Source organism: Callorhinus ursinus, unplaced genomic scaffold, assembly GCF_003265705.2.
Source record: "Callorhinus ursinus isolate GAN/ISIS: 27379988/994484 unplaced genomic scaffold, GSC_fseal_2.0 scaffold38, whole genome shotgun sequence".
Lineage (NCBI taxonomy): Eukaryota > Metazoa > Chordata > Mammalia > Carnivora > Otariidae > Callorhinus > Callorhinus ursinus.
The window spans coordinates 8,561,011-8,631,402 of NW_027397100.1; the positions used below are offsets into that span (position 1 = coordinate 8,561,011).

At 53.9% G+C, this 70,392-nt stretch overlaps 1 protein-coding gene and 1 long non-coding RNA gene across 2 annotated transcripts; one reads left to right on the plus strand and one right to left on the minus strand.

The window, feature by feature from the left end:
- Positions 1 to 11,931: 11,931 nt before the first annotated feature.
- Positions 11,932 to 48,004, minus strand: VSTM2L (V-set and transmembrane domain containing 2 like). The gene is made up of 4 exons (XM_025876318.2): positions 47,649 to 48,004; positions 23,494 to 23,663; positions 21,954 to 22,004; positions 11,932 to 13,327 (listed from the first exon to the last, which is right to left on the minus strand). The coding sequence occupies exons 1-4, from the start codon at positions 47,767 to 47,769 to the stop codon at positions 13,055 to 13,057; spliced, it is 615 nt and encodes a 204-aa protein (XP_025732103.1). The 5' UTR covers positions 47,770 to 48,004; the 3' UTR covers positions 11,932 to 13,054.
- Positions 48,005 to 48,886: 882 nt separating this feature from the next.
- LOC112827930 (uncharacterized) lies at positions 48,887 to 51,603 on the plus strand. Its single transcript, XR_003209347.2, has 3 exons — positions 48,887 to 48,942; positions 49,087 to 49,350; positions 51,209 to 51,603. It is a non-coding gene; the product is annotated as an uncharacterized lncRNA (long non-coding RNA).
- Positions 51,604 to 70,392: the final 18,789 nt, after the last annotated feature.

Genomic DNA, 70,392 nt, shown 5'->3' on the forward strand with positions numbered 1-70,392 from the left:
CTTTGCAGGCCAGAAGTCCTGGTGAATTAACACCCGGAAGCAGCCCTCAGCCAATGACTGAGGAAGTTGAGGTAGAAAAACAACAGGCCCCCAGCCCTTGGGAAGGATGACTTTGAGGTGTGTGCTCTGCACTGACTCCCAGAGTTCCCCAGTAGGATGGAGCCCCACTTCCTCACAATGATCACTTGCCTGACCATGCACGCTTTCCCTGTCTCACTTCCCCATCCCCTCACTGGTACTACCTGGGATCACCTCCCAAGTAAATTCCTTACCCTGAATATTCTGGCCCATCATCTGCTTCTGGAGGAACCCATGCTAAAACAACTTTAAACAAGACACATATATACTTCCTACACCTCTGTACTCTGGTCACCCTTGCCTGGATGTCTTCCTCTCTCTCATTTGCTTCCCTCACAGACTCTGGGGCCCGTAGACCATAGTGGCCCAATTGGGGCCTGCCTGGCATAGTGTAGACCAGCCCCATCAGCTCCCCTCTTTCTTGGTACTCTGCCTCTTGTTAATATGACCTGAGATGTCTTTCATCCAGAACAGTGCTATCCAATAGAACCTTCTTCAGTGATGGGAATGTTCTGTATCTGTGCTATCCAATACAATATCCATCGGTCACAGGTGTCTATTGAACATTTGAAATGTGTCTGGTATAACTGAGGAACTGAATATTTTATTTATTTATTTATTTATTTTCAATAGAGTTATGCAGTTGGTGGCTACTGTATTGGACACTCAGCTCTGGGACATGCCTTACCCCCTGTAGGCTGCTAAGTTTCCCAGAACTCAAGCCTGATGAACTGTGAGAAGGGCAACCAAGTGGACCCAGCTCTCTGCACCCAGCTCAGTGATAGGATCCACCAGAGCTTCCTCAGGTAGGTCACCCAGGGCACCAGGGAGCTCAGCACTGTGAGCCGCCTACAGATCCCATCATTAACTTCCCCCTTCTGTAAATGCACCATCCTTCAACTGCTCCCTACCCCTTGTACCCTACCCCAAGGAGCAGACATCCTTGAGGGAGGAGCCAGGGTAGCTAGTCTGGGCATGGGGTTGGGCCTAGAGGTGCTGAATGAGACACCTCCTATATCCACCAGCCTGTTGTTTTGGATAGTGAATTGAAAGTTTCTCCCTGGAGTTGAGGAATAAACATGTTTTTCAAATAATACGGTGTGTTGAGCCTACAGTGCCTAGAGTTCAGGACAAAGTCAGGCTTGCAGTGGGGCCTGCTGGAAGTGATCCAATGTCTATCTTCCCTTTCCTCTGACTAAAAGAACCCTGCTGTTTATCTAGGCACACAGCTGTCAGAAAAAGGGCCACGTTGCCCGGTCTCCCTTGCAGCTAGATGTGGCCACGTGACTAAGTTCTGTCCCATGACAGATAAGCAGAAATGATCTTCATTGTCAGACAAGTGTCTTTAAAGAGAGATGTGCTCTTCTCACCGTTTTTCTCCTTCCTGCTGGCTGAAATGCATACCAAGTGCGGGGGGCAGGGGGGCTCCTGAGCTGTGAAGAGAAGCCTGGCTGAAGTGATGGTAGAGCTCAGGGTAGAAATGCCAACTAGTTCAAAACAAGGGTTTTTGTGGCATTTAGGGAAGGAGAAAACAGGGCTCCCCAAAACTTCCTTTGGTTAAATAAGATGCAGTAGGTCCAAACTTGGACCCAACTCTTATGAGCTATTAATGTTTGTCAGAGGCAAGTCTTTATTCACTGATTGATTTACAGAGTGTGTGCCACAAGCCCAGAGTGGTGCTAGGCGTTGGGGACACAACAGTAAACAGGACACTTAAGAATCTGTTCCCTCACAGAGCCTTCATTACCATTCCTGGCATTTTGTAGCTCAGTATACATTCTAAAGTGTATGGTCACCTACAGTCAGGATGGCATTGAGTTCATGCTTTAAAAAATAACCTGCTCCTCAACCAGAACTCTCACACATTGCAGATGGAAATGCAAAATGGTGCGGCCACTTAGAAAAAGTTTGGAAGTTTCTTGTAAAGTCATACATACACTTAGCTTACTGCCCAGTAATCCCAGTCTTACATATTTACCCAAGAGAAATGAAAACATGTCCACACAAAGACTTGTGTGTGAATGTACATGGCAGATTTGTATATAATAGCCTCAGACTAGAAACAACCCAAATGTCCATCACCAGAAGAATGGATAAACAAATTGTGATAAATCCACAAACAAAATACTACTCATCAGTACAAAGGAATGAAGTATCGGTGTACAACCATATGGATAAATCTCAAAATCACTATGCTTAGTGAGAGAAGCCAAACACAAAAGAGTATCTACTGTCTGATTCAATTTATTTGAAATTGTAGAAAAGGCAAAACTAATCCACAGATAGAAAGCAGATCAGTGATTACCTGGGGCTGGGGTTTGGGGAAGAGGATTGATAGTAAAAGGACACAAGGGAAGTTTGGCTGGGGGTGATGGAAGTATTCTTTTCTTGATTGTAATGGCGATTACATGACTATAGATTTATCAAAACTCATTGAATTTTACACTTTAAATTGGTGCTTTTGTTGGATATAAATCATACTTTAATAAAACCAATATAGGAAAACTGAACCACACTGTCCATGAATTAGTGGGAAAAATAATCTCTGTTTATACACTGCAATAATATATAAATTATGTTTTTAAAATGAAATTACATAGCCACACAGAAATATGGCAAACTTCTCTTCGGAATGGAAAGAGATGAAAAATACAAAGTCAATGGAGGCTGAAGCCTCAGACCTGCCAGGCTCCAGACCCAGAAGTGACTAGGAATTCAGGTCCTGCAGAGTAAATGGGACCAAAAGGATTCTTTGAGAACTAGAGGCCTAGCATCAGACTCACTGCTTAAAACTGTATCTTAGGTAACAGGGGGAACAGATGCGGATCTGGAAAGTGGGATTGGAGCTAAGCCACCCTGACTCATTAACCTCCTCTGTGATATCTCTGATATCACCCAAAACTGGGGATCTTGAGCTACATTTAGGAAGCCTGGCTTGGGACTAGAGTCCCCAGGGTCTGGGTTTAGACAAGTGCAAAGAAAGAAAATGGACAGAAAGATTCCTCTTAAAAATAAGCCTGTGAAGAAAACTGACATTGAGACAGTCAGTAAACTCAACTCCTAACAAATGGATTCATTTGTGGTAAGTGCAAGTAAAAAGAGCAATGTGGAAATGACTCTAAAATAAGTTTAAGACTTTAACAAAGGTAAAAGAATGACTTTCTTTCCTATAAAAAAGGAAAAAGTTATGAAGTAAAACAGAATTAACTATATTTTTGAAGATTTTATTTATTTATTTTAGAGAGAAAATGTGTGCCCGTGTGCATGAGGGGGTGGGGGAGAGCAGAGGGAGAGAATCTCCAGCAGACTCCACACTGAGCATGGAGCCCACACAGGGCTCAATCCCATGACCCCAAGATCATGACCTGAGCCAAAACCAACAGTCAGACGCTTAACTGACTGAGCCACCCAGGCACCCCAAAACAGAATTAACTATTGATGTGAAAAAGAAACAATGAGAAATATTAAAAATAAAAAGTATCATTATTGAAGTGAATTCAAATGGAATAAACTCTAAGACACATTTGAAGAGACTCCCCCTCTTCCCCGAACCCCAGCCCCTAGTCAGCCTATCCAATTAATAGATATTCCAGAGTAATTCACCCAAAGAGAGCGATAAAGAAATGGAAAATATGAAAGCGCAGTTAAGACATGGTAAATAGATTGAAAGATTCCAACATATGTGTAATAGAAATTCTAGAAGGATAGAATAAAGGATGTAATGGAGTTACAATATTTAAGATATGGTGGCTGAGAATATTTCAGAACCAAAAAGAAAGTCCTCAGATGAAAAACACATACCAATGGTTAAAACAGGATGGTAAAAAATAAATATCAACCAGAAAAATTGTAATGATAGAGCAGAATGTCAAAGATAAAAAGAAAGGGGCGCCTGGGTGGCTCAGTCGTTAAGCGTCTGCCTTCGGCTCAGGTCCTGATCCCAGGTTCCTGGGATCGAGCCCCGCATCAGGCTCCCTGCTCCGCGGGAAGCCTGCTTCTCCCTCTCCCACTCCCCCTGCTTGTGTTCCTGCTCTCGCTGTCTCTCTCTGTCAAGTAAATAAAATCTTTAAGAAAACATTAAAAAAAAAAGATAAAAAGAAAAATCTTAAGAGCTTCAAAAGAATAAAGACAAATTGCCTATGAAAGAATGCCAATTGAGCTGACAGCAGATTTCTCATCAGCAGCAATGGATGACAGAGACGAGAGAGTAATATCCTAAACATGCAGAGGGAAAAGCATAATCAGGCGTGCCTGGGTGGCTCAGTCGGTTAAGTGTCTGCGTTCGGCTTAGGTCATGATCCCAGGGTCCTGGGACCAAGCCCCACGTCGGTCTCCCTGCTCAGTGGGGAATCTGCTTCTCTCTCTCCCTCTGCTCCTCCCCTTGCTCATGCTCTTGCTCTCTCTCTCTCTCTCTCAAATGAATAAAAATCTTAAAAAAATAGAAAAAGAAAAGCATAATCAACCTCCCTCAATACACAGCTAGAGGAACATTGAAAAGAGCAAATTACAGGCATTTTCAGACTTTCATAGATTAAGAGAGTTTACCACCCATATCCTCATTGAAAAGATTAATAAAGCATGTACTTCAGCAAAACAGAAAGTGAAAGAAGAAAATCACTGAGTCAGAAATTGGTCAAATATATTGGTAAATCTAATTAATTTCTGATCATATAAATATCAACTTTTGTGAAAAACTGTAATTAAAATTCTAGGTAATAACAAGGAAGATGGGGTGGGGCGCAGTTCAACTGGTAGTTACATTGTGTTAAAGGGGTTTCTTGTCAAGAGGAAAAGAGGGATACTGAATAACTTTAGATTGTTAAGAAAATACATAGCTAAGTAAATATGTTAAAAATTTTAAAAAAACACTAAAAGAAATGTGACTTACAGCCTTCAAATAAGTGGGGAGGAAAAGGGATGGGGTTCTAAAGAACCCTATTCATCAAAAGTCAAGAAAGAAGAAAAAAAATTAAACTAACCACACATGCTTTTCACCCTGCCCCCCCCACCAAATCTCATGGTAATGGGAAAAACACACATAACACACACACACAAAATAAGATGGCAGAAAAGAAATCCAAACAAATCAGTAATCACAATAAATGTAAGTGGACTAAACTTATCTATCAAAGACAGAGACTACTGGATGAATTTTTTAAAAAAAAAAATAAAAATCCAGCTATGAGCTCTGTATAAGAGATACTATACCTAAGACAATGACGCACAAATAATTCAAAATAGACAAAAAAGATATCCCAGGCAAATACTAACCAAAGAAAACTGGTGTGACAATGGTTAATATCAGGCAAATTAGAATATAATGCCGAAAGCACTACTAAGGATAAAGTGAATCATTATATTCATGATGAAACCAAGAATCCTATCAAGAAGGTGAAAACTCATGAACTTAACTCCTTCCCTAGAATTTGAATGGAATCCTTTTGCAGCTACACTTATTCAAGGATTGATGGTTCATTAAACCTGAATCTTTGTGCAGGCTTAGGTCCTTTAATGTGGAAAAAGATGAGGCATGAGGACAAAGGGAGATTAAAAAATAAGGTTGCTTACTAAATTATTAACCATAAAGCTATGGGCTAAATCAACATAACTGCAACTAGAACAATAAAGGCCTAGCACACCCTAAATCACTTGTGGTACATTTGCATATTGAATGAGAACATTTATGTACCTGTAGCCTAGAAAATGGTCTTTATTGAAATGTGCCCACAGTTAACACTTTCAGAAACCAAACTCATGTGGCTCCAAATGCAACTCAGAAAGCCTAACCTACTCTTTGGGGCAGGAGTAAAAAGGGCTGGGTTGTGGTTGAAGGAGATATGGGAGGCTCAAGAAAGCTAGGGCATTTGACAAAAATCACATTTGACAACCTTGTAGACAAGAAAGATGAATGAGCTGGATGAGGCACAATTAGGTAAATTTGCCTTGGGCCCCAAAGGGCAGCTGATTAATAGATGCTGTTAAGCAGGAGGAGAGTTCTTAATTGTAGAGTTCTATAAGCCAGGCTCAAATCCTGGGTCCCTCATTTATTTACCAGCTATGTGACCTTGGGAATTTTTTTTATTTCTCTGGGTGTCAGTCTCCCCAGAGAGAGATAGCTGCCCATTTCAAGGATGTTGTAAGAATTAAATGGAACAACTCATTAAAGTACTCAGCACATAATAAGCACTCAACAAGTGATACTTCCTGTTCTCTAGAATATGGAGAGAGTTTAGGAGCCACCTATATGATACAAGTTTCAGAGTTTTGGTGACTTGAAGTTCAACAGTATAAAATAGCAGTTTGTAATTTGGGCCACAATAATAGGAGCATGCTGTTGATATTGAGAGAGGTGATAGTTCTGCTTAACACTAGTCAGACCCCAGCTTGAGTAGTGGTTTCATCTGGGGAAGCCATGTTTTTATAGGGACCTAGACCAGTGGTTCTCAAACGGTGGTCCCCAAGACCAGCAGCATCAGCATGTTGAGGGAATTTGTTAGAAATGCAAATTATGGGGACCCACTCCAGCCTTATTGAATCTGAAACTCTCAGAGTGGGACCTAGAAATGTACGTGTAACAAGCTAATGTTAACAAACATTAGCGTGATTCTGATGCATGCTGAAGTTTGAGAACCACTGACCTAGATAGACTACATGTTAGGGGTAGATACAGATCTCAAAACCATGTCTCTTGAGCCCGGTTGAAGGACCTGAAGATGTTCAGCCTCAAGGAAAGGAGATGTGACCAATCTAAATAAGGCTCAGAAAGGAAGAAGGAGCTGACTTGTTTCTCCATGTCACTCCAGTGATGGTTCACATCAAGCATGGAAAATGTGGGGTAACAGAAATAACATGGTAGGTTAAAGAAAGTGTTTTTGTCTGCAAGTAATTGACAACTGGCCTAAGTCGTAAGAGATTTATTCACTGATGACAGGAATCCAGGGGTAGGGAAGTTCTTATCCGACTAATTCACCAGATCAGCCACATCCTCAGTTACTTCTACATCTCAAATGGATCAGCCACTCTCTGCATGGTTGCCCATTGGTAGAAGAAATTCCCAGCACACATGCTCAGACACTAAGAAGCAGAAGAAGAAAGTATGACTTCCTTGTGCCTCCTCTTAAGAAACCTTTCCTAAGAGGGGCTCCACTCTCCCTCCAGCAGATGTCCCCTCAAATTTCATTGTGAACGTAACACCCCCAGGTCACATGACACTTCCTAAGCTAGCCCCCAGCTAGGATAATGCAATTGCCAGCATTGTCTTGGACCAGGGTTTATCTACTCTTCTGGGCCGTGGACCCCTTTGGCAGTCTGGAGAAACCTATGGACCCCTTCTTAGAAGACCGTTTTTAACTGCATAAAATAAAATGATAGGATTACAAAGGAAACCAATTATATTGAAATACGGTTTCCAAAATATATTTTTGAAAATGTGTGATATAGGAATAAACACACTTCTTTATTAGTGCATTAAATAACAAATTCTAGCAGCAGATCTAATAACAACCATAATTCTGAAGTAGTGATGAGTGTGAACAATGTTCTGAGATACTGTAATAACTTTTGTGTTATGAAAATATTTGTGATTTCTATTGGGGACAAAGTCACAAAGTTACTGCTAACACTACTGTGGTTTCTTGCTTACATTCATAGTAGAAGGAAATGCCAAATTTCAGTTGCAGATTAGTGAAAATAGAGATGGAGGGTTTTTTTTCCCCACTCAAGTTTGTGAATCCCATGCATACCATCCACGGATCCCTGATTGGGGTGATCTGTGGACTCCATGTAAAGAGCCCCTAGCTTAGATTAATCAAGGTTCACACGCTAAGGCTAGGAGTGGGCAAGCCTTCACTGAGACAAGTGGCCTCAAACAGGCGTGGATTCCTAAGCTAAATCAGGGCCAAATCAAGCAAAACAAGAAGTGGGAGTGGGGAGGGGATGGCAGAGAAGCATGGAGGAAGAGTGGAGAACCCTCCTCACTCCTGGAAGGTGAGACCTGGTTAAGGCCACTCAGACCCCACACGGTGCACATTCCAGGATTCCCTCCATTATATTTACTTTTGTCTCCTGGTTGGTTTTTGAAAAATATCTCTATGCATATCAAGTTACAGGTGTAATACTTGCCCTTTACAAATATTTAGCCTCCTGGGGTGTGTCCCTTCTATTCTGCTCCTTAGGAGTGACCACAGTTCTCAGCTCGATGGGTGTCTTTTCAGACAACTTACTTTGCACGCATGGTATCCCAACAGCTCACAAGCGGGCATGCCGGGAAGCTTGCGAGCAATGCAGATTCCTGGGCCCTGCCCTCACCTGTGTGGGTGAATGAAAGCAGCTTCAGTGTGCCGAAAGCTAATTTCACGGTGTCCCCTTAATTCTTCCCCCAATTTTTTAAGATTGTCAAGGTTGTTTGGGGAGAGCAGTTTGTTAGACTGTTTCAGACTGAAAGTGTAGATTCATCTATCTGGTGCTAATGATTCCATGCTGAAGGATTTCCCACACACCTGAACTACCTCATGTGTGCCAAGCAGTTCATAGAACCATATTTGGAGAATCATCGCCTGTAATGGCAAATCACTAGAAATAACTTAGCTGTCCATCAGGAGGTGAGTCCTTAGGGTGACTGTGGTGCACCCATGTGCTGGAATGCTCTTCAGTTAGCGGCCCAAAGGAGCACTGGTAAGAAGCAAGGCCTGTTGCTTGTGGTTGAGTGAAACACCCACTTTTTATATAAAAAGTATTATTTTTTAGTTATGTGTGTCTATTTCTTTAAAGGATCATATGGTAGAGTTTTTCTCAAACTACCATCCATTGGCCACCTCCATCAGAATCCTGCCGGACATACAGATTTCTGGGCTCCACTCTGGAACTGCTGAGTCAGAATCTCCAGGGGTATAGCCCCAAAACCTGGGTTGCTCACAAGCTCCCCAGGCTCAGATGCCCGGGTTTAGGCGAAGTGTGGGCCTGGGCGGGCAGCAGCCCACACTCATTTCCGGGGTCCCTGGTGGGGCTCTTGAGTCCCTGCCCCTCTCCCCCTGGACCAGGCCCCTATCATCCCCTGCCCCCAACCTCATTCCTTATTCAGGTGCCGGGATGATTTTGGAACTGGCCCTGGCCCTCTTCGGTAGCTAATCACATAGCCAGCGCTTGTCAGGACTAGGAATATAGTCAGTCCTGCCCTGAACCAGGAGGGCCAGCCCTTGGGTTGAAACTTAGTGGACACACTCTCACCTCCTAAAATGGGGGCATTCCTGCCTCACACTCTGAATCCTGGGGTACATTAGGACCAAGAAGGGGGAACAGAAGCCTTGTCCTTACTGTCAGTTACCCCATCCCCATGCTGCACAGGGAGAAAGGGAAGCTCTGGGACAGGGTCAGCAGGGGAGCCCTGGGAGGGGCACTGAGAGGGGGGCAGGCAGCCAGGGTGTGGGAGGGGTTGGGGCCAGAATTCAGGGCCCTGGAGACCAAGGGAGCTGGGGACTGGAGATGTACGAGTATGAGAGCTGAGCAAGAGTATGGGAAGATGTCCCTGGCCAGGGGTCTGCTCTCTTTCCCCATCATAGAACCACCTGGGGGCACAAGCTATTGATGTGGGCAGGAATCTGAAGGCCAAGGGAGGGCTGGGACATCTAAATTTATAATAAGCCCACCGCCGCCCTATTATTCTTAGGGTGGGGCATGAAGGGGACCGTGTCCTGCCACTAACCTGGGGGTGTGCAGAGGTTTATCTGAGACTTTAGGACGGGACTAGGTATGATTGTTAGGCACTGCCCTCGCCCGGGACTCATGTTTCTCTCCTGCCCTTCACACCCGCCCCCCAGGCTGCCCTGGGGAGGGGCACAACTTGGCTCTGACTTCCATATAAAAAGCACAGCAATATTAATAGGAGTCAGAATTTCCTGGGGGCCTCCCGTGTGCCTGTTGTGGGCCCAGGGGCACCGTGCTGTAGTCAGGAGCACCTCCTTTCTCTCAACAGATTTATTGAGATATAATTCACACACTATACAGTTCACCCATGTAAAGTGTACAACTCAACAGTTTTTAGGATATCCACAGAGTTGTGTGTCCATCACCACAATCAATTTTAGAATATTTCAATCACCCCCAAAAGAACCCCATAGCCATTAGCAGTCACCACCCACTCTCCTCTCCCCTGGCCCTGGCAACCACCAGTCTCCTTTCTGTCCCTATGGATATTCCTATTCTGGACTTTTCATATAAATGCCATCATACAACATGGGACCTTTTGTGTCTGGCTGCTTTCTCTTAGAATAATGTTTCCAAGGTTCATCTGTGATGTAGCATATTGTCAGTACTGCATTCCTCTTTATTGCCAAATAATATTCCAGCGTCTAGATATGCCACATTCTATCCACCCATTCGTCAGTTGATGGGTGCTTGGGTTGTTTCCACTTTTTGGCTCTTATGCATAATGCTGCTAAGAGTATTCAGGCACCCGTTTTTGTGTGAACATAGGTTTTCAGCTCTCTTGAGTGTATACACAGGAGCGGAATTGCTGGGTCATACAGCAACTCTATGTTTAACATTCTGAGAAACTGCCAAACTGTTTTCCCAAACGGCTGCATCACTTTATAATCCCACCAGCAGAGCATGAGGATTCCAGTTTGGCCACATCTTTGTCAACACTTGTTATTATCTGTCTTTTTGATTCATGCCATCCTAGTGTGTGCAAAGGGGTATTTCATGATTTTGATTCGTATCTCCCTGGGAGCCTCCCCATTTTACAGAAGAAGAAGCTGAGGCTCAGAGACGTGAGGAGGCTTGCTGGAGATCCTGAGGATGTCCCTATGGATATAGGGACAGTGTAGGTGGTGGCTGTGGTTCCCGTAGGTGCCGAGGAGGGACCAGCTGGGTGTGCTGGCTGTGAGGGTTTCACCTGAGCGCCCCAGAAGGACACACCCTCAGACAGATTCTCAGCAGGACTGTGGTGGGTGGGACTCTTGTCTGGGATGAGCCAAGGGAAATCCAAGCCCAGGGCATGATGGGAGAGGTGGTGATGTTCAATGGGTGGGGTGGGAGGTTGGGGGGTGGTCCAGATCCTGCAGAGCAGAGTTCCACAACTGGGTGACCTTGAGCAAGCTACTTAACCTCTCTGATGCTGTTTCCTCAACTGTAAGAAGGTGCTGGTCATACCTGATGGGGGCAAACGAGATCCCTAACGTGCTGTGCCTCAACCTCTGGCCCAGTAGACACACCCCAGGAATCTCATGCTTGCACACACCAGGAGACACAGGCGAGAATGCCCTCGGCACTGTTGCTGAGCCCCCAGATGGGAACACAAATTCTTGTCGACCATAGAATGAATGAATAAGTTGTGGGATATTCATGCAGTAATAAAAATGGACAAATTACAGACATGCAACAACATGGATGAATCTCACAGAGTGGTGCATGCAAGGATGGATGTGATATGATTCCGTGCATAGAGAGTTCTAGATGACAGACAAAACTCAACTATATTGCTTAAGATGACATACATACAGGTATAGTAAAGCTGTAACAAGGACATGAAAAATGTGCTGGAGTGCCGCGTTTGGTAGGTGATGGGCCACCTTTATTTGCTTTCTAATGTATTTATTGACAAAGCAGTGTAAACATGTCTTATGCACTCCTCTGTATGTGTGACTATCTCAAAACCTCAGACCAATTCAAGCACTGGGTAACTGGACAAAGGCCGGTTTCCCCTCACCCTCTCTTTGTGCCCCAGCCAGCTCTTGTTCTGTGCTGGGGGCAGGGGGCGGGCAGGGAGCAGGAGGGAGAGGCGGCTGAGGGAGGCTGGGTGTGGGCTGACCCCTCCCCCACCAGACCCAAATGCCCCAGAAAGACATCGCCCAGAGGTTTCTTTAAACCACTTTATTCAGGTTGGCTGGTAGTCACGGATTGGATCATGTGTACAGGGTTACCCACACAGCCCTGGGCAGAGCCCTCGGCCTCTCCCACATCCCAATTCCATCACTGAGGGGCGGCCAGAGGTTTGAGCCAGTTCCCAGGGGGTGTTGGGCCCAATAGAAATATTTACAAATTACCAGGGGGTGGGTGTCCCCCAGTCGGGAATTGTGAGGAGATTGGTACTGGGGGGGCCTTTGGCTCCCAACAGCCCCAGGCCCTTGGGTGGGCATGGCATGGGCCCCAGGAGGGGGCTGGGACATTGGGAGCTGGCAGAGGGGGGCTCCTGGGAGAGCCTCGAAGACCCTGGAAGGGGTCCTGCTGGTGCAAAACTCTGCATAGGGCCACTGGGTCAGAGGGGAAAGGCCCTCCTTCGGACTTGCCATGTGAAAGAGCAGATTCCTGGTCCCCTGACCTCTGCGGAGGGTGGGACAGGGAGCTGTTTCTTATGTATAAGGAAGCTGAACATGAAGAACAACCCCCCAGGAGGCAATGGGGTGTCTCCCTCTCCTCCCAGGACCCCTGTGAGTGACCCTGCTCACGGGCCACGGGCCCAGAGCAAGGCTGTCCTGGGGGCTCTGTGCCCCAGTTCTTCGCCAGGACTCAGAAGATTCCAGTCCAAATTCAGGGAGGGGTCACAGTCCACACCCCCAGGTTCAAGTGGGGGATGATGGGGAAGGAGGGAGAGTAAGGCTGGGAAGCCCCGGCTCGGGACAGGATGGGGGACAAGCAAGCAAAGCAAAACACTGGACTCCACTGAAGCTGGTGACAGAGAGGCAGCCTGGCCTCGGCATGGTGCCCGCCCCAGCATTTGGGGTGGTCGTCCCCTTGGTGCCCGGGGCCACCTTCTCCGAGCCAGGTCACCGCAGGGGTCTGAAAAGGAAGGGTTTGGCAGGGCTTACATGCTGAGCAAGGGAGTGGCGGGCAGAGAGCCGACGTGGTGGCCACAGGCAGTCTTGGGGATGGGGAGGCGGCTGGACCCAGGCAGTCCCGTCCCCAGCGGTCCAGCGGCTCCTCATGCACTCTGTACAGCTGTAGGGGCGCGGGGCGGGTGGGTGGCCGGGTAGGCATCAGTCTAGAGGCTGCAAGCCTCCTCGTCCACTGAACGCTTCCGCAGCTCCTTGCCCGGCTTTGGGGGGGGCGGGGCGGGCGCAGCGGGCGGGGCTTCGGGCAGGTGCAGGACCGAGTTCTCTCCGGGCTGCACCCGAAGGTAGGCCTTGACCTTGTGGTGCCGGGCCTTGCCGTCGCTGAAGTCGATGACACGGCACTCGTAGGTGCCTTCGTCCGTGGGCTTCACCCTTGACAGACGCAGTTTGTGGGAGATGTTGCTGCCCACCACCTTGACCACCTGGGGAGGGGGACAGAGAGACCATGACCTGGCCATCAGACAGCAGGTGGGAAGATGGAGAGCGCTGGTTCTGGGAGCCCACTCGGAGACGGGGGCCCCAGAGACCACTCCCACAAGGGCACTGGGAGGCTTGCGGGAATGTGAGTCAAATAGCAAAAAAGCAGAAACTACTTCAGTGTCCATCAACAACACGAATAAGTAGGCGGTAGTCAGTTGATTGGATGGGATACTGCCCAGCAGTTAAAAAGCCTGAGCTAGAGCTGGGCTCCGAGACACGCGGGGAGGGAGAAGATCTCACTGCAGAGCCCCTCGGGGCCAGGCCGTTTCTGTAAACAAACGCATAAAAACACTCGGTCCTGGCTTTGGAGACAGGTGTGTGCAAGTGTGAAAACAGACTGGAGGGAATGCGGGGGCCCCAGAGCAGTGGTTCTGTCTGGGCTGGAGCCCAGCGGAGGGCCGGGGACCCGGGAGATACGGCAAAGTCAAGTCTCAGCTTCGTGTGAAAGGTCCTATTTCCTTGAACACACAAACCAACAAAAAACAAGGCTGACCACAAATATATCAGGATACTAATAACTTCACACCTGTTGCAGGGAGCAAGAGTGTCTGTACTAGTTGTCTTTGTACTTTGGCTCTTTGCTTCTTTATTTGATTCGGTTTTTAAATTTTTATTTTAAAACTGAAATAAACCTTGTAGGCAGTAAAGTGCATACAGTTTGACGAAATTTTATTTGTGTACACCTGTGTCACCACCGCCCAGAGCAAAGCATGGGACACTCAGAACCCTCTAGAGCCCACCCTTGTGGCCCTTCCTCATCAACATCCCTACCTACCCTGACTTTGTCACCCTAGATTAGTTTGGTCTGTTCTTGGACTCGTGTGTGTGGCCGCTTTCCCGCAAGGGAGTATCAGTGAGGCTGCTCTGTGTTGTTTGCTCTAAGTTCTGTGGTTGTTCACTGCTGAGCAGTATTCCATCCAGAGAAACACCCCGAAATCTGTTCCTCTAGCCACCTGTTGCTGGGCATGTGGGTAGTTTCCAGATCAGAGCTCTTATGAGTAAACCTGTGGTGACTATAATGCTACTAATTTTTTTTTTTCAATGAGAAGAGAAAAGGCAGTTGACCAGTTTTATAAGGCATTTCACTGGGGAAGCCCGGGGAAGGGCACAGGGGACCCTATGATCTATCGTAACTTTCTGTGAGTCCACATTTCAACGTAGGAAATTAGAAAGTGGGAAGAGGGGAGCGGGCCTGGAGAGGAGAGGTGGGAAGGGGCTTCCATCCTTCCCTGGCCCCTTCTTACTTGCAGCTCAAAGGAGCCCCGCCCTGCCTCCTGCAGCCCTCACCCTGCCCAGACAGAATGGGGAGATCAGTCCCCAGCCCCGTGTCACTGACCTCACCACCTGCCTCACCACTTGGCATTACTGCAGGCTCGCCAGGCCCAGGCTGGAGCCGAGTGGGTGTCAGACCTGCAGCCCCAGCCCTGAGCCCTCCTGGCCCCTTTTCCCCCCGCCCCCGGAGTGGGGGGCGGGGCATAGAAAACCAGCTGTCCTATTCTTGCCACAAGCCCCAGCACTCGGAGGGGTGGCCCCTGCTGGTCACCCTTGCCGTGAGGAGGCCGGGACGCGAAAGAGGACCATGGGGGTGCATTCACTGCATACATGCCTGAGCCTGTGCTGGGCACGTGCACACATGACTTACAGTATCTCACTGACCTGCTCGGGCCCCTGGGCCCCTTTCATCTCCTCCAAGTGCCAGGCACTTTCTGACCTCATGGCCTTTTCACATGCTGGTCTCTCTGCTCCGGTGCTGTTCCCCACCTCTCTTTGCCTGCTTGACTCCCATTCATTTTCAACATCACCTCCTCCGAGAAGCCCTCCATCACAACCCCCTGTTTATCTTCTTCATAGCAGTCATTACAGTTTGAGAACCATTTATTTGTCTGTTGACTTGATTTTTGTTTCTCTCCCTGGCCAAACTGTAAACACCATGAGGGCAAGGATGATACCCATTTTGTTCATCTCAATGACCATCCAGGGCCTTGTGCCCTGTAAATGACAATGACAACATTCGTTGAATGAGTGGACTCACTCTAGGTCCTTCTTTCTTCAAATGAAGTGGAGATATCGTTCTTTCTAATTTGAGGCACATACACACCTCTATACCCACTTTACAGATGGGGAAATGAAGTCTCAGGAACGAGAAGGGGCTTCCCGTGGGCAGTGAGTCAGCAAAGGGCAGAGCTAGAAACAAAACCCAGGCCTGACTGCATGCACGCTACCTCTCCAAATGGCGCGACCGGTCCATCCATGGTCACCCAGTGCTGGCAGGGCCAGAGGGGCCGCGTCCCAGCCTCCAGAAGGGAAGAGGAGAGGTGGGTGGGCAACAGCAAGGAGCCTGGCCCGTATGAGCCTTCCAGCTGGCCATCACCCCCACGAAGCAGGAAAATGTGGGCTTCTGATAGAGCAGGAGGCACAAGGGGGGACACAGGCAGAGCTCCCAGTAGGAAGCAGCGGGAAGCTCTCCCAGCCACCCCTCTTGGTGTGGGGCTTAGAGCCAGCCTTCCCTGCCCAGCTCTGGGCTGGGCCCAGCTGGAGGCCACAGGCCCCGCTGATTCCATCACCTCTGACCAAGGGCACAGGGAGGCCCTGTGGCCCTGCCATGCTCTCGGGCGACTTAGGAGATGCTGTTGCAAATGCACAGCGGGGAGCGAATTACCTCAACATCTGTTTCCCTCACGGATATTAATTATCCTTCATTTGTCAACCCTACAAGGCGCTAATGGAGTAATAATGCGAAGCGCTGGGAGCAGCCGCTCCTAGGGAGGGAGCACCAGACGCAGCCCACCCCTTCCGCCCCCAGACCCGAGGCGAGGCCTGGACCGGCCCTCCCCAAGCAGTCTGCGCCCCCCACCCCCAGCCCCCTGACCCTGTCGCCCCCTCTGCCAGCAGACACGGTGGCCTTCAGAAGAAGAGCCCTTCCCCTTGGAGAGGAGAGGAGGGAGTCGGGATGCGTGCTGGGAGGCTGGGTCTGACCCGGACCAGTCACCAGCACCCAGGCTCTTGGGACGGACTCCTCATGCATCTGGCGGACATTCAGCAGGCGCCCGCTCTGAGCTGGGTGCTGGGGTCACAGCTGTGAACCGGCCAGACCCCAGCAATCCTGCATGGACTACCAGACAACCAGACCCCACACCAAACCCGGCACCTTGGGGAGACTCACGCATGAGACACTGCTCTCTCTCGCCCTGGTGTCTATCCCTTGAAGCACCATCCAGAGAAGGCAAATAAACCCCCAACAGCAGTAAGACCGGCCAGTGTTTACAGAGCACTCGATCACTGTGAGGTGATGTGCTAAAAGCCTCACACATCTTGTTTAAGCCCTGCAGTAACCCCTTGATACAGGCCCTGCCAGGATACCCTTTGTATGGGTCAGGAAACTGAGGCTCAGAGAGGTAAAGTGACGGGCCCACGGCCGCCCAGCTGGGGACAGACACATCTGGCGAGCCTCCCATGACCAGTAAACCACAGGGCTACCTTTGCACCCGCTCCTACCCCCTTCCCTAAGTCCCCAGCCTTCCTTGTCTGGGGGGAGCCCAGCCCATCCTCAGAGGCATACCTATGGGAGGGGGCCCAACATCCTGTCCCAGCTTCTTGGGGCTGGAGGCAGCAGCCTCTTGGATTTCCTCATTCACAAACTGGGCAGAAAACGGTATGGCCCAACCGTCCAGTGAGACCGGAGAGGCCAGAAGGAGAGGAGACCCCACGCCGCAGCCTGGCTGTAAATCATAATCACCTCGGCACAGGCATCGACAGGCCTTAGCAGTGCAATTAAGCACCTAATTACGCTGAAAGAGACACGGAGAGTCCATGCCATGACCAAGCTCAGCCTCCTCCCTGCTCGCCCATGGCCCGGGCCTTTCTGGACACGGCAGGGGCACCCCAGGGCCCTCAAGGCTGGGGTCTGTCGCCAGAGCCAGGCCGGGAAGAATGAGTGATGCTGATGTATGTCCGCGGTGCCAGACCTCTCTCCTACATGCTGACTCATGGCTGAGCCCACGAGGGACAGGGTGGCCTGTCCCAGGTGGCCTGGGATGAGGAGTAGGGGTCAGGTGGTCCCTACCCCAGGCCAGGGCCTGCTCTGAGCTCTGCCACTCCTAGGCCTCCATCAGCAGCACCCAGACACTTTCACCATCAACCCCCCGTGTGTTCAGAATCCAACTCTGAATCTGGACCCCAGAAGGCCTCACCCACTCCAACCAGACCCCTCCAAGTCATCACTGCCCTTGCTCCTCGTGCATTCCAGCACAGTCAATTCCAGAATTCCATGGATCTTCCCTCTGCACATCACTGGACCCCTCCCCTTTCCTCCAGAGTCCAGCCACCTTGCACTGACTAGGGTCCCAGCTTCTCCCATCTGGTCATCGTCCCAGGCTCCTCCGAGTCTCCCCAAAGCCACTGTGGCCCCTTCCGATCTGTTCTCCATGACAGCCAGACAGATCTTTACACAATGCCCCCAACTTAGGGCCCTTCCTTTGATGACTCCCAGCAGGGGCTGACCAAGCCCTTCGGGGTCTCATCCCCACACCTGCCCCTTGGCCACACCAGCCTCCTACAGTTCCTCCAACACATACCAGCCAAGATCCCCCGCTCCTAGTCAACGCTCTATACTTCAGTGCTTTAAATAGCACCTCCTCCAGGAAGCCCTCCAGACCCAGGTCCTCTCTTACTGGCTCAGACCCCCAGGCAGCAATCCTCATTTTGATGGTCACAGTTGTCATTTTACTTTTTATCATGGGTGATGATTGGGTGATGATCATGGTCAACATCCATCTCCCACACTGGCCTGGGAGCACCTGGAGACGGGGACTGGGCATGTGTGACCATGGCCTCCGAGAGACATCTTCGAGGTCCCTGACCACTCTAGGATGTTTTGGGCATTCCTGACATAGATGGAGTGATTTTTGGCTCCATGTGACTCTCACCTCCCTGGAGGAGCTCAGAACTTCATGCCTTGTGTATATTGTGGACCACTGCAGGAATTTTAAGAGAAAAACATCCAGAGCAGAAAATAAAAATCATAGTGAACCGTGAGCCACCACTTGGCCTGTTACTTCCTTGTGAAGGATGCAGACCTCATGCACCGCTCCAGCTGTCCCAGCCTTCCACCAAAAACACCAAGTGTCCACACGTGCACCACACACACGGAGCATTTGGGCAGGGTTGGCAGGGGCTTGACTGATCTAACAAATGGGACAGTCTTATAACCAGTCATGGGGGTTTCACAGAGATCCCAGAGCGGGGCTGCTAATGCTTCCTGAGGCCTCTTCAGGGCTGTACGTGGCTTCTGGGGGCTTGGCTGGAAGGCATACAGGCTTTAGGATGAGCGGGCCCAGAGCACTGGGCCACATGCATCTGGGGACTCAGGTGGCCCAGGACTCTTTCCCACTAAAGCAGTTAACATGATGAAGGCAGGTAAAGAAGGTCTGGGGGTGGGGGTGGGGTGGATTTCAGCTTGCTTTAAAATTAAGAAGGTGAGAGTCAACGCTGCTTGCAAAATTGGTTAAGGGGAAATTCACCTAAACTTGAAAACAAAGAACTTCAGTTAGATCCAAAGAAAAACATCCAGAACTTGAAAACAGCTCTGCTTGAGCCACAGAAATGAGGTCCCGAAGGTGAAATCCTCAGCACATGCAAGCTACCAAGGGAGATGTTTTTAGGCCAGGGATCCTTCCCCAGGTCCCAAGTGAAATGAGATAATTCATGTAAAGTTTGCTCATCATGGTTCCTGGCATATGGCAGGCACTCAATAAATGTTACTTGCATTATTACTATTATTATTTTATCACAGATACCTGTCCTACTACATAACCAATCTCCCTACAAGATGCTGAGCTCTTTCATTCCCTCATCTGTTCCCTGCAGAGAAGCTGGGCCCCGTTTCATGCTCCAGTTGCCCCCTGCCTGCAGGGAATAGGAGTCTTGTGATTCACAAATTCATGAAAAGTTTTCACTTTAGTAACCGCTGTCATTCACATGGCCGATCTCTAGGACTTCCCAGCTTACAAGGTGTTTTGGCTCAGGGATTCGAGGTTCTGGGCCCCACTGTGTCCTCAGCACTGCCTACTCGGATCCTTCCCAGGGTTACCTTGGCAGCTCCAACAGGTCACACGGAGCCCTCCTGCCCCAGGCTCCAGGAAGCCCCCAGGCCCTGGGATCCTACAGCCCCCATGCCACCCCACCAGTACACGACACGTGCTCAGCTCCCATGGAGTTTTTCAAAGTAGGTCCCGACAGTTAAAAATCAGGAGCTGCCCATCGCCATCAGGACTTTTAGAAGACATGGAGCTACTGGGCCGAATTCCTGCCTGGCTCAGTTGGCTCCTACAGATACAGAGCCTGGGTTCTAGGCTCCGTGGCCCCCCATGAGCCACCCTGTGCCTTCATTCACCTGCATACATACACATACAGGCACGGATGCACAGCATGTTGGCATGTCTGTGTACCAAAATCTATGTCTGGGTTTATACCACTGTTGGCCTGGGTGTGTGACAGTCATTCAATTATTTATTGGGCACCTACTAGGTGCCAGGCACTGTACTAGGCTCTGGAAATGCAACAGCTCATCGGGCAGGCACAGTGCCAGCCCCACTGAGTCTGGGGGCGTGGGGGGACAGATATGAAACAAATACACACAGGGATTATTGCACGTGGAAATGCAGCCAGCATAGAAATGAGTGCTGGCTGAGCCATGGGGTCAAGGGAGGCGTCCTAAGCTGAGCTCTGAAGTTAGAGAGAGGAACAGTTTTCTGGGCAGAGGAACTGGCCCATGCAAAGGCCAGGAGGCGGGCAGGAATGGGAAGGTGGAAAAGCAGCCAGAGTTGGGAGGAGAGAGGGAGCCAGGCCAAGCAAGATTAGACAGCCCAGAGGGTGAGCAGAATGAGTTGAGCGGAGCCTTGAAGGCCATGGAGAAAAGTTTGAGCCTTCTAGCCTGCGGGAAACCGGGCTGTGCATTTGTTTCCAGGTGTCAGCTAACTCCGTGTCTGTATATTTAAGAACTGTCGTGTGTGTGACGCCGTCTGAACAAGGAGGTAGTTGCTGCCTGCGTGAGAGTTTCCTCACCAGACCCCCGGAACCCCAGCTGGTGTAGGAATTTCAGGGGCTGGGGGTGGGGAGTGATTGCACAATCACGCTGAGCACATTTATTTTATTTAACTAATTAGCATCTTCACATTCCCCTCACGTGGGGCCTAGCAGCCTCGAATTCTAATCCTCTAAGTCAATTAGATTATTCTTCCCTTTGCCTGAGACACTCCTTAAACCCCCAAATCATGGGAGAGTTGCAGGTATATAAATATATTCACAGATCTCTACCTACCCAGGTTTAAGTGGTGGGTGTTTGGACAAGGAATGGGGGCACTGCCCATGGATGTGCCCTTGGCAGAGGGTAAAGGTGAGGGGCAGGGGTGTAGGGGGAGCTGCAGCTGCCCTAATCTGGAAGTGGCTTGAATTTCCAGACCCCGGCTGGGAAGGGCCTTGGGCAGACTGCACGAATGTTGCTTTAAAGGCCCTCGTTCTCTAATCTGCCCACCTCCTGTTAGGGTAGTTGCGGGAGCCTCCTCCCTGGCCTCTCTGCCTCCTCTCTCCCCATCTTCACTGCCCAGCATGGCACCCCCCACACCTGCTGGTGCCCACTCTTTGCACTGTGACTTCTGCTCTGGGGCCAGGCTCTTCTGAGCATCTGTGTCTCATTGGCCTTGGGGTCCGGAGCTCCCTCACAAACCCTTGCAAAGTTGTGGAAGAATCAGCAGAAAAGAGTGAATCTGGAAGTCACTCCCCCCACATACACACTCATACTCCTGTGGGCACCTGCATTTCTGATGTTGCTAGTGGACTGACTAGTCCCCTGCCGGGCTGACCCGATGCCTCCCGCACCGATCCAGCCCTCCTCCGCAAAACCTGGCACTCCCTGAGTCCCCTGGGTCCCCACAGAGGCCCCAGAAGAGTCTGGAGACAAGGAGCTCAAGCCCTGAAGACAGGGAGCTCAGCCACATCATGGCCTCCAGCAAATCTTTGACCCCTCTAAGCCTCAGTTGCCCTACATTTAAAACGGGTGAATGCTTGGCCATTCCCTACAGACTTGTACCAATGGATAAAATGAGTCCTTGCAGAGAAGACAGGGCCAGTCCTGAAATCCTTCAGCTGTAGTTTCCCCGCCCCACCTCAGCCCCGGGATCCACATGACCCAAGTGACCCTGACACGCCACCACCATCAGTCATGATGGGCCGAAAAAAGCCAGCTTAGTCCCATTAGACCCTATTGGTTCCCCAAATTAAAAATGCTGCTGAGACAGCCACAAAGCACCCGGGCCACACACAGCCTTGGCCCTGACAGGACTGAATGCGTCTTCTCTCCTCCCTGTCATTTTTGATGCCTGTCATTCAATGAACTTGAAAAATCTGCATCTTTTAAAAAACAGAACGAGGCTGATTTTTTCCCCATTTCTTGTTTCTTCTTCTCCATCTTCATGCCCAAGCTCCCAGCTGAACTGGACCCCCCCCCTTTTTTTTAAATTACGGCTGTGTCCTCCATTAGAGCCCTTGCAAGAAGTCATTACCAAAACTCACACTTATTTTGGTGGCGTCCTTCCCTGTGTCTTCCTGCTGAGATGCTTTTAGCTGTTGGGAGGGAGCGGGAGGGGCAGAGAGAGCAGAGACAAGGCGTTAGCATCATGGGGTGCGAGTATGGACAATAACTAAGATAGTAGCTGTGACAAGTGAGGCTTCGGGGTCCAGAGTTGGGCATCCCTCAGTGTCCCCTCGGGGTGGGGGTGGGGGTGGTGAGTCAGAGCCAAGGACAATGAAGAGGATTCCTGTAAAGCGGCACGTGCTGTGCATTTAGATATGTGGGTATTTGGGGATTTGTGGGGGTGGGGGATCTGCCTGTTGTGCCTGTTAGAATGTCTGTCTCTACACTTGGGTCTCCGTCTGCGAACGTGTTTGCGTTTTTAGGTGTATCACACCCATGATCGTGTGTTTGTGGCAAATCCTGTCAGAGTCCTGCCCACGTACTATTCCCTGAAGGCTGACCCCTGATGCTGCCAACTGCAAAAAATCTGCAGGTCTCTGCCTCGGGGCTTCCTCTGAGCCCCCAGAGTCCTCTGAGCCCTGTGAGGCAGGCTGCAAGTGTTGGAGAGTTGACACCCCCAGGAGCAAGACAGAATTTAATATGCATTTGTGAGGGGTGCCTGGGTGGTTCAGTGGGTTAAGCCTCTGCCTTTGGCTCGGGTCATGATCTCAGGGTCCTGGGACTGAGCCCCACATCGGGCTCCCTGCTCAGCGGGGAGCCGGCCTCTCCCTCTGCCTGCCACTCCCCCTGCTTGTGTGCATTCTCTCTCTCTAATAAATACATAAATAAAATCTTTACTATGTATCTGTGAACATGTTAGAGGCTATTTCATGAACACGGAAGGATGTGCGAGCACGCCCGTGTGTGCACGTGCAGGTGTGTGAATGTACATGTTCATACGTGAATGGGCGGGCAGATCGGCATGTGTTCGTATATTACTTGCATTTACCCCAGTGTAAGAACGGAAGTGACCTCGTTTGGGTTCCCTACAAGCCGACCTTGAGACAAAGGTTCAAGTGCAATTAGTCTCCCTGGGAGGGGATCCCAGGGGACGTCAGGAGGGGAGTGGGCGGGAGGAAGTCAGTAGTGTGCCTGTTATCCAGCCAGCTACCACTGCGGGCGGTGGGGCCCCTGAGGGAGAGAATGCGGAGCTCTCCCATCACCCCAGCTGCGGGCGAGGCCGCTGGGGGACGTATCCTCCAGCTCTGTCCGTCACTGCTGGGCTGCCTTGCCAGCCAGCAGGCTGTCACCCAGAGAAAACTCTGAGGTGGAGTTGGCAGTTGGCCGTGGGGCTGGTGGCAGGTGTGCGCAGGACACCAACGGTAGCCGCTCCAGTGAGTGTGTGTGCAGTGACTGGGTTGTCCGCCTTGCCTGGAACCCCTGGCCTCAGTTTCCCCACCTGTACACTGACGGGAGGGACGTGGCCATCCCAAAGGTTCAGCCTAGCTCTGCCTCCTGCTCGGAGGGCGGAGAAACGTCCGTACTCCCGGGGACCAGGGTGGTCCCAGCCCAGCTCGGGGGTCTCCCCAGGGGCGGTACCTGGTTCGAGGCCCACGCCTGCTTGTCGGTCCAGTCCCTGTGGCTCCGCACGTACCACCACTGGATCTCCAGCGAGTAGGAGGGGGAGCCGCTACCACGAAAGGAGCAGGCCATCTCCACGTCCTCGCCCGTCCGTGCCGTCATGTCGTGGGGCGTCTCTGTGAACAGGGCTGTGTGGAGAAAGGGGGGAGGAGTGGCCGGGGCTCAGGAACCTGCAGGGCCCATGGGCGCAGGGCTGGCGGGTCCGGGAGGGGTGGGGAGAGTGGGAGCAGCTAGGGGGGGCAGGGGGATGGCCTGGCTTCAGGTGGGGCCTCCGGAGGGGCTCAGTGAGGCCAGGCAAGAGGTGTGCGACAGCAGAGGGCAAGACATGGGGCGACGGGGCAGGTCCAGGGCCCTGAGGGCCCCACACAAGCTGGGTTTCTATCCCGGAGTCCGTGGGCGCCACGGGAGACCCACCCAGGGCAGTGAGGGATCAGAGGAGGGCTGGGTTGGAAGGCATGAGCACGGAGGCCCTGGAGGCCAGGGAGGAAGCTGTGGTTTTCATCAAGTCTTCCAGATTTTTCTAGTCACCCCCACCGGTCTCCCTCCCAGGTTATTCCCAAGCCCAGAACACAGCACCCAGCGCCGCAGTCCTTGTAAAACCAAGTCGGGCCAGGCCAACCCCCTGCTCAGAACCTGCCCTGGCTCCCCACACTGCACCTGGGATAAAGCCCACCAGGTTAGGGGTCGGGGCCCGCCCACTGCCCCCTGATCTCCTCTCTGTCCTGTGCGCATGCCTCGCCTTCCCCTCACTTTTGCCCTGTGCCCAGTGGCTGGAACGTTCTATCCTTGGTCTTTCTTCACCCAGCTGGCCCCTTCAAGTCACTCAGAGCTCTAACTTGGCCCCTTCCTTGACCACCCAGGGCAGGACCCCCCTCACCCCAACCTCCTGCCCCCCCGCCCGGTCAGACCACATATCCGTTCACTGCACACACTGCCCCCCGAGCTCCCTGAGAACAGGGACCTGGAGCTCTGGCTGGCCGCGCGGCTCCCAGCACCTAGCAGGCGCTCTGTGCGCGCTGAACCGGTTGAACATTGTCCATCCTTGGAGGGCCCCCAGGGTGCGGTGGGAGCCACATCTTCTTCCCGTCCCCCGCAAGGCCCAGCTCCCCAGGAAAATCCCAGGGCAGGTGGTTTGCCCCACCAGGACCCAGCAGGAGCCCCGCCCACCCGCCACCCCCCACCCCCACGTCACCAGGTAAATGAGAAAACAAATCCCCATTTAATGTGGCCCGTGCCCCTCCCCACCATATGTTCTGTCTCTCCTCTCTCCAAACAAATATTGTCCTGAGAAGTAATTAGAATTCTTTCCTCTTCTCAGGAGAGATTATCTCGCCCTGGAAAGACGCCTGGCAATGGGCAGGTCACCCAGGGAATGTGTGTCCGTCAATCCTCCCATCCCCTTCCCTCCTGGATGCTGCAGCCTGCAGGGTGCCCCCCCCCCCGCCCGCAGCGGCAGACGAGCCACCACCCAGCCCCAGGGGTCCCTCCTGTATGTCTGCTTGCATGCGCAGCGTGGGGCAAGAGGAACGGGGAGCCCTGGGCTGGGAGGTAGGGGTCCTGCTCTGGGGCCACTTGCCTCTCGCCCCTCCCCAGGATTCCAAGGGCTTTGGGAGCATCAGGATTGACAAGCACCTCCATCTGGAAGCTTCTGCTTTTCCTGCTCTACACACAGGTTTCCATGTGGAGCTTGACTCCAGGAACTGGTTTCTGGGCTAAGAGAAAGTTAGCAAGGTCCCTAATCCCTGAGGTTAAAGGTTCGTGAGACGCTTCCTGGAGGCTTCCCACACTTGGTGAGGTCGGGAAGGAGCGGCCGCTGTCCCGTAAACAAAGCCTGTTTAATATGAATGGCTGTTTGAGATACTGAACATGTGCCCCGTGAGGTGTGAGGGGCGTTCACGTGCGGTTGATCTGAAAGTCGGGACTGTCCTTATTCCCATGCCCGCCTTTGCCTGCCGGGTGCTCAGGCCCCAACCTGTAGAGCCGTCCTTGACCCCCCCTCACCCTCTCTTATAGGCCACATTCAGTCTGCAGGGAGCCCCGTGGACGCTGCCTCCCGAGCGTCTCCAGAACCGCACCCCGGCCTCCACTGCCCCCGCGCTGGGCCAGCCTCCAGCCCGTAATGGCACAGCGGCCTCCTCACTGGCCTCCCTGTGGCCACCTGTCCTCCCCGACAATATATTTGCAGCCAGTTGGCCAGAGTTATCTTGGCAGAACACAAACCAATCCTGACTCCTTCTTTGCTCAAAACTGTCCTGCCGTGTCTTCTCACTGAGGGCAAAAGCCAAAGCCTTTACCATGAGAGGGAAGGCCTTCCGTGTTCGGGCCCGTCCCCTCCGGCGCTAGCTTCAGCTTTCCCCCTGCTTATTCTGTTCCCACCACAATGGCCTCCTTGCTGTCCTCTGAACATTCCAGTTGAGATCCTACCTCAGGACCTTTGCACTTGCTTGGTATTACCTCTGCCTGGAACACTCTCCTCCTGCCCCCAGATTCCCACATAGCTCCCAACCTCCTCTGCTTCAGGACTCCGCTCAGATATCACCTCCTCAAGGAGGCGTACCCTAACTACCTCATTTAAATTGCATCTCTCACCCAAAGCCAGTGCTTCAAATCACTCTTCCCTCCCAATACATTATTGGTGCCGTCTGACAGACTTTCTGTGATGAGGAAAAATCTATATCTGAGCTAATCCAGAAACTACCAGCCATGTATGTCTACTGAGCACTTGAAATGTGGCTAGTGTGAATGAGGAACTGAATTTTAAATTTTTCATTTCAACTCATTTAAACAAATAGCCACTTGTGGGTAATGGTTACTGTCCTGGACAGCACTGCGAATACACTTGTTTTATGTTTATTGTCTGCTCTCCCAGGAGGAGGGACTGTGCCTGTTTTATCTGTTGATATATCCCCAGCTCCCAGAACAGTACCTGGCACCTAGTAGGTACTCAATAAAAACTCGTTGAGTGAACGAATGAACAGATATGACTGGGCAGTGGTGGAGCATCGTCCAGAGCCAAGAGGTTCCCACCCTGAGTGTCCTGGGCCAGGCCGCACCCCCCTCACCTTCCCTGATGCCAACCTGCCAGCCCAAGCAGGACTGCGGGGGCCATGGAGGCCCTGAGCCACCAGGAGGGGCTCAGAGGGGATCACAATGAGCGCTTGGCCCCCTGTCCTGGGATGGCTGGATTTTGCCTTGATCCAGACCCAGTGGCCTTTGCAAAGAGGGAAGGAGGAGAGTTGGATCCAAAGCGGCCAGCAGTGGAACCTGGCTGGCTAAGGGACAATGAAAGGGACACAGTTGTGACCTTCTCCAGGTGCCATTGCTGAGCCACAGGAATCAGGAAGTGCTCACCATTTTCCCTCCTGCACCTGGGGAAAGGAGGTCCACGGCTGCTTGGGTCACAGACTAGGAAGGGTGGAGCCGGCCCTCGAAGCTGCCCCCGCTTCTCCCCCACCTAGAGATGTGTGCGTGCGTAGAGGAAGCATGTCTGCCAACAGGTATGTGGGGGTCTCATGGGTGGCACGAAGGGCAGAGATGGGCTCTCCTTGGATGGGGACTCCATCGGGGGACCTGGAGAGGGGCCAAGCCTCCATCTCCCCTGCCCACGGGCACCCCCAAACTGAAAACCCAATTCTGGCCCACCGGTTCTTTTTACTGATGCAAGCAAGGCTCAGAGGGGGCGATGTCTGGCCTGGGGTTACACAGCAGCCAGGGGACAGCAAGGTCAAGCCCCAGGTCCTGAGTCCTTGACCAGGCCCTCTAACTCCCAAACCCACTCGAGGGACGACCCCTCCCCCCATCCCAGTAACGGTCCTCTAGAGGGCGCTGTCCAAGAGAACCAGAATGCAAGCCAGGGTTGGGAGGCACACGTGGACAATTGCCATTTTCTAGTGGCCACATTTAAAAAGTTAAAAAAAAATTTTTTTAAACAGATGAAACTAATTTTAATCATGTATTTTATTTAACCCAAGATATCAAAAAAATTATTTCAACATGTAATAAAAATGATTAATGAGATATCTTAAACATTGGCTTTTGTGCTAAGTCTTGGAAATCCAGAATGAATTTGACACGATTACAGTACATCTCCGTTTCAACAAGCCACATTCCTGGTGTTCAGCTGTCACTGGTGGGGGGGCATCCTAGCAGGTGACTCTCCCCTCCCCATCACATGTCCTCATTGCTCAAAGGAGGCAGCCAAGGCCCAGTGCAGGGCAGTGACCCTTCTAAGGCCACACGGCAGAGACTGGATTTGAACCCAGGCCTGTCTGACTCCCAAGGCCATGTTCTTCCCAGAATATTTAAACTCCTTCTGGCTGTAGAGGTCTCTCTTACAAAGTAACAGTGTAAGATGGCCAATTTTTGCAGGGTCCTGTGGGGCAGGCTGGGGAGGGCAAAGCCTTGGGAGGCACAGAGGAGGCATTTCACCCAGCCTGAGGCAATCAGGGCAGACTTCTCAAAGGAGGTGTTGTGCTCCCTGCCCATGCCCTCCTGCCCCAGGTGGGGAGATGGTCTGGAGCCAAGAGTGGGGAAGGGCTTCAAGGAGGAGGAGAGATAGAAATCTGGCTGCAAGTACTCATGGAACCAGGTGAGTCATCTGTGGGGACAGCCACCAGCTCCCCTGCTCCCCACAGTGGACTCTGGTCCCAGGGTCTCTCTGATCCTCTCAGACCCTGCCAGGATCTCCCATTGTCTCCAACCTCAGTGGTGATGGGGGCGATGTGTCTGCAAGACAAGTGGCAAAATGAGGTTCTGGGCATTTGAGGGCATAACCTGAGTCTCCCTGTCCCCGGCCCTGTCCCAAGGAGCCCCTGATGGAGAGGCAGCGTATGCAGGTGAGTACCCAGGGCACGGGGCTGGAACCAGCGATGGAGGACTGACTGAGCCTGTTTCTGCCAACAGACCTGCTTTATGGCCTGGGGAGCATCTCTCCCCGTCTCTGAGCCTCGGTTTGCTCCTCTTTACAATGGAGGTCAGTGCTGATGGTCTGAGAATCCCATCAGCTCAGACAGTCTGAGGGAGAAAGTGATGTAGGTCCTAAAAGCGGTGTCCTGGGCACTGGAAAGGGGAGGGGTCACCGCTACTTGGGGGAGGAGGAGCATGTCAGCTGTGCCCCGAGACGGGTGCATCCCGACAGGCAGAGGCAAGGACAAAAGGAATGGTGTGAGTCAAGACAAGGAGGAGGGAGACCCAGAGAGCTTTGTCATTGTTTTTTAAAAAGAGTCCATACCATTTATGAAGCCATCTACTACACGCCTAGCACTATGCAGGCACTGTCTCTAAAACTCTCTAATCCGCTCACCCCCATTTGACAGATAAGGGAAATGAGGCTCAAAAAGGAGACAGGACTTGCCCAAGTTCACACAGAGCTGGCTTTTGAACCTGGGTCTCCCCAGCAGTCGTGACCCAGGCCCAGGGTTCCATGAGCCCCCATCGGGATTTGGTCTGAATTATCAGGAGAAGTTCTGCCACCGGGCTCCACACCTCTGCACCCCACTTGCACACTTCCAGAGATGGGAGCTCAATTCCTCACACCCCCACTACAAGCAGGCAGCTCTAACCAGCGAGAGGTTCTTGCTCCCTGTCCCAGCTCTGTGAGGAAGGGTACCACATCAACACCAGAAACCGGAAGGCAGTCTGCGCTAAGTCTGGTGATGATGATGGCGCAGTAATAACGTCTAAGAAATACAGAGTACTTGTGTCAGGCACCGTGCCAAGCTCTTCCCGGGCACTTGCTCCCACCATGATGCTGTGGGGGAGGGGGGATCATTATGAGCCCCGTTGTTCAGGTGGGGAAGCTGAGGCCCAGAGAGGTTAAGGACTTGCCCAAGGCCACAGAAAACGGTCACATTTGAACCCAGTTCCAGAGCACTTGAGAGTCGAGCCCACAACTTCTGGACCTTGCTCCTGCAGCCCCTCTCCCTACCCCCTCCGCCATGTCCTTCCCTCCAGTCCCCCAGGCCCCCCATCTCCAGTTAGCATCCCTGCTGAGTTTGGGACATAAAATCCATCTCTTCTCTTTGACTTCCTCCTGTTCTAAGCCCTCCCTCCCTCCCCTGCTCAGGTAACTCCTCACAGCCCGTCTCTGGGGAGGCTGGTATAATTATAGATTTTTGAGAAGGATGCAATTGCGTTCTCCTGCCCCAGGGCCTGAGCAGGGCTGGGCTTGCTGGGAAGACAATTAAAACCGGTGTCCACAAATTAGGATTCTGCAGGAGAAGGAGAAAGGGGCTTGAGTGAATGCAACCTCTTCTTCCTTTCTGCCTTTAATTGGGGAAGCAATGTAGTCATTAACCCCAAGCCCGGGTATTGGGCCTAGGTCGGCAGGAAACAGCTCTGGGACCCTGGCCCGAGTCAGTGGGTTTGGCTTCTGGTTAAGGCAGAGGGGGACCTGGAAGATCTTGTCTGCCCTTCACGACCGGGGCCTGACCTCTGTCCTAACCTTCCAGGCCCTGATTCTATACCACATCTAGGGCTTTGCCTTCAGGCCTGGGTTCGAATCCTGTCTCTTCTACTCCCCAGCTGTGTGACCTGGAAAGCCCTTTTGCCTCTCTGACCCCCAGCTCTTTATATGAAAAGAGGAGAGAGAGGGCAGAGGGGAGGATGACACAAGGCAACACATGCCTCGTGCCTGGCACATAGCAGGTGCTCAGCAAGTACCACTCCCTTCACTCACATTCTAGCTCAAAATTCTGTCATCTCCAGAAAGATTTTCAAGATGCTTCCTTGTAGCTGCATCAGATCATGCAGTGGGCGCAGCGTCTCTACTTCATTCACGCCTGGGCCACGTGTAACCTCTTATCTACCCTGTACCTCCTCGGCTCCTTCCTCATTGGCTCCCAACAGCCCCCTGTCCCCCCAGCAGCCAGTGACACACAGGCAAGCCTCAGGGGACTTGTCCATCAGAGGCAGCCTCAGCCCAGGCCCCAGCTCCCTCCACCTCTGAGGCCAGACCCCCCCCAGCCCAGACCCTCTGATCCAGCCCCAAATCTTCTCTCTCCCTCTGCACGGCCTTCCTTGCCCTTCTGATCTTCAAATCTCGGGTTTGAGGCTGCCTCCTCCAGGAAGCCTGCAGGGACTGGACCCCAGGCCACCCATCAGTCTCTGCCAGAGTGAGAGCAGGCTCCCCTGGAGGACCAGTGGAAGGATCAGCTCCTTGTGAGGGGAGCCACGGTAGAACTGGAGCTAGAGGGAGGCAGAGCAGAGAGAACCAATGTGGCCCCGCCGGCCCCTTGGTCTCCACTCAGCCCATCTCTTGCCAGGTCCTCCTGTGTCGTGGCCTGCTCCCTTGATGAATGGATACACCAAGTGTGGTCTCTCCACACAAGGGAATACTATTCAGCCTTAAAAGGAGGCACATTCCGACCCAGGCTCCAACATGGATGAACCTGGAGGACGTGATGCTGAGTGAAATACGCCAGGAGCAAAAGGATGTGATACCATGTGATTCCACGAGGCCCCTGGAGCAGCCAAACTCAGAGACAGGAGGCGGAAGGATGGCTGCCTGGGGCGGGGGGAGAGGAGGAATGTGGGGGGCAGCACTGAATGGATAGGAGCAGAGCCTCAGCTGGGGAAGATGCCAAAGTTCCGGAGCCGGATGGTGGGGATGGGCGCACAGCAATCTGAACGTATTTGACGCCACGGAACTGTGCACCTAAAAATGGTTAAAATGGTAAATTTGATGTTGTATATGTTTTATCACAATTTTTTTAAAAAGCCTCCTGTGGCTTCCCCGGCCCGCAGCGGTGGCTTTCACACCACAAGACTCCCCCTGGACTTGTGCCGGGAGTGCTCCCCAACGCCCACGTGCACGGGGTGGGGGTGAGGGGGTGTGGGGGGGGACACACATGCAAGTCTTTGCTCCAGGGTGATCGCCTGAGTCTGCCCTATCCCGTCTGTGCCCCTCTTCTCTGCTTCCTGCTTTTCCCTTACCGCTAACATGCTCTCTGACGGCTCTCATTTGCTGTCCCTCTCCTACCCTGAGTGCAAGCCCCCCAGAGATGGGAGACCGGAGTCTGCTTGGTTGACCGCTGTGTCCCGGCAGCTAGAAGGACACCAGGCACACCGAGCGCACAGTGGGTGTTCGATGGACGCTGGCTGCTGTGACACCAGACGAACACGGTGGCTCTGGCAGAAAGCAGGGATGGGATCCTGTCTTCTCGGCTCCGGGCCACCTGGGAGCTCCAGGAAAACCTCACACTCGGGGAGCCCAAGAGGAACCTGCCAGCTCTCAGAGCCAGAGTCAGGCTCTCAGGCTTGGCATCCAAAGTCTGCAGCTCTGGCTCTGCGGGACCCCAGCTGTGTGCCCCTCCTGCCTCTCGGGACACTTCTTTGTGTGTCCCCCGCCTCCCGCCCCGGGGCACGGTTCCCAGAGTCCCTGCTCACAGCGGGCCCTGTGCCCCGACATGCCTTCCCTGCCCAGGTTGGGGTGGAAGCCCTCCTTGGGGCCCCGGATTGTCCCACTGGAGCGGGTTCTATGACGGACACTAAGGTGTCTGTGAGTTCCCCCCACCCCCCGGCCTGGTTGCTCCCCCAGCATGGGGCAGGCCCACGGGAGGCGCTGTTAAGGCATGTGCTGAATGAGTGAATGAAGGCATGAAGGGGAAAAGGTCAGACAAAAACCCAGAGGACTTCTCGAAACTGTAAGAAAAAAACCAAGGAGACAGACATCATTCATTTACGGGGTACCTACTATGTGCCAGAAGGGAGTTTCGGGGGCAACTGTGCCCACAAGAGCAGTGATAGGGACGAATGGACAATGTGGACACAGGCGTCCTGGGAGGCTCTGAGTGGGGCTCCAGCAGGCCGGACCCCTCCCCAACCTCCATCCTTCTGGCCCTCCTGACCTCTGGCCGCCCAAGCCCAGCCTGGCGCACAGGAGCCCCGCCAAGCTGACGAGCAAGCCGGAGGCTCCCTGAGAGGGCCCAGAAAGTGGTCATATGAAATGTGACCGGGAATGAAATGGGGCAATAAATGGAGGCCAGCAGTGCCAGGAAGGGCTGTGTCGGCCTCGCGGGCAGCTCTGCACCCTTGAGGCCCACAGGCCAGCACCACCCACCCGCGGGCTCACCTTTCTCCCCCGAGGCCCGCAAGGTGCCAGACAGTGGATGTGTCTGATCCCACATAATCCTCAGAGCGACTCTGCAGGTCAGGGGTCTTTGACTCTTTACTACAGGTGGGGAAACCGAGGCTCACCGAGGTTCACCGCAGGTAGGCGACAGGAGCTGGGACTGGGACCCGGGCCTTGGGGAGCTAGGATTCAGGCTCAGGCTTTGGGACCCCAGAATGCCAAGTCTCCCCCCACCCCACCCTGTTCTCTGCAGGTGCTGCTGTGATGAAGGCAAGAAGTCAAGTGGGTCCACGTAAGGGCCCCTGCAGCTCCCCCCGCCCACCCCCTCCATCCAGACCTGAGCCTTTCCCAGTGACTTGAGAAACAAAGCTCAGAGAACATGGGGGCTACCCTGGGACTGCAGGAAGCAAACCCCTGCAGGCACCGTGCACAGGACCCAAGGACTTGAGGAGGTGGTAGTCTATGGCCAGCCCCACCTCACTGAGGGAGGGTGCACGGTTCAGAGAGGGAGTGTCCGTGCCTGAGGTCATACAGTATGAAGGGACAAAGCAAGATGCCAGCCCCGAGGGTGACTGGAGAGTCTCCCAAGCAGAACCCGAGTCCTCCCTCAGCCCTCCCCCCTCCAGCTCTGTACAGTGTGACTCCACGGGGGTCGTTTCCAGCAAGCTCACCTGGGGGCCAGGGCTGCAAGGGTGTACGGAACAGAGTCAGGAAGGCCCGTGGCCACCTTAACTCTGGGCTGGGAGGCAGAAAAAGGGAAAGGCTGCAGAGGGAGTGCTTGAGGAAGCCCCAGCTCATCCGTGAATCTCACCTTGCTTCTGAAATCAGGAGACATAAAATGTCCCTAAGAGGAAAACCCAGATAAACTGAATGAAAAAGCCCCCAGGGACTGAGAAGCCTGGCTTCGTAGAAGGAGCCTGGCAGGCACCAGCCAGGCACCAGCCAGAGCCCTCTCCTCCCTGGGAATGGGTGCAGTGTCTGCTCTGGGACGGGCAGGGCTCAGGGGAGGGTTCTTTGTCTCCCACTGGGCGGCCCCTGGCTGCTGGCTGGCTGTGTGCAGCAAGAGGGATCGAGGTGTGAGTCGACGAAGGTTGTTTGGTCTTGGAGCGGACAAGGTTTCCTCTTCTCAAGAAGTGCAAGAAGGCCGTTGGTACAAAAGCTCAGGGAATTGCAGCACTCCTTAGTGGGAAGACGGCAGCCTGGGCATGCAGTAGGAGCTCAAGTCCTCCCCGCAAAAGGAATGAAGATCAACCTTCACGGACCTCTCCCTGTACTGGGCTTCCCAGGACACTCTGGCCAGGCCCTGGCCTTCAAGGGGCCCAGAGTCCACAGGAAGGGTAGACACACAGACCAGTGACTACTGTACGGACAACGGCTGGGCCTGAGCCCGCATCGCCATGTACAGTTGTTCACAGTGTGCAGCATTCACATAGCCGTGAGTTGTACTCCCCCCTCCTGCTCCCCAGAGATACGCAGAAGCTCGGAATGGAGGTGCAAGTCTTAGGGAAGACGGAGGCAGGCCCACATCTGCCTGGACTCGGGGATGGCTTCTGGGAGGTGGGCCACGCTTGGACTCGAAGCCTGGTTGGAGTCGGCACAGTTAGGAGGAGCTCTGAACAGGAAAAGGCATGCCCCAGAGAGAGACAGTCTCACAAGTCCAACCTTTTGGGGACCATCCTCACCATTTCCGCAGGATCCCTGAAGCACCTGCACTATTATTTACTTAATATTTATTTTCAAAGCACCTTTCCCTTTTTACTTAAATAAATTCAGCTTAAAAGGAGACTTTTATTGCCGCCATAAACGGAAAATCAGCATAACTTGCCATAAATAGAGGGGAACTGTAAAAATAAACACTAGGAGAATCACACAGCGTCTGTCAATTCTAGCCAGGGAAGGTGGCCTGTTGAAGGCTACGGGCCTCAGTGCCCATTTTCTTGCAGGAACAGGGGAGGTTGGCGAGAGTTACGCATTAAATGCAGAGCAGGGCCAGGCAGAGACTCTTCTCGGTCAGAAGGGCTTGAGAGGCAGGGCTGCTGAGGGGCGGGCCCGCGGGCAGCCACCTCTACCACGGTCACCAGTCACCACCGGCTCTGGCTTCCTCGGCCACTGACCCCCTCCCACCTTCATCCCTCGTCCCCACTTCCCAGCCCTGGCTTGCAGAGGCCCAAGGACAGGAGCCTCCCTGCCACTCACCTGTAACAACCCTACGGACCCTGCCAGTTCGGCTTCCTGTCTGATTCACCGGCAGGCTCCCTGTGTCTTGCACGTGAGGAGAACTGACACCTATTTCAGGTCCAAGGAGGCCCACAGAAGGCCCGCTTGCAGAAGGAGTGAACAAAGAAAGGAAGGGCGGATGCCCTCATGGTCTCTGCTGCTCAAACCAGGGAAGCGACCTCCGGAGGCATGGATTTCCCTCCCCCAAAGTGGGGAAAGAACATTATTTTTGTATTAAAACAAACATGAGTATGTTATGAAATAGGATACGGAATTCATGAATTTTGAATGACATAGGAGAACATCAAAGAAACGTTGCCCCTGGTGGGGAGCCGTTCCCCCTCTGCCGCGTGGGGCCGACCCCCCAGTCCAGGGCCTTCTCTGCTTGATCCAGTCAGAGGCCTCCTTTGTCTCCAGCAGCCCTTGCTCTGTGCGCAGGAGTATTGATGTGTTGGCTAACGGGGGCAGCAGACCAGGAGGAAGCAGAGGGACTTGGGGGGGGCAGTGAACCCCAGGATTCACACGTGGGCACACAAGCTGCAGCCCTGCCCTGACTTGCTGTGTGGCTTTGTGTAAGTCGCCTCACTTCTCTGAGCGTCAGTTTCCACATGGCTCATTGTGAGGATGAAATGAACGAATGCAGGTGAAGAGTCTGTTTCCCCGTGTGGGACGCAGGAGAGCCTCTTCGCTGCCGCCATTCCCTGGTGGCAGTCGCTCACTGTTGAGTTACACACACACACACACATGCCCAGGTGGGGGCGGGGGTCCCTGCTAACTGGGAAGGAGGGCGGCCCCAACCAATAAAAAGTCAAATTAGCTGGGTGCCTGGGTGGATCAGTCAGTTAAGTGTCTGCCTTGGGCTCAGGTCATGATCTTGGAGTCCAGGGATCGAGCCCCGCATTGGGCTCCTGCTCAGGGGGGAGCCTGCTTCTCCCTCTGACCCTCCCCCTCTCATGCTCTCTCTCCCTCTCTCAAATAAATAAAATCTTTAAGAAAAATTCAAATAGCTCATGATCCCAGGGTCCTGGGATCGAGCCCTGCGTCGGGCTCCCTGCTCGGCGGGAAGCCTGCTTCTCCCTCTCCCACTCCCCCTGCTTGTGTTCCTTCCCTCGCTGTCTCTCTCTGTCAAATAAGTAAATAAAATCTTTTTTAAAAATTCAAATAGCTAACATTTTGAACACTTACTGTGTGCTAAGTGCCTGGTGATGCTGTGCTTTGGTTTGCTCATCTGTAAAATGGGCGTGAGGGTAAGAGCTACCTCATGAGGTCGCTGTAAGTACCAAGTGTGTCGACATTTATAAAGTGGACGATCCGGCACAGAGGACTGCTACAGGGATGTGTCCTTTGTACTTACTTTGTAATGAAGTAAAATTCGCGTCACAAAATTAACCGTTCTAACGTGACCAAGCTGCTGGACCTGAGTGCATTCACAATGCTGTGTCCCCCACCTCCATCTAGGCCCCACACATTTTCTTCCCCCCAAAGGGAAACCCTGCGCCCATTAAGCAGTTATGTTCCATTCTCCCATCCCCTGGCAACCACGAATCTATGCTGAGTCTCTGGATGGATTTGCTATTCTGGATATTTCCCACAAATATAACAATATAATACGTGGTCCTTGGGGACTGGCTTTTTTCACTTAGCATTATGTTTTTGAGGTTCGTCCACACTGTCGCATGTATCAGATTGCATTCCTTTTTATAAGAGACGCTTCTTTCATCAGATAAAATCTCTCACCGGATCCCCAAACAACCTGGGAAGTAGCCACCCTCACTCTCCTCTTCTTGCGGATGAAGAAACTGAGGCCCGGAGAGTGGTGGGGACATGCGCAGTCCCCCGCCCGGCAGTCCTGACACCACTGGGTGGGCAGAGCTGGTGCCTGCAGCTGGGTGCAGGGTGCCTCTCAAGGCCACGGGCACATATTGAGGGAGACAGCAGTGGAATTACAAATCTAGGGAGATTTAAGGAGAGTGAAAATATTCTGGCACTTGCGGGATTGTGGGAGTTGAGCAGGTTTCCCCTGTGGAATTCCCACCTTCTCTTCCCCCACATCTGGGCCACAGGGAGGGAAAGGGTTGGGAGGGAGGGAGGCAAGGGTGGGGATGCACGGGGAGCCCGGGACAGGGCAGGAACCAGAATGGGGGAGCCGGGCACAGGAGAAGGCAGACAGACATCCTGATGTTTGTGCAGATGGCAATTCTTTTCCTCCTCACCTGTACAGCCTGCAAAACCTGTGGGGTGAGCCCATTGCACAGATGCGTAGTCAGGCTCAGAGAGCTCAAGGGAGGTCAGGATTTGAGCCTAAGAGTCTACCCGAAAGCCCAGGCACGCACCATCCTTGCTGCCTGCCAGAGGCAGAGAGGGGGCGAATGGGGGAAGCAGAGGGAGGTTGCATCAGCCACAGGGACGAGTAGATGCCTTGGAGTCCAGAAAGGAGCATCCCCAGGTGCACTGAAAAGGAGAAAGACAAGGGAGAGAGGTGGGAGGCACCAAGGGTGGGGCCAGCAAGCTCCACAGGCATGAGGACCAGAGCAGAAGAGGAGAGGGCACATGAAAACCAGGTGCAGAGACCAACAGGAAGGGAGAAACTGAGGCAGACTCCGACAGCCATGCTGTCTCCTCGGGACCTGGTGTGGGGCAAACACAGCCCCACTTGGGACCCAGTGGCAGCCCTGCCCTGGCCCTCCCATGCCTGCCCAACCGTGTTTGGGAAATCCAGCAGCGCAGCAGTAAATGTATGGGCTCTGGAGTCAGGCTGACCACGATGGGAACCCCAACTATACCTCCTTGTGGTGGGCAAATCGCTAAGCTTCAGTGTCCTCATCTGTAAAATGGGTATTGTGGGGACTTGACAGGAACGCACATGCCTGTAAATGTCCGGCACCTAGAGGGCTCCGTGGAGCATTATTAGGCTGGTGATGATCTGGTTGCTATTCATACTGCCTCTCACAGGATGGCCCTGCTCCAACTTCTCTTTCCCCAAGGCTCCCACCTCCCTTTTCCTCACCTAGAAGACTAGACTGGCCTGGCCTTTTGAAACACAAGGACTATTCTAGAACCAGAGAATCCTTAGCTGAAGGGGTTCTGCCCCACCCCAGGGCCTTTGCATTTACTGTTCCCTCTGCTTGGGAGGGGATTTAACGGAAAGCAGCAGAGCCTGGATGGGGCTCAAGACTCCTAGCGCCTAACTGGAGTTAGGGACCACTGCTGGGGTCTCTGGGGACATAAGGAGACCAGCTGGTGAGTCTCAGGGCCCCTGCCCCAGAGGACTTCCATCAGCTGTCTGCCAGCCTGCCCTCACCCTCCCTCTCCTCTGCTTGCCAGGAAACCATTAGTGCCGGGTTGTTTTGAGTGCAGTTTCCACTACCATGCACTCTGGCCGCCGGGCCTCCATTAGGGACCCTTTCCTGGGGCCAATGACAGGCAGCAAACAGCTCCCCAGTGAGCCAGCCCTAATTGCTGCCACCTCTAAGGCCAGAAATAATTTTTTTTAAACCTCACAAAGCAGAACAGACACCCTGTAGTCCTCTCTCACCCTCCCTGCCCTGGGCCAGCAACCACGCCCGAGGGCTGTGAGAAAGGGGGCTTCAGTCAAGACCCCCAACCCCAAGTTGGCTAGTGAGGCTCGGAGAGCCTGAGTGGGGGCCGGGATTTGAGCCCAAGAGTGTCTGATCCCAAAGCCCAGGCAGGCACCATCCCCTACAGTCTTAGCACGCATGGCTGAGGGAACAAAGTTTGGGTTCTCTCCCTTGCTTTGAACGAGGTGTGGGCCCCCAGTCTCCCCCCAGCCCCGGTCTCCTCCTCTGCAAGATGGGCATGTTGATGGGTGCCTGGGATACCCGCTGGAGTGACCACGGCCAGGCTCTGACAGGTGCTGGGGCCCCGGGAGGAGGTCCGCGGAGCATGAAGGAAAGAGCCAGAGGGTGGGAAAGGTAGGGGGAGAGCCTGCCAGGCAGACGAAATCGAAATCGCTGGGCAAAAGGTCCCAGAGGAGGGAGCCTGGTGTGTGCAAGCATTAGAAAGGAAGCAGTGCAGGTACACACACATGCACACACGCGCACACACACGCACACAGGCACGCAAGCATGCCCAGCTCCCATCTCCTGCCCAGCGCAGGTTTCCGTCAGCCCCCGGACGTTGCGGCCAGCCCTGGCTTCCTGCGAGCCCGCAAACTCGGCCCTAGTCCTGGAAGGAGCTTCTCCTGCTCCAGCAGTACCCCCTCAGCCTCCAAGTCCTGTTTGACACCCACTTCAGGCACATGGCCGGTCCCTCCTGATTGCCAGCCACACCTCGCACCTTCCCCACCGGAAACCTCCGGGTGGCGGGGTCAACGCCGAGCTCCACCGCCTGCTTTGCCCGATGCACACGCACAACTCTCCGGATGAAGCCCCTGACAGACCCGCTCCTGCGGCCTCTGGAATCCCTTCTCAGTCCCAGCAGGCCCTGGATACCAGGAGCCCACTTCCTCCAGGAAGTCTTCCTGACTGCACCAGGACACAGCCACCACTCTGGTGGGGGAGGGGAGAGACCCCTCGGGAGAGTTCATCTGCCTGAGCCACTTCCAGGGCTCACATCTCCGGTTTGCTGTCCTCCCTGACCTCTCCCCCATGCCCACCCGCTGAAGACACTAGAGGGAAGCTTGTTATGCGAGGGCTACAGCAGAGTTGGGGGCCGTGCTCTGCTGAGTGTTGGCCCTGCATCCCGGGGCCAGGCCTGGCTCCTCTCTGGGCCTTGGTTTCCTCCCCCGTAAAATGAAGGCTGCATCCCAGGCACCACAGGTGAGCTCTGGGGGCCTCCCAAACCAGCTGGAACTAACCCAAACGATGTGGCATTTTCCTGAGGCAATGATCCAGTTTTCATCAGATGCTCCAGAGGACGGTGACCTCCAAGAAAATTAGGAACCACAAGTCTAGACAAGCTCCAGCGCCCCTTGTAACTCCACCACTTGGTCATCCATTCGTCCACTTCATTCATTCACCTGATATCTCTCAAGTGCCTGCTCTGCGTGGGTGTCACAATGATACAAAGAAGAGACGCATGTGTAATCCCAAGGTGTCACCTGGAGAGAGGAGTGTGTGTGTGTGCTCGCGTGCGTGCATGTGTGCGTGTGAAGACAGAGAGCGGAGGTGGAGAGATGAGAGGAGGGAGGGAGATGGATGCAGCAGACACAGGGAAAGGGACAAAGAAAGATGGAGAGAGTTTGAAAGAGAGAGAGCGAGCATCCAACCCGGGGAGAGAACGAGCCGGAGAGAGGGGCAGGCAGAGCACTTGCCACAGATGGGCACTGCCAGCCCCCTAATTGATAGCTCTGAGCAAGCCCCACTCCCAGCTCTAGCTCTAACCTTCCAGATGCTCCCAGAGCCTTGATGCCTCGAGTCCCAAGGGCACCCACTTGGAGGGGCCGGGGAGGCGGATCTGCACACCAAGGCTACGGCACAGAGGGCACAGCCTGGGCCCTCGGCTGGGACACTACACGACCGCCCGGGCTCCTTCCCACCCACGGCTCCTCCACCACACACGATCAAACACCCAAACACACGCACGCCAGCCACATGCTCAGGCAAAACCACCAGCCCCCAGCAGAACACCCAGGCAGGTGCACCCAAGGCCCCACGCATACCCCCAAGGTCCCACCACCCCCACTGACAGGGCTGGGCTTGGGTCCAAGGAGCCTAGGCTCTCAGACTGCGCTCGTGCAGCCAGACCCAGGCCTTCCCAGCATTTTGGCATCCTGGACCCCGAGAGAATCCAGTGAAGCCAGGGTGCCACTCCAGAACAAAGCAACTGTCCACACGCCCACCGGGCTTGGCAGCCAGGAGCAGGACAGATGAGCGGGGAAGAACTCCAGCCCTGCAGCCCCACAAGCTGGGCTCAAGCCCGGCTCCACCATTCAACAGCTGTGTGGCCTCGGGAGGGTCCCAATACCCCCGCAGCCTCCATGTCCTGGTCTGTAAAATGGGAACATCCTCCACATGGGGTGTGTGAGGCTGGAAGGAGGAGGTGAGAGAGGCACAGAGAAAATGCTCGATGACTGCTGTCTGGCGTCTTGGTTCCCAGACCCCCGAAGGCCACTGAGACTAAGCGCCATGTGCCAGATGGAATCCCACGCGGCCATGGGCTCCCTCCGCACCTGCCGCCTGGAGGACAGAGGAAAGGGCCACAGGTGGAAGGATTCTGGAAGCTAAGAGCTAAGTGCACTAGCCGTTGTTGGAGGTTGCTGAGGCCCAGAGAAGGGCAGGGACCTGCCAAGCTACCCAGCAAGGCAGAGGCCGCGGGAGGGTGGATCAAGGCTCGGGTCTACTTTTCCCGCTCGAACTCGGGCACTTGAACTCAAGCTGAAGTGAAGTCACAAAGGAGCCGCTGCCCCCACCTCTCCACACAAGAGACAGCAAAGGCCCTCACCCCTGCCATGTCCCCCCGGGTGGGGGGCCAGGCATCCTCGGAGTTGGGAGCTCCGCCCACTGGAGGGCCCCGTCACTAAATCGCTGTGTGACAGATTGTTATGAACCACCCACTGTGTTCAGACTTCTCTGCCCACTTCACCAGTCTGTGCTCCTTGGGGAAATAAAGCAGGGATTCCCTCCACAACACCCCCAGCTAATAAATGGTTGGCTCCAGCCTACATCACTCATGTGACAGGGAGCTCACTACCAGTTGCCCTCGCTGCGCCGGGAGTGCCTTTTCTGGGCTGAACATTATCTCTGTTTCTTCACTCTTATCACAATTTATACTTATATATTTTTTATAGGTTTGTCTGAGCAAGAACCTTATCTGTCTTCTTCACTGATATGTCCCCAGTGGCTAAGAGAGCCTGGTACATGGCAGGTGCTCAAGCGCTATTTGTTGAATGAATGAAGGAATAAATGAATGGTCGCTTCCAGTAGCCGACAGCAGCCTCAGCTGGGCCAGCAGCTCCCGCTGACAGTACAGAGTATGAGGTGGGGGGGCAGCCCGTGGGCCAACAGCCCCCACGTCCAGTCATTCCTACACACAGAGCTGCCCGTGTACCCTCACTGTTCTGTCCTTAATGTTTTCCTATAAACTAACCCACTATTTGTTTAATATCCCCGTTAGTCTCATCTAAGCAATCGTATCTGTGAAATCACAGTTTTGATGTGCTGGGTTTATTTTTCCACTCCACATTAAAATAAATGCATAACTATTAAAATGTGAGAGGTTTGTCTGGGTTCTGCCTCAAACCATCTCTCAGGTAGGACCCAATCCTCTGAGGGTCCTGGGGGTCCTTGAAGAGGGGTTTCCACCGGGCGTGATGGGGCTGAGGCCCAGAGACTCCTCTGCCGACTTTCAGGAAGGGGAGAGGGCCCGGTCGTGGGGAGGGTGTCCTGGAGGAGTGGCAGCCCCTCTGCCTCCCCAGCCCTACCTCCCTTCCCCACAGCAGCATGTGCCCAACGAACCCCAGGGTCGCCAGCTGGTAGAGGGGTAAATTTCTTCCCCCAGTGAGGTCACGGCCCCTTTTTCTGATGGAAGAGACTTGCCTCACCAGGGTCGGCAAGAGGACACACCCTGGCACCCCATTACCCTCCGGGTCATAGCATCTCATATGCACTTCAAGGGGCCGGGCCTGGGTCCGCCCACTGCAAGGTGAAGTCAGGCTTGCCCACCCCAGGATGTCCTTGTACCGCTCAGTAAGGATGAGGGAGGGGCTCCGTTTTGTGATCGTTCTACTAAAAATGTGGATTCTTTATGAAATTAAAATTATGTGAATGTTTAAAACTGCCTTAACTTGGAATACACAGAAGTTTTAGCATTCAGACCTCACTTCTTCCTCCTCTTCTCTGGGACTCAACAGCATTGTGAGCCTGGGCTCTGGAGTCACATTCTTGGGATCCAATCCAGGCTCCAACACTTGCTAGGTGAGTGACCTTCAGCAAGCCTTTAACCTCGCCAAGACTCAGTTCCCTCAAAAATACCCTGGACCAGGGGAAGTCCCCACCTCGGAGGGTTCTTGTGGGAGTCAAATGAGACAACACTGTTTAAGGCCCTGGCATGACACTCAGTCAACATTTGCTTCCGTATATCTCTCACCTAATTTGCACAGAGTTAGATAAGGTGACCCCAAAAGCCAAGCACTGACCTCCCCCAGCAATTTGGGCAAATGCACCCTGGCCCATGGTCTCATCTCCTGTCCCAGTGGCTGACCACTCTCCCTCACCCCTGACCTGGCCCACTTGTCACAGGAGACTTCCCCCAACACCCCTACTGTCACCGTGTCACCGTGGAGATGAGCCGAATTCCTGTCCTGCTGGCTGCCCACGGCTCCCGGCTCCCGTTGCTTCAGGAAAAGGCCGCCGGAGCCGCTGATAGGCAAGGTGTCAAAACCAATTGGTGTGAAGGACTCAGGGAAAACCGCTTGTGAGGGCCAATTCCCCACAGGAGGCCGGGAACCCTCAGCCCAAGGCCGACTGTTTACGGGTGTAATTGATAGAATAATCACTAACACCCGAGACAATGCGAACACATTTTTAACATCATAACCTTCGGAAGACAGCGCTCAATTTTCTCCATCTCCCAGCCACCAAACTAGCCAGCTTATTGATGGCGAGATATCCACAGTTCGGTAAGGAATGAGAGAATGCCAGGGTGGGTTTTCAGGGAACGGGCTGTTTGCCAAATGGCCCGGTGGCCCCCGCCCCTGCCTCAGCACCCCGCTGGTCCCTCCAGGCAATGGAGAGAACCTCAGGACAGTGAATCACTCAATGGACAAAGCACCAGGCCAAGCTAGGATCTGTGTCTGCATTGGGGTGTATTAATAATTGAAGGTGCTGGCTTAGGGGTGTGTGTGTGTGTGTGTGTGTGTGTGTGTGTGTGTGTGTGTGTGTGGCCAGGCGGGGGTGGGAGGATGGATGTTTGCTGCAGTACAAGGCTTCCTGGGGCTCCTCTCAGGGTCCACATGCCTGCTCCAGCATGGCCCCCTCCCTCTCTTGCAAACCCAAACCAACCCAGCAGCCCCTGGCGCCAGACGATTCCCATCCCTACACGTGTCGTCAGGCCTGGCTGAGTGCTTAAGGCAGTGGTTCCCAAACTCCAGCCTGCACGGGAATCATCTGGGGGAGCTTATTAGAATGCAGATTCCAGGGTCTCATCAACAATCATTTTGGCCAATGGGTCTGGGTGGGGGGACCCTGGGATCTGCATTTTTTTTAAGAATCCATTTATTTATTTGAGAGAGAGAGTGAGCAAGCTGGTGGGGATGGGGGTGGTAGGGGAAGAGGCAGAGGAAGAAGCAGACTCCCCGCGGAGCAGAACCCTGAGATCATGACCTGAGCCGAAGGCAGACACTCAACCAACTGAGCCACCCAGGCGTCCCTGGGATCTGCATTTTAACAAACTCCCTGGTGATTCCAAGGCAGGAGGTCTACAAAGATCCTCACAAAGATCCTGCCTTCCGCTCCCCACCCCCCCACCCTGGCCAAGATCTGGAAAAAGAACTGGAGAAGGAGTCCAGCCCAGCTGTCTTTTTCTAACTTGCACATGGCCTCAGCAAGATCCCGTGTGTTGCCTTTCTAAGCTGCCGGCTCCTCTTGGCGGCCCCCACGGCTTCACCAGTTCTCTGGGGAGCTGGAAGGGAGCGCCGAGACAGGGCTGTGCAGAAGGAAGAAGTCCTGTCACGTGACTCGTCCAGCCTGCCTCGAGGTCGTCCCGGAGGAGGCAGGTACAGCTCTGTGGCTCTCTGTACAGACTCAGTGACCTTGGGCAAGTCACTGGCCCTCTCTGAACCTCAGTATCCTCATATGCCCAACACCAGCCTTGCGTGAATAACGTCAGCCTTAGTGAGTTAACAATGGCGAGGGGTTTGGCAGCACCTAGCACATAGTAGGCAGTTCATAAATGCTAGCTCCGCCCCCTGCCCCCCAGCGCTGCTGTGCTGATGGCGATGAGCTGATGCTTTCTCATAAGGAATAATCAAAACAGCTACCATTAATTGAGTACCTAGTAGGCACAAACACGGACCACCACGACCCCAGCCTCCCAATTCCTTATGCCTCTTGAAGAGGCATACACCGTTCACCCCCATTCATTCCTCATGCCTTTAAAAGGCCCTCTGTGAAGTGGGCTGAGTGAAGGTAGCAGGGAGATGGGAAGCGAGACAGATGTCCTTGCTGACCCACCTGACCACAGGCTTTCCCTGTGACAAGTCCCGGGTGGGCAGGGGCAAGGTGTTAGCCTGGCGGCTGGGCTGGGCTCAGATTGAGCTGGAGAGATGAGGAGCCACCAAGTGGTTGGGGTCCATGGGCTCCTCCGGAGGAGCCCCCACTTCCAGCCTCCCATCCCCACCCCCAGACACAGACACCTCCCTAACTGGGCCACATTTCCTGAATCAGCTGAGGACACGCGGAGCCCAGGAATAATGAAACGATCAGGCTCCAATCTGCTAAACAGCAATTTCTGGGCTTTTTCAGCACACACAGCTTTTATCAAATTGGTATTCTCCTCCTGAACACAAATGGCTTATTAGACATGACCCACTTATTCGCCGTGTCTCACTATCATTAATAACAGTTTCTTTTTGTGATTAAGTGAGTGGCTCCAAAACCTTCCTGTGGTCGGGCGCTTGGCCCAGCAGAGGGGCAGCCGTGGGGGCTCCTCGGCATCCACTACTTGGCGACTTTGAACCTGGCAATGTTGGGAGAAGGTAGCCTGGCCCCTGCAGAGCAGCCTGGCCTCCTCGTTTCAGGAGGGACAGAAGGAGCCCCAGAGGGTTGACCCACTTGCCCAGAACTGCATAGGGGGTCACTGAGAGAAGTCAGGTTCTCCCGCAGTCAGTGCTGTGTCCTCTCTGTCTAGCCCCCCCTCTGGGCCTTAGCGGGACCTGGCCAGGGTTCAGAGGCGACCTTACAGCTGGTGGGGCAGAGCTGTGCCCCTAAGCATGCCTGGCAGCGGGGGACAGGCAGAGACTACCACACAAAGGGCAAAGCCTGATTTCCTATGGGGGGGCCACCTCGGAGCCTCCGGAATGACAGGGTAGCACCCAAATCCTTGGGGCTTGATGCTCTAGGGAAAGGATGACCATAAACCTCAGAGCCCTAGTCCTTGTATCTCTTGGGACTGCAAACTTAGGAAAACCCTTCCTTGGAAAACCCTCCTAGTCTAAGTTCTAACTGTGCCAAGGAACTGAGCAGAGCGAGGAGGAGAACGGAAGGAGGAATCCCCAGTTTCCTTTAAACGGGAGGGAATCTGACAGGGCGATGAATATCCTGGAAAAAGCTCAGTCTTTGCCCAACAGACCCTGTGGCCAGTCCCAGCTCAACCACTCACGCACTGTGTGACCTTGGGCAAGTCCCTTCACCTCTCTGAGCCTTGGTTTCTCCATCTGTAAGCTGAGAGTCAAAATAGCCCTTCCTCTATGTACCAGTGCTCCAGCCAGGTCAGTAGAAATTCAATGAGCGATATGAATGGTGTAGAGATGAGACACAGAGCACTTACGCCAAACGTGGTGAGACAGAAGGGTACAGGGAGTCATGGTTCCCAAAAAGCAGAGACCCTGAGAAGGGCTTTGGAAGCCCCCACACCCCCTGCAACAATCCCACTGGTGCGTCAGGCCCCAGCAAAGCCTCCTCTAATCACCTACTCCCCCCCCCCTTTTCCCATCAGAATAAATCACACAGTTCTCTGCTCTTTGTGCAAACCTCCCCCCAACCCTGGGCCCACAGTGCCCAGCACTGGTGCTGCAGCCTCCCCCACCAGATGGGGAGGGATGGATGGAAGAAGGGTCTCCATTTTCATTTATGCTCTGGTGCCCATGCTGGAGCCCGGCTCACCAGGGAAGGGGGAGGCCCCCACAGCTACCAGCCTCAGATGCTACAACTCCGCGGCCAACTTGGGCTCCTTGGGGCTGAAAGGAGCTTCTGACACTCAGACAACCAATGTGGGGCTGCTTGCTTGGTCCCTGGCTCCCATGGTGGCTGAGTTGGTTTCCCACCTTTCAGTCCTGGGGGCTGAGGATGAGGAGGGCCGGGTCCCCTACAGAAGGATGGCAGGGGCTTTCCACCCCCAGAGACAGACAAAAGCCCCGGCACCCTTCCTCCCCTCCCATGCCCGTGGCTGGAAGCAGCAATCTCAACTATTCCAATGTCTTCGATGGGCTCCCCCAAGCCTTCGTCCCCCACCCTGCAGGGGTAGTGGCAGCCCGAGACCACCAGTTCTCCAGAGGCAGGGTCTGCTGTCCCCCAGGACAGGTGTAAGGGGCAGGAGAGGAATGGGAGGGGATGAGGGCAGCTGCAGGGGTAAGCCCACAAAAGGGAAAGGCAGATGGGCAGAGAGGAGTGGGCGAGCCAAGTGTGTTCACAAGTGTGTGTGTGTGTGTGTGTGTGTGTGTGCAGGCAGAAGGGCGGGCAAGAGTTGTGCAGAGTGCGCGCGCCTGGGCGCCAGCTGGCGGAGTGTGAGCCCACCAACCGTAATGCCTGTGTGTGTGCAGCGGGCATAAGTGCGAGTGTTTGTGAGTGAGGACGGGGATCCGGGAAGGTGTCTGGAGATGTGTGAGGGCAGGAGTTGTGAGTGTGAGAACACTGAGTGTGCCCCTGGCTGCGAATATCTGTGTAGTCCTGGAGGTGTGTGTATTGGCGCGAGTGTGCTTGGGAGTAGGGGTCTCTCTCCGCGAGAGCGGGATCGGGGTTGCACACGGGGTGCCCCCTCCTCTGCACGGGTGGCTGGGGTGCTAGGGCGGGTCCATGGACCCGGCAGGGGGCGCCACGGGACTCCCGCCAGGGCCGGCGCGGGTTCCAGCCCCGGGGACCGCCAAGTTGAAGCGAGGCAGCCCGGGGTGGGGTTTGGTGGGGAAGTCCGCGGGGGCGGCGACCGAACTCACCGTGGCCGGAGACGTGGTTGTCCCAGGGCGCGTGGCCGGCGGGCCGCGTGGCGCCTCCGAGTTGCAGGAAAAGTGCCAGGTAGTGTAGGGCGCCCAGCGCCACGGCGAGCGGGGCCCCCATGGTGCGCGCTCCGGCCGGGGCGCCGCCGCCTCACATCGGGGCTCAGGAGACCGCAGACTCCGCGCCCGCCGTTCCCTGCCCGATGCGGCCTGGCTGCCCAGCTCTGGCCGCTGCCCCTCGCCCCCCGAACCTGACCCGGCCCCGGCCCCAGCCCTCGCCCGGCTCCGGCCCAGCCCCGGCCCAGCCCCGGCTGCGGGTAGCGAGCGCACGCCCAGCCGGCCGCCTCCGACTGCGGGACTCTTCCCTTCCGCGGAAGGCCACTCCGCTCGGCGTCACTGCCGCCGCACCCCCTCCTCCCACTCCCTCCCGCCCGCCCAGAGGAGGTGGCGGCGGAGGGATCTGCCGCTTGATTTATCATCAAAGTTTTGCCCAGGCTGGGATTTTTAAAGCGGTACCCGCAACTTCCCCTGCCCGAGAGTGCAAATGGGGGAGAGAGATGGGGTGGACGAAGCCCCCCACTAGGGACCCAGTTTCCGCAAAGCATAACACAACTGGCTTCAGAAGCAGATATACTATCAAGCGGGAGAAGGAGAAAAACCAATCCACCTGCCACCAGACTCAGCGCGCTCAGAGGGGCTCCCAACTTTACTAGCAGGGCGGTGCCGGGGTCAGGGGGTCGGGGGAGGTCGGGGTGAGGTAGGGCAGGAATCTGGGCTGAGGCACAGGGGACCTGGTGATAGCCCCACCGCAGCCTTTACTTTCCTGTGTGATCGTGTCCGGATGTCTATGCCAGTCTGAGCCTCGAGTTTTCATCTGAGAAATGGGAATAGCAGCTACTTGCAGGGGTCCTGGTGAGGATTTATGAAATCGTGTATGTTAAAGCGCTTAGCATAGTGCCATCCTCATGGTAGGAGCTGAATAGATATTACTGTTGTTATCCTCTCCGTGTCTCAGTTTTCCAGTCTGCATAATGGGAGTGAGGCAGGCCAGTTGCTGGGGCTCCTTCTAGCTTAAAGATGCTGGGCCCTACGCGGTGGATTGGATCGCCCCCTTCTGGGCTGTCAGTCTCCGTCCCTCGGACCGATGGGCCTCGATGAAATGTTGGAGGGGCGGGCAGGTAACAAAGCCACTCCCATTCCCAAGACCAGGAATCCAACGAGATCCTCCGATTCTGATTCCTTCCCTGAAGGTTTTACTGGGCTGTTGGGACAGACCTTCAGTACGGACACGAAGGTAGACCAGTGGCCTCCTTTTAAAGACGAGGAAGCGCATTAAATCGGAGACATAGCTTCTCCGAGGTCCCACAGCGAGTCTAAGGCGAGGTCGCTGATGCCAGGGAAGGGTCCCTTCCTGCTCTCATCCCTTATCTTTCCTCAGGCCTCGTTCCCGACGCGGTTCTGTCCTCCGCGGTTTCAGCAACACGGAGGAGGACAGCGTCAACTCCGACACACATCCTTTTTGGCCTCAAGGACCTCGCCTGGGCGGGCTCTTAGATTCGAGGATTCAGCACCATGGACAGACCTTCCGCTTTCCTCTCGCGCCCCGCGGAATGGGAGTGAGCACTGCAGACAGCCCACTCCCCTCTTCACAGACTACAGGTGGATCCAGCATTGTGCACAGAGCCCCAAGTTTGAGAATGAGGTTAGAGCCCGAGGGACAGCTCCCCACCCCATCTTCACTCTGTCCTTGCATCTCCCCTTTCCAATATTATGGCGGGCAGCACACTGGATGGGGCCTGTGGTCGCCAGCTGCAATCAGGTTCATTCAAAACTGTGGACAGCCCCTTGAAGCCCCCAATTACAAATGCTATGTTTCAGCACAACTGAGCCCCAACAGGACGTTACTTTCAGCACCGCGGACAGATCCCCGCCGTGGCCCCAACCTCGCCCACATTCACTAGAGGAAGGGGCTGGTTTTGCCTGACTGATCCACTTCTTGTCACTTCCTTCCCACACAGAGATAGTACTTAGGTTATCCAGGGACGGTCAGGTGTCTTGGACTCTACAAAAGTGTTTTCTCATTCATTAACTTGAGCTTCACTCCCAATAGAAATGGGCTCCAATGCCCCCAATATAAAGATGGAGAAACAGAATCTTTGAAATCACGTAGCAGCACAAAGACTGAAATCCAGACTCTCAATTCCAGCCTGAGGCCTCTCCAGGACAATGTGGTGGTAGAACCTGGGCCCAAACCCAGGGCTTTCTCCTCTTAACCCACAGATTGCAGGCAGGGGGGCACCGCCAAGGGGACAAGGAGGGAGGAGATTAGAAGAGAGAAAACAAGAGACTCCACTTGGGGGCTGCCGAGGAAGAAGGTCAGGGTGGGACCGCAGCACACTGCTGCTCTGGCACTGACCCATTGCTTGATCTTCAAGGATCGTTTCTCCTCATAGCCTGGAACAGGTTTAAACACAGTGACCTCTAAATTTCCTTCAAGGACAGACGTCCAGGGATTGTCTGACTTTGAAAAGGCTTATGCTGTGAAGACTCTGCCCAAAACTTTCCAATGGCCTTGTTTATTACAGAAATCCCAACTTCTCTAGCTTGCATTCAAGATCCCAGCCTCACCCCATGCACATGCCCTTGGTTCAAGTACCGTTTCTGCCACATTCCCTCCCTGAAGATGCCTGAACTTCATTATGTCCTTATCCTTCCCAGTGCTTCCCCCTCCTCTTGCATGCCTTCCCCTCTGTCTAGCTGAGTCCCCCATTGACCAATGTCCAGTCTGAGTCCCCCACAGGAAGAAATGACCTTTCCCAGCCCCCAGGACTCTGTTGGCCCATCACTTGTACCCAGCACTGTGCTGAGAACTTTAATTATCCCACTTAATCTTCAGAACGACCAGGCGAAATGGAGTAGAATAGTGTGGTTGTAAGTATGGATACTAGTTTTGAATCCTGCCACTTAGCTGTGTGACTTAGACAAGTTACTTAGCCTTTCTGTGCCTGAACTTGCTCATCTATAAAATAAAGATTATAATACCTTCATCACAAGATTATTGTGAGGGCTAAATGAAAAGCACTACATGGAAAGCCCTTAGAACAGTGCCTGGCACATAGTAAATACATGACACGTGTTGGCTATTATTATTATCACTATTGCTCTTATTATTTACAGACAAAAAACCAGATGCTCAGAGAGATTAGGTATCTTGTCCAATGTCACAATATCATGCAGCAAGGCGGTTCTAGAACCATATGATATGTTTGATTCTAGAGCCCATGCTCTTCGGCATAATACCTAAGCACATCTAACTCAACCACCCTCTTTGCACCTTAGGAAACTAAGCCCAGAGAGGGTAAGTGACTCCCTCAGAGTTACACAGTTAACCAGGACAGAACTAGATCCAGCTCCCCTGCCTTCTAGCTCAGGGCTCTCCCACTATACCACACTGTCCCATTTGTATTTCCCTCAGCACCTGGATTGCAGTTTATAAATCACATTCACGTCCATGATCTCATATAATTCATGCCAACATTATTACCTACCTTCTTTTACAGATAAGGAAACAGAAGCTCAGAGAGATGAAATAACACGCACAAGGTGGCACAGGGAGGCAGGGCAGAAGCTGGAGGTGAAAGAAGAATCCTCAGTCCGTATCCCTCCCCTGCGTAATTCTGACTTTTCTGCTCACGGATTCAAGTGCAGGCACTGTGGAAGCTAATTGCCTGGTGGAGGCAGGAGGGAACGGAAGACTATCCCAGAAAATCGCTAGGATGGGTGACTCTTTTCACTCTGGGAATGCTCCAGGAGAGAGTAAACGTCCCATCCCTGGAGGCAATTAAACAAGCATCCAGTGGCCACATGGATGCCATGAGGCAAATATTACTGCTATTCCCATTACCCAAATGAGACTCCAAAGGTGAACATCATGTCAGGTATTGCAGATGGGAAAGACAATCCTTTTATTTTAATATATAATATTAAAGATATATAACATATATCTTTATATTTTATTTGAGAGAGAGAGCGCGCACACACCCAAGAGCGGGGGGAGGGGAGATGGGAGAAGGAGAGGGAGAAGCAGACTCCCCTGCTGAGCAGGGAGCCCAATGCGGGACTTGATCCCAGAACTCCGGAGATCATGACCTGAGCCGAAGGCAGACGCCTCACTGACCGAGCCACCCAGGCGCCCCAAGATGATCTTTTTCAAGTTCACCCCAAGCAGAGCATCTTGCACTCTCCCCTGCCTCTGACCCAAGCTCCCTGGAGAGCCACCACCCTCCCCTTGACTCCGGGAGGCCACCCTCTCCCTCCCCTCCTTGAGAGGTGTCACTTGAGCACCATGGCTCTGTCAGTGGTAACAGCCGTAAGATTTGTCCTTTTAATCCAGAATCAATAACAAATTTCATTTAAAAATAAATTAAACCAGGCATTGGAAATCATTCACCGTGTGGGCCAGGGCCCTATATAGTGCCATCTAAATGGCTTCCTTTCGCTCATCTATCAATGCCAAGGGGGAGGAAATACCTAAGCTGCCTGATTCATGGAGAAACTACTTAAATGTATCAGCCCCTAACAATGAGCAATGTGAGCCTGGAGTTGCGCCTTTTAACACACCAATAACATGTGGAGCGCGGCTTCATGAGAGCTTATCAGAGACCTCACGGTCACTGGCTTCGAGGGAGCCCATTTATAAGGGGGAACAATGGCTTCAGTATGTAGTCGCCTAATTTCCAGAATGCATTACTGAGCCCAGAGGAGCTCTGGAATTCTATTAAACTCTTATCTGCCATGGGAGGGTGTGAAACCGGCAGAGAAATCCAGACTTGGCGTGGACATGCCCGGAAAGCACGGGGGCTGACCCTAGGAGGTGGGTGAACAAACCCGGAGGAAGGGAGGGGGGGCAGGCGGGGCCCCGGATGTGTGAAAATATGTGCGTTAATAGAGCTTCGGTTTCCAGCGATTACGTTTACATCAGCAAATAAAACTTGGCAATAAAACATTGGAGCTGCGTCTCAGACAGCATTTCCTTTTACAGCCTGGTGTATTTCACTCATTATAACAGGAGGCAAGGAGCTTCAGGTGTCCCCATTTCTCCCCCTTTAATTAAATTTCCTAAATTATTGCCCAAGATTTGGATAAAGCAAAAGACTTACGGCTCTGCTAATGGCCCTTGCAAGCTCTCACCCCTCACTGTGGTGGCCCTGGCTGTACCAGGTTCCAATATTATTAAAGTGAAATACCGTGAGCACTACCTGCCCAGGCTCTGGTTTGTAAAATGAGATGGAGCCTCAGGAGAGAAACTGGCCCAGGCTCAGGAAAGAGGCCTGGGTTCCAGGACTGGCTTTTCCATCACCTCGCTGTGTGACCTTGGGCAAGTTACTTCCCCTCTCTGAGCCTCACAATTCCCCCCTTTCCCTAAACGTTCATCTCTTAGAACTGATTTGGGGCTGGGGTAGCCCTTGAATGCACACTGGGATGATTTGGGGAAGCTTTAAAAATATTAATGCTGAGGTCACCCCCAGAAACACTGACACAATTGATCTGGGTGAGGCTGAGGCCTGGCTATCAGGCTTTTAAAACATTCCCCAGGTGATTGATACCAGTGCCCAGCTGGGGTTGAGCACCACTGGCCTCCACACAGAGTTAGGAGATGTTGGTGGACCAACACCTTTGAGGAGTCTAGTTGTGCCTGCAGAGGCCCAGGCCCTGGTGGGGCGGGGAGTGGGGTCGGGGGGGCTTCTCTTTCAGTCTGGCTGGAACAGGTGTCTCACCGGGCACCAAGGTGTATCTCATGCAGGGGTCCAGTGGGCCACAGTGAGGACTGCAACAAGGGTGAAAGGACATAGGCTCTTCCTCTCCTGTTCCTTGAATTGGGCCCAGCCAGCCTCTTGGGCTGAGGAAGACACTTGCCCCTGCGCTCATCTGGAGGGCGGCACGGGGGGCCGAATGGTGACTCCCACCCAGGTCTGGGGGGCTCCTCTTTTCTGCTGATGGTTTTATCCATTCCCCCACAAGTGAGGCAGGATCCAGGAGTGGCCTCCACAGCTGGGCCATGTCCCTGTCCTAGGAGCCTCTAGGTTCTCTGCCTCGGTCCACGTGCCCCACCCTTGATGCAGCCCCATGTTGCCGTCTGCGTGGATTCGGAGCCTTCATCTGCACTCTGCCTCTCTCGGAACACAAGTTCCAAGTAGGAAGGGCCGAGCAAGGGCCAGGCCTGGGCCAGAGGCCAGGGATAGGGGGAGGTCGTCCAGCCAGTCCCTGCCCCTGCCAAGCTGCGTAACCTCGTGAAGACCTGTGGGGCCACTTGGAGGTTTTGCTTCTGGATTCCAGCCTGGGTGCACCACACAGAGTGAAGGCATCATCTAAAACCTAGAATTTAAAATGTCACCATTTTTTAACGGAGAAGGGTCATCAAGGATCAACCCCTATTTCTCCCATTGTAGAGACAGGGGAACTGAGGCCCAGAGAGGGACAATGATATGCCTGTGATCTCACAGGGAGGAAATGGCAGAGCCAGGCCAAGGACCCAGGTCCCCTGACTCCAGGAGGGGTCTTTCCTCCACATGTCATTGCCTGAGGAGGGTAGAGAGGGTCCAAAGACCTCCCACCCTGTGGCTTCCCAAAGGGGGCACCTCTCCGAGGTCCAGAGAACCCTTATAGGCCTTGGCCCTTCAATTGTAACCCAAGCCCAGAAGTTGTGCTCTACCAAGGCCGGTAGGATGTGCATGTGGTGTGCATCTGTGTTATCCCAGCGAGGAGCCTAGTGATAATCTCCATCAAAGACAATTAATTGCATCAGAGAGACGGGGTTCCTGGGCCCTTCACCCTGCAAACCGGGTGCTTGTTAAACACAACGGGACAGCAGAGGCTCTGCCAATTCAAGGCTCTGCTTGTAGGAGTGTTTTTTAAAAATGCTGAAATGACTTTAATGGCACGCTTCACGCCAGTCTAAATATTCCATGGCTGTGACTAATTAGCTAGACCGACGCCGTCCAATAGAAAGCAAATGCAGGCTGCAGGTGTAATTTTAAGTTTTCTAGTAGCCACAAAAAAAAAAAAAGTAAACAGAAACAGGTGAAATCAGTTTAATAATATATACATACCTCCAAATATTGTTATTTCAACACATAATCAATAAAAAAGGGTGTTCATGAGATATTTTACATTCCTTGTATGTACCACGTCATCAGAATCTGGGGTGTATTTTATACACGGCGCCTCTCACACTTTGGGCTGGCCACACTTCCGGTACTCAACAGCCCCATGAGGCAGGGCTTCCCCAGCAGACAGCACCGAGCTGGACCACTCCAAGGGCAGGCCTGGGACAAGTATGTCCACGGATCCCATGCAGGGTGTCCTCGGCGCTGGAGTGAGACCCTGGAGCCCAGGGCTGGCGCCATCCAGGTGACTCTTCATAGCACTTTGACCAGGGCGCTCACCACACTGCACAAGACCCACCGTGACCTGGGCTGGACGCCCCTCACCAGTCTGCCCTCGGCTCCCCTGTTGCCCCCCGCCCCCACCCCTGCTCTGGCCACACTGGCCTCCTGGTGGCTCTTCAAATGCCCCAGAGACACTCCTGTCTCAGGGCCTTTGCATTTGCCCCTCGTGTTCCCTGGAACACGGTTTTTTCAGATCTTCTGGTCTCTGATCAAATGTCGCCCTGACCATCTTACCTAAAATACCGTCCCCATCCCGCCAAAGCCACTCACCTTTCTCTGTCTCAGCGCTTACCATTATCTGCCACTGTACCTGTTGATTTCTTGACTTTTTGTCTCCCTCCCTGCAGTATGAACCCCAGGAGAACAAGGGCTGTGCCTGTCTTGTGCTCCAGCCTAGACCCTGGGGCACAGCGTGTGCTCAATAAATGATTACTGAGTGAACAGACAAGTGTGATTTTGGAAATGTGTTTGTGCCTGCCTCCCCCACAGCTCGGGAGGCCCTTGAGTTAGGGACCAGGCCCTAACTGACACATCTAGGATGTGTCAGGTCACACGCCAAGTGTTTGCCATGTTTTTTAAAATTAAACCCCCACAACAGGGAAAGGTAAGCATTTTCATCCCCACTTTACAGATGAGGAAACTGAGGCCCAGAGGGGTGTCCAAGATCTTACAGCTGGCAAGTGGCAGATCCAGGGTCCAGTTTAGATCTTCCTGACTCCAAACGGTAAGCAACACTTACTGGCAACCTGGGTTGCTGGTCGCTGAGCTGAGCACGCTGCTCCCATTATCCTTTCCTCCCACAGCGCCCCTATGAGGTTGCACCACTGACATCTTTTTGCTGATGAAGAGCCCGGGCCAGGGATGCAGAGCCTGTGCTGAAGATGACAGCTGGTGGCGGCCGAGAGGCCTGAGCATTTCACCCCAAGAAGGAAGTCTCTTTAGCTCCCACGGTGTTGTTTGGGGCCCAGATCTCAGCTGGGTGGAGATTAGCTCGGCCAGCTCCTGATGTTGGGATGTGGTGCCGCCATCAGATGGACCTGGGGAGGCAGGCTCTCTTGCTCAGAGTTTCAGCTCACCCCCCGCACCACCCTCTGCACCGCCGCTTTCCCATCTCTACTGTGGGAGGGTACAGCTTGATCATTTCGGCAGAGCCTTTCCAGCTCAGTGCTCTAGAAGGAAATGAAGGGTAGTGACTTGACCAAAATGCACAAGGTTTCCAACACTGATCTTCAGAGACCCAGGCTAATGTTCTCCTCACTGAGGCACATTTTTTTTTTTTAAACCAGAACTACAGCATTACACCAAAGGTGAAATTTTAGGCAAGGATGGAGGTGGACACAAGGCATGACCAACTTGACCCAGACTCCTGGGCCTGCGTCAGAGCAGAGGGGTCTTCCCAGGGGTCCCTGCTGGAGTAGAAGCACCAGTGGGTGTCCTGGGTCTCTTGTATTAATGATCTATTGGCAGAATCTGGATGGATGTGCTGGCTAATTCTATTTCAATGGCTGGAAACTGCTCCAGTCCTTCACGGCATTTGCCCAGGCCAGTATATCATGCCACAGCAGCTCAAGGAGGGGATAAATTCCTCTCTAATCTGGGAACATCTCCAGTTATGATCCAGAAGGCAGCACAGCATCTGGGGGCTTCCAGACCCTCCCCACCCCCAGGGAAGGGAAAAGCAGCCTTCCAGGAGCAAAGCCCATGATCCTGGGGCTGAAGCCCTCTTACCCCTCATGAGAAAGCAGATTCAGAACAGCAAGGCAGCTTCGGAGGGAAGAGGGCTCCCAGGGCTGTGTGCACATTTTCATTTTTCTGTCCATCCTACAGTGGTCATCCATCCAGCATCTACTCCTTGCTGGTGCAATGATGAGCACTTGCCCATAGGATCCAAATCCTAACCCATGGGACCCCAGGCAAGTCTCCTCACCCCTCTGAGCCTCCGTTTCCCGTCAGAGATGTGAGCTTCCTCTCCCCTCACCCTGGGGCTGTTGCAAGAGCAGAGGACATAGGATTTGGGGAACCAATTTAATAAGCAGGCACTGGGCCAGCTCTGGGCATACCAGCTCATTGAAACAGCCCTGGGCTGGGGGCCCATGATTCTCCCTGTTTTATGATGGAGAATCGGAGACTGGAGAGGTCAAGGAACTTGGCCAGAGATGCATGTTTGCTTGTTCTCGCTCACTTCCACTCACACCCACTGCACTTTTCTCCCCATGCTCCTGTCCATGCCCTTCCCCAAATACCACCTGCCCCAAACCCTTGCCATGGCCCAACTTCTTGGGTCACTCACTGGTCTGATTCAGTGGATGTTCCCCAGGTGGGCTCCTATTTGGGGCTGGAGAAGTCCGAGGAGTGAGGGAAGCTGAGAGTCAGGCTGGGCCTCAAGGTCCTCGGGAGGCTTCCAGCCCCACTGGCAACAACAGGGATGAGGCCCTTGACCTTGCCATGTGGCCACTGGTAGCATTTACAGGAGCATACAGCCTAGAACAAGGGAGGAGATGGTTTGTCCTATTTGTCTCTGTCCAGCTCTGGTCTCCCCTGTCCCTGCCCCAGACTCTTCTGCCCCTTTCAGGGAAGAGGGCATGAGGATGGGCTAGGCCTCTGGACCACACGTTTTCAGCCTCTGGGAGGACTGACCTGTCTGGCTCTGGCTCCCATCAGCCCCGACCCAGGCATCACTCTGTCTACAGCACACCTCCTCTTGAATGGCCCCTCACACCCAACACGCCTCCATCCAAGGTTCTGCTCTTCCCCTCAAGCCCTGCCCTGCCCTAGACTTCCCTGTCTCAGGCATGCCCCCCTTCCCAAACCCCCCAGCTAGCCTGCACCCAGAGATGCAATCGATCCCTAAGCCTCGCTTCCACGGAACATCTCTCGTCATGCATGCTCTCCGAGCTGGCGGGTCAGTGGGCATCTCGCCAGCTGCAGGAACTTCCATGTCCCCAGTGCCCACCCCACATCCCACCAGAAGTTGGAGGGAGCGCTTTTACAAATGCAAATCCCATCATCCTCCCCCACTTAAGAGCTCTGGATGGTTTCTACTGCTTAGAACAAAATCCAAACAGCTTCCTTAGGTGACCTCACTTCCCACTAGCTCCCCCTCACTCTTGCTTCCAGCCATTTGGACTTCTGGCAGTTTCTGGAATGTACTACACTCCCTCTCACCACAGTTCCTCTGCCTGGAACATGCTCGCACTTCCTCTAGAACTTGGCTCCTGTGCCAGTTCCTGGAGGGGCCAACTCTTCCCACCTCAAGGCTCTCCTAGCTCCGCATCCTCCCCTCTGCAGCCCTGCCACCCTGACGGGGCCATGAGCACCTCCCAGGGCAGGTCGGATCTTCCTCACACTCACATTCTCTGAGACTGGCACAGGGTTGGGCCCCGGTAAATCCCACTGAATGAATAGGGGAGGGAAGTCATGGTGGATAAATGAAGAGCTGTAACAGTTCAGGGAGGAGAGGCTGTGGGCCCCGGTGGGGATTGATCGCTGCATTTCAGATATGGGGGAGTCGGGCCCCACTGTGACACCAGCTCCCTGTGTCACTCTGGCATTTCAGTCCTCCTCTGGGTCTCAGTTTCCCCAGGAGAATGAGGGGGTTGCGTGAGACCTCGAAGGCTTCCCCTCCCCTTGGGGGTCTCTGTTCTGGGATGTGAAGGAGGCAGAGCCCTGCAGGTGGGGCTGGAGAGGGTTAGACTAGGTCCATGCAAGGACCAACGTTCCCCTAGCCAGGGTTGTCCTGCCGCTGGACAGGCTGCCTTGGGAGAAAGTGAGCTCACCACTGCTGGAGGTGTGTAAGCAGGTGTGCCATAGGGAGTACCCCCGTACTGCCTGGGCAGTCGGACTCATGACCGGGCACCCAGTCTAGATCTCAGAAAGGCACGGCTCTGGAAGTCAGTCTCAGCTCTGTTCTTATTAGCTGTGTAACCTTGGGCAAGTTGCTTCAGCTCTCTGAATCTCCAGAACACGGAGGAGGAGCTTCGACCTTACAATGTTTAGAGAAGATGCACAGGGCCTGGAGCGGTCTAAGTGTGTGATAAGCATCAGCACCTGCCCGGGCCCGGCCTGCATGTCCAGGATGAAAGTTCTGGTCCCACACAGGACAGGTTGGCTGCTTCATCCCTGGAGTCCAGCAAGCGCCTGGCCCCCAGTCACAGGATGTGTGGGGTGCTCCCCTGGATGGACTCACATGCCCAGGAGAAAGGGCGGGCTTGAGCAGGCCCCTCACCTTGCTGGTGCCCCCCCACATCCGTGGGCCTGTGAATGCCTCCTTTTGCACCCCTCCTCCCTCACCTCCGTGCAGGGAGCCCCATCCTTTCCACGCCTCCCAATCACGGCAAACTGCCTCATCAATCATGTTCTCTTTAATTAACTTCTAATTTACCTCTTTAGTCAAATCTGTTTACAATCAGAGACAAGAAAACACGCAGCAGCTCAGGTGCGGACATGGGGACTGGCTCCGGGGACCGTGGCAGATCAATCAGCCCCTGACCAGAGGTGGGAGCCCCGGTTCCCCTCCACTCCCAGGGGGGCCCGAGGGCTCTAAAGGGCAAGGGTGTGTCGGGGGGTACCACTTGGCCCAGTGCCCTGGCATCCAGCACCCCTGCCCCCAGAGGCCACCCCGCACCCCTCAGGCTCCCGCAGGCTCCCTTCCCTCTGGTCTTTCCACCCCACCAGATGGGAAGCTCCTCGTGGGCAGGCCTACGGCCACTTCCTGGATGTGTGACCTCAGAAAATGCCTTGACAACTCTGAACTTCTGTTTCCCTGTTTGCAAAGTCAGGGATAAAATAACATCGCCCTCCTTGCAGGCAGGAGGTGAGTCGAAAAGGAGTCCCCATCCCCAGCCCGGCCCAGCTGGCCCTGAACACTGAGCCCAGCACAGAATGATCACAGGCCTTGTTTGGTGGGGTTTTGTTTCCGTATTTTGGATGTTTTAAATTTTTAAAAATTTGAATTCATCTTCAACTTACGGGAAAGTTGCAAGTACAGTATGTGGTATACCACCATCTCTAAATATTTTAGCGTGCATTTTCTAGAACGAAGACCTATTCTTATATAACCACAGTACAGCCACTGGAATCAGGACATTCATGTTGAAACATCACTGCTGTCTAATCCCAGCCAGGGCCTGAGTTTTAATCCCACTGCACCTCTTACTGGTTGTGTGCCCTCAGCCAAGCCACATGACCCCTCCGAAGTCCAGTTTTGGCGTCTGTGAAGCGGGTGGGAGAGGTAATAACCCTAAGTCTCCTGTGCAGGGCTGTGTGAAGTCAACAACCGGTGCACGGGAAGCAAAATGGGGCAGGGGTGAGAGGTATTGTCCACACTGGAGGCGGAAAGGGAGGCCCAGGGAGGCCAGTCCTTGTTCTAGGTCACGCGGCATGATGGCTGCAGTCAGATCCCATGGCCTTGAAGAGGCAGAGCCCCGAGTCATGGGTGGGTCTCACGTTCTCCACTCACAGATGGACCACTGGGGGCTCCGAAAGCCCTATGACTTGTCTTTAGGCTTCTTGACCTACGCTGAGGGCGCAAACCTCAGCAGCGGAAAGACAGAAGCAGGGAGGAAGGTGAGGGGTAATGGTTATTAATGGCAAACCAACAATGCTAACAATAATGAGCAGAGTCACCTTATAGGAGGTCCCTCCTGGGGGTGGCACGTGGGGGAGCTGCGGCGGGGTGGGGCTGGCAGGTGGAGGAGGGAAGGACGGACGCCCCATACTGAGCACACAGTGCCTGCCGTGCAGGGGGCCTTCAGAGGAGCCTGTGAGCCATCTGGTCGTGGACCGCTAGCGTGGAGAGCGAGGGGACACCTGCGGGCTCCAGGCCTGTCTTCTACAGCGCACCCCCTTCTGCTCCCACTCACTCGCCCACATATCCACCCATTGGTTCATTCGACTTGCACTCACCTAGAATGTTCCCCCAGCTCTGCCCTTGGCTGCCCCTACACGCTATTCAGGTCTCAGCTCAAACATCTCCTGAGAAAGGCCTTCCAGAACCATCGTATCTCAAGGAGCCCCCCCCTCCTCCCCGATTCAATTCACTCTTTATCCCATCACCTTGTTTTCTTCATCTCACTTATTTCTATCCGAAGTTACATCATTTAATTCTCTTCTAATTGGTCTGTCTTGCTCAGTGTCTATGTTCCCTGACTCATGGGTTCCTCCAGAGCAGGGACCTCTGTTTGGTTCATTCCTGTCTCCCTAAGCGCAGCACGAACACAGGGGGGATGCTCAATAAATACGGCAAGACGAACACTGAACTCAGTGTGCTCTGGTGCCTCTTGATGTGGGGACATGGAAGCGGGATGGGACTGGGACCCTGCCCTCACCAGCTCACAGTCCTGTTCTCCTGGTGGGGGGCCAGCCAAGCCCAGCCCCTGCACCCAGCACTGCCACCAGGACAGAGCCTACCGGGACAGCCCTCCAGCCGGGAGACGGAGCCCTGGCTCCAGGGCCAGGCCAGTGTGGCTCCAGCCCAGCTCTGCCCCATCTCGCTGCCCCGACTGCTGGAGGCCTGGAATGACACCTGTTCATTCTCCACGGGGTCCGGAGGAGGCTCTGAGAGGGGCTCCAGTCCACACGCTCCTTTGTTGTGGGGCCCTGGCTGGCGGCAGTGGGATGTGGGGGGCTCTGCCGGGCTCCCTCCAGCTGAGGAGCCCCTTCCTGGGAGCGGGGACCTTGTTCAAGGACCAGGAGATGCGCCCTGTCCTCCTGTCTGGAGGCCTCGGGGAAATGACAGCTTCTGGCGATGGGGAGGGCACTGAGCTGCCTGCTACACTGTTTGTTCATATTCCTATTTCCCTGCCCATGTTTCTCGTTCCAGACTGTGTAATTAGGTGTCCAGGGGTGTCTCTGATTCTGTTCCGATAGAATTTGCCTTGTTTAATCAGTAACAGGATGGCTGCCTCTGACAGCTGTTTTTCCTAGGGAAAAAAAAGGCTGTTAGGGATGGGGCGCGTTGGGAGCCGGTATTCGGCTCCTTGGCTTGAATTTCCCTTTGCCACCGACTTAGGGGTGACCCTGGGGCCCATCATGTCCCCTTCCTGGGCCTCTGGTAGAACGAGGGGAGTGGGACTTCGTGATCCTTCCGCGGTATCTCTGAAACAGGAGGGTCGGCCCTGCACCCACTGAACGAGCGGTGCTGCAGTGGGGGGTGGGCTGAGCTCACGGAAAGTTGTTCATGGATGCATTTAAATCCAAGGTGGCATTTTTATCGCTGTGTTCTTAATTGTAATTGCCATTTAATTAGATTAATGATAATTAATAACGCTAATAATGTACTGTCCTTTCTTTGGGATGATGACGTTGCAAACCCACCTTCCAGAGGTGGAGCTGGGCCGTGCTGAGCCCCCCCAACCTCAATCCCCTCTGCTCTCCCCACTCCCTCCGCCCCATTTTGTCTGCCTGGTCACCTGTGCTCGGCACACTGGGTTGGATCGCCTCTTGTCAGGGTAGTCTTCCCATTAGACCGTGCCGTGCTCCAGAGGGCCAGGGACCAACACAGGTGTTCCCATACCCTACCCCCCAACACAGAGAGGGCCTGGCCCAAGGAGGAGACTAACGCGTGCTGGATGGAAGGAAGAAGCGGTGGGTGGGTTGACCGGTGGTCAGAGAGGTGGATGAATGAATGGCTTTAGTCTCTGGCCAGAGGAGGTGACCAAGCTAACTGACCCTCTCGGGGATGCAATCAGTGCTCCCACCCCTCCTCCCCAACCAAGTCCGGCCCGCTGTAACTCCATAATAGCTTTCAAATATGCCCTCTCCTCCCTGTCCTCAAGGTCACCACCAAGGCTTGCCTAGACCACAGCACCAGCCCTCTCCTGATCTTCCAGCCTCCTGACCTACCCACTTCCATCCGTCACGCATGAAATGGGAGGGACTTTCAGACTCGTCCATGTGACCTGCCTCTCAATGGTTCAGAGCCCTTCCAGGGCTCCTCTGGGCCTTCCAAATAAGAGTACTATCGCTTGGCCTTGACATTCAAGCATTCCCAATCTGACTCCTGCCCACCTCCCTGTCCCCTTTTCTACTACCTCCTCTCCTTCCTCCCTGCCTACTCACCTAGCGCTTCCTCAGTGTGCTTCCTCCCTTTGCAACCTCCTCCCCTGCCCAATTCTTACCACCCTTCATGGTTGAGTTCAAATGCCACCTCCTCCACGATGCACTCCATGATACCCCAGGAAGAATGAGCTGCTCAGCAATGCCTGCAGAGTGTGTGTGTGTGTGTGTGTGTGTGCGCGCGCGTGTGTGTGTGTCTTTGATAGTATCCTCCCTCCTGCCTGCCATGCAGACTCCCAGTGTTGGGATACATTTTATTGACCGCCCTTGAGCTTTGAGGTTATGATTCAGCTCTTGCCCAGAATAGTTGTATGACCATCCAGCGTCTTGCCTTTTCTAAGCTTTGGTTTTCTCATCTATAAAATGGGGACAGCAGCTTGCCCTTCACAGAGTTGTGGTGATAATTGGATTTGGGTCTGTAAGGCCCCCAGCTCAGAGCTGGGCTCTTTCCTGCCTCCCTGCCTCTGCCCTTCTCCGAGCCTCTCCTGAGAGCCCCTCCTGTCTCCTGACCTGGTGAAGCTCCACTTGCCCTTTCATCCCTGGGCCATGGCTGCCTCCTCCCGGAAGCAAAGTGTCAGGGACTCCCAAGACTCAGGTCAGATGTTCCCAGAACCACCGCTTCCCACCGACTCAAGCTGCCTTCGTGTCTGTCGCTCTGACCACCACGAGCCTGGGCTAGGTGGGGCCACACCAGACAGTGGGCCAGAAGGGATGTAGAGGTTAAGGACGGAGGGGCCCAGATCCTGCTGCATCCGTGGTGGCGTCTCCTTCATGCAGGCAGCCAGCTGGGTCCTCTGCCCTTTGCTCCGCCATTCATTCCTTTATCCTCTCTTCCTTCACCCATCCCCTCCCTTTCTCTCTCTGTGACTCAGTCATTATATTCCACACACATTCCCTGTGATCATTTTTCTCTCCACTGCTTAAAACCCTCCAATGGCTTCCCATTGTGTGGAAGAAAATCCAAATTCCTCACTGTGGCTAACAAGGCCCTGTACAGCCTGCTCCCTGCCCAACTCTGCAAATTCACCTAGCTCTCCTCATTCACAAGGCACCTGGCTGTTCCTTAAATATGCAAATCACGCCCAGGCCCAGGGCCTTTGCACTTGCTATTCCCTCTGCGTAGAATCCTATTCCCAACTTCCCTTGGCAGCTGCTCTGCTCGTCAATCCTGTCTCAGCTCCAGCCATTACCTCCTCAGAAAGCCCTTCCCTGACCATCCAGACCAGAGGAGCTACTCTTCCTTCCTATCACTCTTTTATTTTGTGTGTAACTCCCAGTGCCACCTTGAGCTGGTTTGCAGGACAAGGAGCCTTGATTGTTCTCTATCCCCACAGCTGTGCATGGGGCCTGGCACATGGTAGGTGCTCAGAAAAGATCTGCCAAGGAAATGTTGCAGGGGCTCCTGCTGGGTGGCAGCCCCGTGCTGGGCACTCAGTGCAGAAATGAAGGAAGGCAGCCCCCACCCTCAGGCAGCTCACGGGGCAGGTCAGGAGAAGCAGGCTCAGGGAAGGCTCATTGGGGGTCTGGGGAGAGCAGAGAGGGGGTGAAAGAGGAACTGGGGGCCTCGGGGCTGAGGGCAGAGTGCATGGGGTTCTCAGAACCTCTGCTTGTCGTGTTCTGGTTGATGAGGGGTGTATCTGCCTCTGTTTCTTCCAGGAGGCTAGAGCCCCTTGAGAATGGGACCCATGCTCCTGCCCCCAGGGAGGGCTGTGTCTGGCCCCAGGCGAGTCTTGAGCAACAGTAGAATCATCAGCAGGAGGGGGGGGGTAGGCCACAGAGCAGGAACACATGGACAAAGGCCGGGGGTGAGGGAGCACCAGGGAGGCTATAAGCAGTGTCTGGACAGTTGGTCAGGGGAGGCCCACCCACGGCACTCCGGTTCAACACCCTAGCCCCTTAGAGAACAGCTGTTGTATACAGGTGCACTGCTCACTCTTTGCTCCTAAAGGACCTTGATGCGGGTATTTGCTGCTGGAAGGACTGATGCCCTCATAGGTTCGCTCATTCATTCTGGAAGGTATAAATTAAGATGAATCAGCTTACAGTCTAGTGGGGAGAGTGAACAAGAAAATACAGTAACATAGGGATGTCGGTAATGATGGTGTGACCATTGATCAGCACTTAACCATTGGTCAAGGACTTTCTACATATCAGCTTGCCTCAGATCCGGATGGTGAGTAGTATTGTAGAGCCCTATCCCCATTTTATAGCGAGGAGACTAAGGCTCAGAGTGGGGAAGTCACTCGCCCTGGTCACACAGCTGGGGAGGAGAAGGGATGGATTCGAACCCGGGAAGCCTGTCTCCAGCACCCATGCCCAGTGCCCACCGGTCCGCGGGGCCAGCTGGGTGAAGCTTGCTTGCATATCTTTTCATCTTTCTCAATTACAGAGAGACATTGGCTTGTAGCTGATAAAAGCAGAAACCTGTCCTCAGGCCTTGATCCCAAGAGGGCTGGCGTGAGGTGAGGAGGGAAGGCAGCTGGCCCAGGCCATGTCCTGTCATGGCCACTTAATGAGCTTAACTGATAACCATGGGCTCAGGCAGGTTGCCAGCTATGCTCGTCCATTTGGCCAGGCTTCCTGGCCGGACACCACCGGCTGGGGGAGGGTGGCCATGGGGCCCGGGGAGGGGCCTGAGGGCCCCCAAGTGAATAGCTGGCCTCCGTGACACAGCTGTGTGACCTTGGGCACATTCTTTGACCTCTCTGTGCTTCCTTTTATTTATAAAATGGAGGTGAGCATGGCAACGTTGGAAGATGCTCCAGGGACGCAGCCAGGTGCTGGGGATGGTGGCCTTCAGTTCAGAGACTGCCTGGCACGTAGTAGGCAATCAGTACATTTTCTACTCCAGTCTTTGGAAGGTCTCAGGAAAAACAATTTGAGCTCCAGAACACTTGCATAAAGGAGAAAAAGGCTGCTGTGGTCGGGTGGAGACAGACTCTCATCTGGCTGTCGCTAACAGAGGCGGTGACCTGGATCCTACTTCTCTCTGGGCCTTAGTGTTCTCATCTGCAAAATGGTATGGTGCTAATCTCCCCATCACAGCAATGTAGGGAGGAGGCAATAAAACGGCGCTTACCAAGTGCTTAGTACAGAGCCCGACATATAGTTGGTGCTAAATAATGTAGCCCCCACTATGGTGGTTTGGGAGGACTGGCTCTGCTGATCATGAGTGATCTTAGGACAGTCCCCTACTTTCTTGGGCCTGTTTGCTCGTTTGTCAAACGGTCTGACCCCGGGCATGCTTTCCCCCAGCTCTGTTCCTGGAATTCAGCAGCGTTGGTTCCTACCTTCTCCGAAACCCATCTCATCTGCACTAGTGGGGAGGGGGTAAAGTCCCTGCCGTCCTGGGGAGGGGCTGAAGGCAGGGGGCGGGGGTGGGGGGAGGAATTGTTGTGTCTGATTCCCAAGGGGAGTGAGGTCCCTGCCTACTGCTACTTCTTGCCTGTCCTGGTTGGGGGGCTGGGGCAGGAAAGGACCAGACTTCCGCGGGGTCCCCAGGAAGGCCTGGGGAGGAGGGCCTGGGTCCGGATTCTCCAGGGACTGGGGCTGAGTAGGCCCAGAGTGGAGGCAGGGCCCGGGGGTGGGTGGGCAGATTCATTGCAGTCCTTCCTCTCCCCCTGCAGCGCCCGCTTCTAAGGAGATTTTACGGCAGGTGGAAATGATACGACTCCGCCAGCCCTAAGAGCACTTCTATTTACTCATTAAAGATATTTATATACTGAGCAGCTCTGTCTGCCGGCCCCACCTGCCTCTGGTTGGGCCGTCAAGTGGCTCCCAGCCCTCAGGGCTGGGGAACAACTCCCTGAGCAGGGCCCCTCCCTGCATGGTGACCCATTGCTCTGCCTCAGCCTGTCCCCACAGACCACCTCCTCCTGGCCCACAGCACCAGCATCTCCTCCCTGGGGGCGTGCACTAGCCTCTTCTTGGGGCTCCTGCTTCCACTCTGTTCTCCACAACGAGCCCTCCACCAAGCGAAGGAATCTCTTCAAAAATCAGATGGCATTCTTTCCTGGCCCAAACTGCTCCGTGGGCTTCAGGGCCCTGCAAGATCTGGCCCCTGCCCACCTCTCTGGTTTGCTCCCCCAGCAGCCCCTGCCTCCCACGTGGGTCCAGCCACCACGGCTCCTGGCTATTTTCTGGAGAACGATGGTGCTCTCCCTCTGCCTCAAAGCCTTTGCGTCCGGGCTCTGCTTCGACCCCTCTCTCCCCAGCTCAGGCCCCCAGGCTCCTTGATGTCATTCAGAGCTTAGCTCAAAATCACCTCACCAAAGAGGACTTCCCGGCCCACCTAACCTCAGCTCGGCCCCCCGCTGCCTAGTCTCTATCACTTTGTACCCTGTTTGCTCCTTTTAGAACACCCCAGTACTCATTCTGTTTGTTTACCTGTTTATTGTCTTCCGGTCTGTCCCACGAGGATGCGAGCTCCTTGAGGCCAGCGACAATGTCTGTCTTGTCCACACAGCTTATGGTGGGCGTTCAGTAAATGATGGGGTGGGCACCCTGAGCTGGTCGCAGGTGTGGATTTCCACAAGCTGACCCCTCAGAGACCCTCTCATGCAGTCCTGGAATGAAGAAGAGCTGAGACTCCAAGAGGGTAAGGGCCATGCTCTTGTCTGACTGAGGCTGGACTTGAGGCCCCAGTGTCCTGCCCTTCTGCTCCTGGGCATTTCCTGGCCGGTCCTGCTCACTGATGCCCCACCCAGGAGCTGGGGCCAGGCTAACTAAAACCTTCCTCGGCTGTGGCCAGACCTGGGTCCTGGCTTCTGCAGACCCACCTCTGGTGGCTTCTCCCACCTCCTTCCTAGAGGCCTCCCACAGCCTTCCTGCTGCCTCAGGGGTGGAGGCCTTGCTTGTTGCTCAGCTATTACCAGCGTATCTGGGGCCTGGTTACTCCCCAGACAAACGTGCGAGGCTGGATCCTGCTTCAGGGGTCAGAATCTGTTTCCCCATCATTCGAGGACTGTGGGAGCCTGCAAGAAGGGGAGGCAACATGTCCTAGAACAAGCTCTGTGACTAGACATGACCCCAAGCTTCCAGAAAGCAGAGGAGTCAACATGCCTGTGATTCCATCGGGTTTTGCCATAGCCAGGAGCTCATTCAACCCTTGCCCTGCCCAGGTATGTATCAGGGCAGTCCCGGCATCCCCAAAGGTCCGTTTTATCCGGCCCCGAGCCCTTTGCCTGTGCAATTCCCTCTGCCTCGAAGGACTTTCTACCTCGTATTTTTTGAGACTTGTGGCCATCTTTACACCCCTGTGAACGTCACTCAAGATACAGATACGGTGCACTGGCCTCTTTCCTGATGCCTCCTGTCAGGTTTGGGGGCCTTCTCTGTCCTTCGCCTCTGTTAAAGCTCGTTATCGCTTCCTTGTGACACCCTGTTGGGCAACTGTGCAGAGTTGACACTGCCTTTCAGCCTGGGGTGCACGCCCCCTGTGCCCAGCACAGAGCCCTGCCCAGAGCAGGGGTGCAGCTGGAAGACGTGCCCTGGGAGGTTACAGTGACATGTAACATGGGTTGGGGGGGGTGCAGAGTAGGAGTCTGGGCTCAGCGGACAGGCGGGGGGCAAGGATCCTCACTACAAGCTGATGGAAGGTAGCTCCTCCTCCCCATAGCTGCAGAGAGAAAGCCTAACCTTCCAGATGTTTCTTGGACTTCCCTTTCCACATGGTAGAGCAGCCAGGGTCCCCATATAGGTGAGTATTGCAGCCAGCTGCTCAGATGCGGGGGTGAGGGGCTCAGGGAGCCGGGCCTGCACAGCTACTGTGGGCTTCAGTCGTGAGGCCGCCGATGGGCTGCTTCTCCGGGGCTTCCTGCAAACCTGTGCCAAAGGCTTTCTGCTTCCGATGTGTTCTGTAAGGACGCGGTCGGGTGGGGGGCCTCCCCAATGGCCTGCCGCCACTCTCCAGCCTCACTCGAGCCCCTTCCCTGCCACTTGGTTGGGAGACAGGGTGGCTCTGAGGTCAGGACTGTGGAATTCGGAACCAGTTTGCTTCTGTTCAGGCCCATCTCTGTCACTTTGTAAGCCCCAGGCCCCATCATCTGGTCTCAACTGTGAAAGGGGGCTGATGATAATAAAATACCTACCCCTCAGGAATGGGGGTGAGACGAGCTAATTGGAGAGAAGCACTGAGCTCAGAATGAGCTTGATGAGTATTAGCTAATAACGGCACAGAAGCAATCAATTCATTCTTCTAAAACACTTGATGACTTCACTCATAAGAGAAATGCAGATGAAGACGACAAGCACTGTGGCCAACAGAGAGGCAGAGATGCCAAGGTGGACACCGTGCTGGAGAGGGTGCAGGGAGGCGCGTGTGCGGGCTGTCGATGGAGGGCGGGCCACGTGCTGGTATGTATCACGTGAAAGATGCGCATTCTCTGACTTAGCAATTCCACTTGGGAGTTTAAACTCACACGTGTGTGAAATGACCAAGGATGTTCACTGTAGCATTGTGATAGCCAAAGATCGGAGACACCTAAATGTCCCTGAATGTGATTAGCTAAATTATGTGTGGCCCTGCCAGAGATAAGCTCAGCTATGGAAGGAGCGGGGCCACTGTGTGCGTCTGGCGAGTATAGAACGAAAAGCAAGGTGCAGACGGAGAACATGATATGCTCCCAATTTTGTTATATTTTTATTCACTTGGAAACACATCCCTGAAAGGACACTCCAACTATTCAGCAGTTTGCTTCTGGGGAGGGGCGCTGGGGGGCCAGGAGATGCAGCTGGAAGGGAGATCCACACACGGAATGCCCTTACGACCTTCTGAAGTTTATACCAAGGGCATGTGTCACCTAATCAAGAAAAAGCTGGCTGGAGGAGCACATGTCTTTTCCGCAGCACGAGAATGGAGGCCCAGCACTGAGACACCAACCACTTTTTATCTCTATTGTCGGGTAAGAAAATCTAATCAATAAGTTTTTGCCTTTAAGAAAGTGAGTCTCACCTCTCTGTCAGACACTAAACTGATGCTCTTCGTAATGGCAGAGGACGACACCTGGGCACGGGTGCTCCTGTGGGGGGTGACCAAAGAAGGGTGGCTTCCAGCTTCCTTAACAAAGCGCTTCCATCCAGATGAAGGAGGAAATGTAGTCTGCATGCCAATCTCTTTAAATTAGACATGGCCCATCTTGAGGCCACTGAATTCGGGCGTGCTGACCACCACAGAGCAGCAAGCTGTGAAGGAAGAGGCAAACCTCCCTTCCCTCGCAAAGTAATTCTGGCTAATACTGTTT

What these genes read in the sequence shown, in the direction of transcription:
- VSTM2L (XM_025876318.2), bottom strand. Translation starts at nt 47,769, where the DNA reads ATGGGGGCCCCGCTCGCCGTGGCGCTGGGCGCCCTACACTACCTGGCA. An exon ending in CAACCACGTCTCCGGCCACG is followed by an intron (nt 23,664 to 47,648) that starts GTGAGTTCGGTC and finishes TTCTCCACACAG; the next exon opens with CCCTGTTCACAGAGACGCCC. An exon ending in AGGACGCCACCAAAATAAGT is followed by an intron (nt 13,328 to 21,953) that starts GTGAGTTTTGGT and finishes CCCCCTCCCCAG; the next exon opens with GTGGTCAAGGTGGTGGGCAG.